General features: G+C 44.6%; 1 protein-coding gene across 1 annotated transcript; it reads left to right on the top strand.

Moving 5' to 3' along the window:
* The first annotated feature begins 24,433 nt into the window (after window positions 1–24,433).
* LOC141144630 (probable G-protein coupled receptor 141) lies at window positions 24,434–49,475 on the top strand. Its single transcript, XM_073630501.1, has 3 exons — window positions 24,434–24,653; window positions 29,404–29,546; window positions 46,008–49,475. The coding sequence occupies exon 3, from the start codon at window positions 46,026–46,028 to the stop codon at window positions 46,953–46,955; it is 930 nt and encodes a 309-aa protein (XP_073486602.1). The 5' UTR covers window positions 24,434–24,653; window positions 29,404–29,546; window positions 46,008–46,025; the 3' UTR covers window positions 46,956–49,475.
* Window positions 49,476–72,089: the final 22,614 nt, after the last annotated feature.

The following is a 72,089-nucleotide window of genomic DNA, read 5'->3' as shown; positions in this document are numbered from 1 at the left end:
GGCGCCTTTCTTTTCCTTTTTTATAAAAGTCGGATGTGAGCTTTTGGTCAGAAATTCCGACTGTGTGTATGCTCCATCGTACTTTTGCTGGCGGAATTCCCGCCAGCAAAAGATTGAGAGCAGGTTCTCTATTTTCCCGTCGGAAAAAGTTCCTATCAGATATTCCGTTAGTCTGTATGCAGTTTTGACGCGCAAAAAATGACGCATGCTCGGAAACAATACGACGCATGCTCGGAAGCATTGAACTTTATTTTCTCGGCTCGTCGTAGTGTTGTATGTCACCGTGTTCTTGACGGTCGAAAGCTCAGAGAACTTTTGTGTGACCGTGTGTATGCAAAGCAAGCTTGAGCGGAATTCCGTCAGAAAAACCATCTAGGTTTTTTCTGACGCAAATTCCGATCGTGTGTACAGGGCATTAGGGACCCTTTCTAAGCATTAACGAATCAATGCACATTCTAAAATACAGAATAAAGGAAACAGAGGAGAATGGAGCACTTAGGGGCTATATGGCTATAGCGAAGGCACCTCTGCTAGGGAATATGGATGTAAAGTCTCTTTTAGATGTAGACTGCTAATGTACATGCTTTGCATTATTTGAAGGGAGGTAAAAGGATGCAGGAGATTAGACCTGGGCTTTGAATTGATACTTGTCTACAGTGGTCTACCTAGAAAGCATATATTACTAATAGTATTGTTATGTTTTGTCCATCACAGTCCTTGATTTTTTTGTATATCAATTTAACTTGTTCACTAACAATATGGTATGTAAAATGTTGCTATGAAATATTCTTAAAACTGCAGGAAAAGGATGGAGTTCAACATTAAAAATAACAATGGCACAAGAAGAATTTCCCAAAAAATATCAATAGTGTAGAAAAAAGTGAGAAATTCTAAAAGTGGTCATGGTGGTGGATGCAGTAAAAACAGTGCCTCTCTGCGGAAATGATTACCAATGTGAATAGTTCTACTGAAATCTGGTGTGCCTGAAATGCAGTACCTTACTTGTGACAGCAGGTGGTGCAGCTCTCCCTTGTTTGAAGCACACAGACTGTCAAGAATTATAGAAGCAAAATTCTGGCAGACTGTGAAAGGTAAGTAGCTGCTGATATGTTCCATGCTAGTCAAGCATTTATTTATAGACAAGTAAGTGCATGAAATGAAATATGTAAGTGATACAGTAAATAATACTACACCTGTACAAATGAATACTCATAATTATTTAATACTAAATTTAGTTAGGGCCTATACTGATTATAAACACATCGTTTTTTGTATTTGAGAGTATTTACTTTTTATGGTGCCACTCAATATGCTCTGTTTTTTTAATTGCACACAAATGCAAATCTTTTTTCTAATAGAGTTTTAATTCATTGATTTTATATTATCATATGACTTAAGATAGATTTAAAATAAAAAAAAATGATTATGCCATACATGCTACAAGTCAAAGGTGACAAAACGTTTAACATCTTCTTGCTGATTGTAAAGTGTTTTTAATATGCATTAACTAGTTTTATTTTTTCCCTAGAATTTATCCGAAATTTCTAGTGACTGAATTATCGAGAGACAGCATGTAGTAAGTACCCTGGCTGTGTACCTAGGAAAACACATTGCATTCACATTGCTGTTTTTATGTATATATTACAAAAAAAAAAAATAATAATAAAAAACAAGCAAAAAAACAGCTCTCCATGGAGCAACAGCGCACTCCATCCCAGTCTAAGCACACCTGAGGCAGCATAAACTTTTTGTTTTCACAAATTTTTGCTTGTCCACTTTGAAGGCAGTATATTGGACCTGGTCAGTATCTACGCAATGGTGGTTATTTACTAAAGCTGGAGAGTGCAACATCTGGTGTAGCTCTGCATAGAAACAGCTTCCAGGATTTATTTCCAAAGCTTAATTAACCACTTCAATACCAGGCACTGTGTTTTTTATTTTTTGCACAACAAATAAAAAAAGACTGAAAATTTTGAAAAAAAAAAACAAGTTTTTCTTTGTTTCTGTTAAAAATGTTTGTAAATAAGTACATTTTCTTCTTCAATAACGGGCACTGATATGGCTGCACTGACGGGCACTGATAAGGTGGCACTGATGGACACCGATCAGATGGCACCAATGAGGTGGCACTGATGAGGTGGTACTGACGGGCACTGATGATAGGCACTGATAGGCGGCACTGATGGGCACTGATAGGTGGCACTGGTATGCTGCACTGATGGGCACTCATAGGTGGCACTGTTGCACACTCATAGGCGGCACTGATGGGCACTCGTAGGTGGAATTGATGGGTACTTATGGGTGGCACTGATAGGTACTTATGGGTGGCACAGATAGGTGGCACGGATAGGCACTGATAGGTGGGCACTGATGGGCACGGATGGGCACTGACAGGTGGCACCAATGGACACTGATGGGTGGCACTGATGACACTGATTGGTGGCACTGATGACACTGATGGGTGTCATTGCTGGGCATCACTGATATATAATGGTGCCAGTCAATGCCCATTTGTAGGCACTGATTGGTACAGATCGGGCATAATTTGCACATGTGGATGGCCATGGGGTACATACCTGGCCATCCACATGTTGCCCCCTTCCCTGGTGGTTCTGGCGGCTTCCCTGGTGGTCTAGTGTGGGCATCCGAGGGGGGGCTGCGCTGACCCCCCCTGTCAGGAGAGTCGCCGATCGGCTCTCCTCTACTCACGTCTGTCAGACACGAGTGAGGAAAAGCCGATCAACAGCTTTTCCTATTGACATCGTGATCAGCCTTGATTGGACACCGGAGGCTCTTTACCAAGATCGGTGGAGCGGTGTGTCAGACTGAGGATGTCGGAACCCAGAGTGTCAGGTGGGTTGGAATGTTCACCAGGTCATGGCAGTGCAGATGAGCAGGTAATTCCAAGCAGTCCCTTAGGGGGTCGTGCTACAGTAATAAAATTTGTACTTTAATATAATTACATCTTCTGGAGATCTCTTTGTCTGATATGCTGGCTGGCATAATGTCCAATGCAGTTACTAATATCTTAGGTTTAACTTATCTTTCATAAACTACAGGTGAGGCCCTACCCAGCAAGGTAAATAAGTAACATTTCCTCATGCTGTTTCTTCAACTGATGGTTGCTAAGCAGCTCCGCAAACAAATCCTCATTGGTTTATCATTTTTAAATGTCGAAATGTGTCCTGAGCAATAAATCCAAATGAACACAGTACTAAGTCAGATTTCTTTAGTGCTTACTGTCTATATGGAAATTAGCAGTGCAAAGAATATTTCCTTGTAGGTACAGATATAAAGGATAATTATGATTCTTAGTTAACCATTCATGTTTTAAGAATGCCAGTAACTTAATATAAGATGGGTGTTCTGTTCCTGCTGTTTGAAGCTATAATGATGATGAGGACATTTCACTGTGAACTAACAAACATTTTGTATTTGTGTTGAGTGATTACTCTGGGATGACTCTTCTTAGATAAGTTAATGTATGGAGAGAATTATAGATTTGTACTGAACTGCAGTTTTCTCTAAATAGCAAAATGCAACTCAGAACAGAAAAGTATAATTGGACTGCTAAGCAAATATGGACTAGCTAGCACAACTTTATCTAAACATAGAGCTTTTTAAAATAGTATAATAGTGTTTGTGCTCAGCTGCATATGAGCTAGGGGTAGGAGAAGCAACAGCACACTGATCTTCCCAGTAAAAAACTGTGCGGGTTTGGGTGGGTGGGGCGGGGGGTTTGGGGGGGTCAGAACAAGTCTGATCATTGAAGGAGAGAAGTCTGAGTCACCAGCATAACTAGAGAACTGACCTTGCTGTGCTCGCCTGTCTAGTGTGGTCAGTTTGTAATAGGAAAGCAGAGTGACTGGAAGGAACACCAGGGATTTCACACAAAGGAAGCAATACAAAGAGAACAGGATACTTTTTCATACAAACACATGGGACAGCAGGCACATATCAAGAATATGAAATGTTGGGTTTACATACTCTTTAAATATGTTAGATGAAATTAATGAATATTTATCAGAAATGTAAAAATTGCTCTGGTTCTTAAGGGGTGTATACTGGCAACAAGAGCTGAAGTGGCTAATTTTCATAACTTTTTTGCATTACTACCTCATGTAGTACAGGTTAAAGAACTCCTTTCCAAATTCCCTTTCTTCCAGGTGCATCTGATGTCACCCCATCCTTTGTACAATCTTTGAAATAATTTTTTTTAATAAAAGCTATATTGAGACTTCACAATTATAAGGTACAATCAACCATAAAATGTTCAGATGATAGGAAGTCAGACATAGTTCAACAGACATACAATAATCTCGTGAAGAGTCAAAAAACTAGAATATATATCACCAACTATATGTGATACAAGCGGCTTCCTATGGGGGAACTCACGGAAGAGGAGGAACCAGGAGCGTCGGTAGGGGACCCAAGAAGAGGAGGATCAGGGCTGCTCTATGCAAAGCCATTGCACAGAACAGGTGTGTATGACATGTTTATTATTAACCACTCACTTCAGCCCAGGAAGAATTTACCCCCTTCCTGAACAGGCAATTTTTTGTGATACGGCAGTGCGTCGCATTAACTGACAATTGTGCGGTCGTGCGACGTTGTACCCAAACAAAATTTATTTCCCCACAAATAGAGCTTTCTTTTGGTGGTATTTGATCACCTTTGCGGTTTTTATTTTTTGCGCTATAAACAAAAAAAAAGCAACAATTTTGAAAAAAACACAATATTTTGTACTTTTTGCTATAATAAATATCCCAAATTAAAAAAAACAAATGAAAAAATTTCTTCATCAGTTTAGGCCGATATGTATTCTTCTGCATTATTTTGGTAAAACAAAAAATCGCAATAAGCGTATATTGATTGGTTTGCACAAAAGTTATAGCATCTACAAAATAGAGGATAGATTTATGGCATTTTTATTATTTATTTTTTTTACAAGTAATGGCGGTGATCAGCGATTTTTATCATGACTGGGACATTGCGGCGGACAGATCGGACACTTTTGACACTTTTTTGGGACCATTGACACTTATACAGCGATCGGAGCTAAAAATAGCCACTGATTACTGTAGAAATGTCATTAGCAGGGAAGGGGTTAACACTAGGGGGCGATCAGGGGGTTAACTGTGTTCCCTAGGTGTGTTCTAACTGTAGGGGGGATGGGACTGACTAGCCACTTCGCATCCAGGCCATTTCTGACACTTCGCTCCTACATGTCAAAAATCATCATTTCTTTGCTATAAAATTAGATAGAACCCCCAAACATTATATATGTTTTTTTAGCAGAGACCCTAGAGAATACAATGGCAGTCATTACAACTTTTTATCTTGCACGGTATTTGCGCAGCAATTTTTCAAACGCGTTTTTTTTGAAAAAAAAAAAACAGTTTCATGCTTTAAAAAAAAACAAAACAGCAAAGTTAGCCAATTTTTTTTGCATTGTGTGAAAGATGAAGTTACGCCGAGTAAATAGATACCTAACATGTCACGCTTCAAAATTGCACACGCTCGTGGAATGGCGCCAAACTTTGGTACTTAAAAATCCCCATAGGCGACGCTTTAACATTTTTTACTGGTTACATGTTTTGAGTTACAGAGGAGGTCTAGGGCCAAAATTATTGCTCTTGCTCTAACGTTCGCGGCGATACCTCACATGTGTGGTTTGAACACCGTTTTCATATGTGGGCGGGACTTACGTATGCGCTCGCTTCTGCGTGCGAGCTCACGGGGACAGGGGCGCTTTAAAATTTTTTTTTTTTTTTATTGTTAATTTTACTTAAAAATTTTTATTTTTACACTTTAAAAAAATTTTTTTTTTTTTTGATCACTTTTATTCCTATTACAAGGAATGTAAACATCCCTTGTAATAGGAATATGACACGATCAGTCCTCTTTACAGTGAGATATGGGGTCAATAAGACCCCACATCTCACCTCTAGGCTGGGAAGCCTAAAATAAAAAAAAAAAATAAAACGATCGCCGCTTCACAGCCGAAGCGGCGCCGTTTTTTTTAATGCAGAGGCCGGGCGTGACGTCATAACATCGCGCCCGGCCTCCGAACGATCATAGAGACTCCGGCGACCATCTGGTCCGCCGGAAATCTCTATGGTGAACATCCGGCACCGGCGGATCCGCTATCCGACTCACCGATCGCTGAGGTGAGTCGGCAGTAGCACCGGAGGGCGGCGGGAGGGGGGGGACGTCCCCTCCCGCCGCCCGTAAGAACGATCAAGCGGCGGAACAGCCGCTATGATCATTCTTATGGTGTACGGAATCGCTGGCTGAAAATGCCGGTATCTGAATGATGTCTGTAGCCTCAGACATCATTCAGATATAAGCCCCGAAAGTCGAGGACGTCCTCCGGATGTCAAGCGGCTAGGGGAGGCGACTGTTTGGTGCTCCTACTTAGTAGCTCCTACTAAGTAGGAGCACACAATCTGTCTCCTCTCCCCTGAGAGAACCGGGATTTGTGTGTCTACACACACAAATCCCGGTTCTTGCTCTATCACGAGCGATCACAGGTGCCCAGCAGTTATCACGCCCGCCGGGCACACGCATCGGATAAGGGGACACGCTGTGGACACGTGCTTGCAAAAGCGTCTTAAAGAGCCAACGTACAGCTATGACAACTCGCACAGGGGAGCCATCCTGCCGCAGTTTAACTGAGGGGGCTGGTCGGGAAGGGGTTAAAAAAAAATCTTTAGAATCACTTTAATGAAGTGATGGAGCCCCCAACAACTCATTTGCCAATTTTTTAAATCACAATGTCTAACAATATCAGTCTTAACAGTGGAGCTTTCCTATATAAATATTTGGAATTTCAGCTTTAATATTTATAATGTGTACGGTTTCCAAATGTTCTTTCTTATAACCCTTCTGTTGAAACCCCTCAATCACTATATTTGTTTGCACCATTTAATCATCTAGACCAGTGGTCTCCAAACTGCGGCCCGAGGGCCGGATGCAACCCTTTGCTAGCCTTTATCTGGCCCTTGGGGCACTATTCCTCCCACTGATACCAACAGTAGGGAAAAATGATTGCCACTGACACTAATTATGGGGCATTAGTCCTCCCACGGACACCAACAATAGGCTGACAGCAGCCACTGCTGTTTGTATTTAGCTGCAGACAGAGTGGTTAGCTATGGTTATGAATGGCTGTCCAAGCCTGGACCCAGGCAGCTGTCAGCATACCATTAGTTTAAAAAGGCTGAGTGGCCACTGGAAATCACCTGCCGCAGTCATTCCAGTGGCAAGAATCTCCTGATTCTTGCCATTGGAATCCTATGGCTGCACGTAAACGGATGTATGAAAGAGGCCTAATACTTTTCATAATTTCATCAATATCTTTCGCCACCTTAGTGCCAAGTTTTCCTATATCAATTTCCACCATAGTTTTAAAGACTTCTGAAAAATCATTGGAGGCATTTTTTGGGTTGAAAACGAATCTATTCAGCTCCCGGCCATCAAATCAACTTTCTCATTTAGGTAGGGGTCTCAGCTAACTTAAAAGCCTTCCTTACACAGATCAGATAGAATCTTAGAAAGTGGAACACTGGAACACTTGGTTTGTGAAAAATGTCATCTTATTTAGACTAAAATATTTTTGATCCAAGACAGATTTAAAATCTTTACAAGGCCGCAAAACATGGTCCCCGCCACTCTTTCTTTCAGCAATGGCAGTACAACTTCATCACTTTCTCCACAAACTCATTGGGGGGTTCCCCCCTTCAATACAGCTCTTCAGTTTTGAGGAGACCTAATGGAGGGTACCAACCGTGAAAATGGTGTTTCCAAAGTTCACACCATCTTGGTCCATCTGCATTATCACACAGTTTATCCACATTTATTGAAATGGGAGCAGGATCTTGAAACTACTTTCTTACCAACTTAAAGAGAGCATATGCTCCTGGCCACAGTTTTTAATTGCTAGGGCCTACAATTTGAAGTTGAGTTTGCCCACTTCTATCTCATATCTTTCTCTTCCATATACAAGAGGATATCATAAGCTACCAATAAACTGTTACTAGTATTTAGCCTTGCCTACCTTAGACCATTGTGAAAGACCTATTTCTGTACCATATCCTTTTTCCTGGATTTTTTTAAACATGTACCCTAATATGTGTCCCCTGTTTTAGACTTCTTTTGGGGTAGTGCTGGGTGAGTCAAAAGTAGCATCACCAGGACCTCCCACTTCTTTCCAGAATGTTCTGGTGTTTTCTGGAAAGAGAGGTGGAGAGGGGAGGTGGAGCTGCCTGGGGTGTTCTAAGGAGCTCTGACCAATCCCCAATCTGGATTGGCAGGGGGCAGGCCTCCTTAAATACCCAGCCTAGTCTGGGGGCGGGGAGTGACCTTGGGCCTGGGCTCGCGTGAGGACGGGACCCTCCTACAATCCAGAGAGGTGTCCTGACCAGGAGGCACAGGAAGAGCAAGAGAGGACAATGGGAGAACACGGCCGGGCAAGTCTCCAGGAGTTCCACAGAGGCAGCCAAGAGGGTTAGTGAGTGCTCACACAGTCAGGAGTTCTGGGAGACACACCTGAGAGGAGATGCAGCAGTCTGGGATGGATGCAGAGCCAGTCTGGAGGATTGTGGTGGCATGGGCAGTGGAAAGGGGCAGCCGTAGCCAGGAGGGCTGGCCGTGTCTGAAGAGGTGGTGCTGGGAGCAGTAGCCACAGGGACAACTAGCACTCGAACTTTCTAGTTTTTGCTACACCATAGGGGCTCGAGGTCCCTGCCTGCAAAGAGCATCTGCTTTGGGCCTGGCTGAGTCAGTGTGAGGCCTACAGTGCTAGCTGGTCCGGGAAGTGCAAGCAAGCGATGTGCTGAAGGAGTGAGGAGTGATAGTCTGCAAGCAAGGACGTGCAGGAGGAGAAGCGGAGATTATATACCGTGGTGTATATAGTTGGTCCCAAAAAAAAAAAAACAAGTGCAAGAACTCCTTTCATGTCTCTGGATGCTCAAAAAGTGAGTGCCTGGCTGGGCAGGGTGACAGACGGACCAATACACTCAGCAGCCCCTACGGGGGTACAGCTACACACAATACATAAAAACAAGAATAATTCTGCGCTGGTGAACAATTATAACACACAAGAGCAGCCTACATCTAAATCTTTGATACCAAATTTGTGCATAAACCAATCCAATAATGCGGTGCTGAATCAATAAAAAAAAATATATGAAATCCACAAAACTGAATGTGCACAGAATTACAATTATCAATTCATAAAGTGAAAATAAATAAATAAAGTTCATAATTCATACATAATCTTCAACATTATGAGATCATATGATCATATATGTAGTGTACATGAAATACTTAAAAATCAAACTGAAAGTAAAAATCCCACTACATAAAGATTCATAATTCATGTGCAATGTCCAATTTATTCAAAAGTGTATAATCAAACACCCAAGTGTAGATGAAAAAAGTTCTTGTCCAAATACGGGACTCTTAAAAAACTCATTAAGTGTAAACAATCAAAGGAAAGTGCTTCCAGTGCAGGTCACCACCGTGATATCACTTTGCGCAAAAAAGATAACATTAGTTTCTTACTAGACAATGAAGTCCATATTAAAATGGTCAAAAGTGCATTGGAATAATCAGGATATCCTCCTGTCACTTGCCATCTCTTTGCTCCAAGCACACTCAGCAGTGGAATGTAAAGCAAAAAAAAACAGCTTGTCAAAGCGCAATATGTTTAAAATTTGTGTCTTTAAAAAGTAGAAGTGCACTTACATTTTCCCCGCGTTAAAATAGCATTGAAAAGCATCCACGGCAGTTTTCCAAGCAGGCAGTTCCTAATACAGATGTTACAACTAGCCGATAGTGTAATGGCATCACGTGTAGGCCATACCCGATGCACGTTTCGTCAGAGAATGGCTTCCTCAGGGGGATTGGCCTTTTTTTAAGAACCTTTCACTCAAGCTTTCCAATTAGGACCACCTGTCAATTTTCCATGCCAACCTGACTGAAAGCTCCATGAAAGTCTACTGGAGTCCAGATGTAAATAGACTTGGGTCCATTTACATATGCCCACCTCCATGTCCATTCAGGTCAAGAAAAAAAATGGAAAATAACAGCGGCCTTTTCTATTTTTCCAGACCTAAATGTGACAGATCAGGGGTAGCCTGATGTACGTGGACACAGGTCCATTTACATCTGGCTACCCATGGAGCCATCACAAGTCCACGCCTGTCTGCTGTGTGGTGTATGTGGATACAAACTGAGCAGCCACAGATGTCAAAACACTGACATCTGTCCTGTTCAGCTCCACTCATGGTTGGAGAGGTGCTTTGTGTTGTGGAAAATTTTATATTAATGTATTGTCATAAGTCTCCCAGTGTGTGTTCAATCGCAGCCCGCTCTAAAGAGCTGACTGGGGCAGACCAACGCTGGTTGAGATCTGTTAGGTAGTGGAAAACTTCCTGGTGTTTGGAGAGAGGTGTTTGCGGAGAGAAGACATGTCCGCCAGCAAAAGGGCCCCTGTGCAATGCACAGAACGATCGTCTGGTGGGGATGCGTTCACTCTGCAAAGACATTATCGGTTTAGCGGTGGTTTGCTCTTATCACCCCTGGTATGCCTGATCAACATGTTTGGGGTGCCATGACATACACCTGCAGATAATATCCCATGCACGAGGAACTTTAGTCATCGTCATTTAGTATATTGTATCATGTCCTGTAGTAATTGGTGGTTGTTTTGTGTTCTGTTGTTAAATCCTTATATGGTCACTCACATCCTGTGAGGTCATATCCTGTGAGGCTGAGGTCATATCCTGTGAAGGGAGCGATTGGCTGTTGGGGCCAGGGCTTCCTCTTTGTGATTGCTTTTGTGGTCTTTTGAATAAAGGAGGCAGACAGAGCTGTAAGGGCAGTCTTGCTGAGATGAGAATGTAAGAATCATGTGTGTGATTATTTGTGAGCATGAGGCACACACCAGAGGATGAGCTATGGCGGAAGGAAAGACATATGATCAAAAGGTGAGATGCATTTATATCATTAGACGAAATTGTTGTTATTATTATTAGAAACAGGAGATTTAGCTGTGTGCTCTGTGTGCAGCCAAATTTCACTGACAGCTTGGCAAGCCAGGTAGGAGTGAACAGAACCTCCTTCAGAATCGGATCATTAAGATGTGCTGGGGAGGGTCTGCTTCGCGAAAAGAACACATTTTTCATCTTTTGAAATAATGCTGGTTTGATCGTATGTTTGGTGTGTGCCTGTGTGTGTGTGCGTGTGTGTGTGTGTGACTGATGCTGTGTAACAAGTTTGTAATGCATGTGAGAAATAGAAATGTATTATTATTTGCAGCCTGCAATGTGTGTGTGTGTGTGGCTGAGTAGTTTTGTAAGTAGCTGAACCTGTTTGTAAAGATGCCATGAGTTTAGTGAAGGGGCAAAATTGTTGTGTTTGTGTTGAAAGGGGCTACGCCCTGGGGGAAGGGAACTATAATGTTCTGAACAGACATACAAGCATTCACTGTCTGTATCTCTCGTTCCTGTGAAAGCTGATGTGAACTGAGTTTGAGGGTATATTACAGCCGTGTAATTGTGGGTTATGTGGCTTGGTTGTTTCATTGGATAGCATGTGTTCCTAAGTTGTGCTTTTTTTGTAACTTTAACACTTTTAAATGTTTGTCTAAGCGTTCATTTAGTATCTCAAATGTGTCATTTTTTGGGGAGAAATTTTTGGTTTTGGCAGGAAAATGGTTTTTGTCTGCTACTTCCTTTTGTTCTCTTGTTGTTGTCTACCATGTGACTACGGTCGGCCATTTTCTTTTCCTTTGTGTGTGAACTTTGAAATATTTATCCATCTTGGTCAGTTTTGGCGGGAAAATGCGACATTTTGTTGGGGTCTGGCTTTTGTTGTGGTCACCATGTGCATCGGCGGCCATTTTGAAGACCTCTGGGCCCTCCTATAGGGGAAGCTGCTCCATTGTGTATTCCTTTGTGTGTGCAAAGCCATGTGCTTTAAGCTACAATCTGGCTTCTAGGCACCATTTTGTGAATTCTATTTTTGTACTGTTTACAAACTTTTCAAGGAAACTATTGCGTTTTCTGTATTGAATATTGGTTTTAAGTTGAAATGCCTGTCGCATATCCAAGTGCCCATGCATTGTTGGGACATCACAATAGGAGCTGTTTACACCCTGTGAGGGTCTCAGGTTTCTAGGTAATAGCATGGGGGAGTTATAACTCTCAGAGTCAAATAGAGTTTATTGTTTAAGAAATTCTGGTTTGTCTTGTCATTTGTTAATGTCGGCCATTTTTCTGTAGTCCTGGTTTCATTCACCATTTTGCCGTGGACCGATTTTCGATTGCTGCAACTGCCTTTTTGTTTCTGCTGATTTTAGTCTCGAGCGAAATATCTCTGGGTTTGTACTGAATTCCATTTCCAGTAGAATAATTTAGGTTTTTATACCAGTTGTTTTAAAGAAGTTTATGTTTCTAGTGAAGAAATCTCGATTTTGACGGGATCAACAACTAAATTTCATGTGTTAATGGCGACATTTTGTTTGTGGTTTGCAGTGGAAGGGAAAAGACTTTGGTCCTCCTTCAGCCGTCTTTTTGCAGGAGTTTCAGTTTTTGGCTTTTGTTTCACTGTTGTGTGGTATTTCGGTCAAAACTTGTGGTTTGACATCCCAGGGGATATGTGAGTCAAGGGGGATTCCCTCCCATTTTCAATATGGGGGTTTATTCCACCCACTCCTGGACAAAAGTTTTTAGTTGTTGATGCTAGCCATATAATTTTCTAATGTCTTGATAGACAAAATATGAAGCTATTTGAGGCTTCCCCTCCCCCTCCCTCTTCCTACTCAGATGTGCAACAGGAAGTTGGTGGGAGGGGCTTGGGGTCTTTTGACTTGTGTTTGGAAAGACAAAATTATTATTATTTTTAAATTACGGTTTATACTGTAATACTGTTTTGGGTAGAGAGCAAACAGGAGGCATCCAATTTATTGTTGTAATATCTAGGTACAGAGAGAAGCCCTAAGATTGTTTTGAATAGTGGAGGATTTCATGGTACTTTGTAGTTTGTCTGACAACACATTTATAGGGCTGCCGATAACCGGTTGTAGAGCATGTAAATGTGAGGATTAGTACGCTAGCACACCAAGAGGCCGTGTAAAATAATCGGAGAACGCCGGGTGCCAGTACTGTAAAAATAGTCACTAAGCAGTACTGATCTGAAAACTAGTGCATGGGTGCCCTGGACGCAGGGACCGTCAAAAGCGATTTGAATCGTCATGGGTAATGTGCCGTCCATGTGTTGGAGGAAAAAATGAGGCTCCACACCAGTCAGACAGCTGCACCTCACATGAGATCTGGGTCTGGGGCTCTGGACATGAGACCCCTTAAAGATTGGCAGATATGATCGGAGGGTACAGTAAGGTGTATTCCTTTGGAAGGTACTTTTGATGTCTGGAGGTACGAGACCCCAGAATAAAAATACCTTGGAAGTAGTTCAGCTGTGGCTTCAGAAATCTGTAATGTTGAGTGAGTTGATGGATGCGTAGTACACGTTTGTGTGATTAAAAATACACAGGCCTGTTTTTGAACTTTGTGTGGCTGGTCCATGCAAAGATTTCGAAATGCTCTTGTGCTTTTCAAATTGTATTCTTTTTCTATCGGTAAAAGAGTGAAGGCAGCATTCCATCTGGTCGTTTTTATTTTTTTCATTTTTCGTTTTTGGGAACTATGAAATATCTCCCCCACATTTGTATCTAAATGTTTTTCTTTGTTTCATTGGTTGTATGTGGTAACAAGATGTTTGAACCTCCCGTGACAGCCCTCTAGCGTGTCGCGGCTGTTGTATTTTAGTAAAAAAAAACGTGAAAGTAAGATTTACAGAGGGTTTAGTTATTATCGGTTTTGTGGAATGTCAGTGACAATTTACCAATGTACATGAATGTTATGTTTACCATTCTTTGAAGGATAGAGTAATAACCTTTGTTTATAAGTATCTTTTCAGGTCCAAAGAGTTTCTGGAAGTGTGTGTACAGGTGTATAAGAAGGTAAAAGTATCATAGGCTATTTCACTGTTTTATTCTGCACCATTCTAAACCCTGCATGTCTTCCTCCAGTTTGTAATGAGGAGGGAAGAAAAGGGGGGATGAGAGTGGTGAGAATGTCAATTTTTCAAACCAACAATACTAACTGCTCTAATTCTAACCAAGTTTGTGCCAAGACTGTCTTTCTTTGATGGAATTTGAATCAGCAAGCAGCAGTCTGGTGAAAGAGGCTCCCATCCCAGATGTTAAGGTTGTGGGAAAAGTTTGGGACTTTGATTGAGGCCATAGACATGGTGGAGATAGATACAATAGAGGTACACATTTATTGTCATAAAATCATGAAACAAATCAATAACAGAAACCACATAGGTAAAACACATTATAATAAATGTCATTTCATGTTTGTTCATACAAACTATTGAAAGTATGCATGCAATACAGGCAACTGGGGTACATCCGAGTATGGTAGCCAAGTGCCCCACAGTTGTCTGATTGATCAGTAATACATTCTAATGAGTTCATAATGGTACAGAATTGTGTTAACAATACTTGCAAATGAGACAGTGAAACCAAACATTGCATAATCAGAACAAAACAAGAAATTGTGAGGAATTTCATCGGGGTGTGGAGAGACATCCCAAGACCACCCAAAATGCCCAAAAACAGGTGGTAAAGGGGGGCTTTGTATCTGCATCCCAAAATAGTAATGCCCGACGCGTTTCGTGTGTTTCACACTCATCAGGGGCAGGTGCTGATAATATATCTACAAGATATAATAAAATATTATTAGTGGAATATAGTGGAACCTATCCAAGGGGGGATAGAGAGGTGTATCCCGAAATACTTACAAGGACTCACTGTAAATGAGGTATAGTACGTATGGCACTGGGGTCAACCAATCTATGCCGGGAGCTGAGGTGATCAAAAAACAGTTCACCTTACCATTCTCCAGCAGTGGCCTTGGTAAGCTATTTTGGACGATTGTTCACCACCCCACTAATTAGATATCACTTTTCAATATGTATGAACATCATGATATCCAGATACTATGTATCTTTGTTAGACTCATGACATCTCAATACTATTTATCCTTTCAGATGCTTTTTGGTGGCCACTTTGGTTCCATTTTTCTGACTTACCACGCACACCCCCTTGCTGTGTCCCGTGTTCTTTTGGGGAAGTTCTGGATGTATGCCCTGCCAGCACGCTGTTTTTGATCACCTCAGCTCCCGGCATAGATTGGTTGACCCCAGTGCCATACGTACTATACCTCATTTACAGTGAGTCCTTGTAAGTATTTCGGGATACACCTCTCTATCCCCCCTTGGATAGGTTCCACTATATTCCACTAATAATATTTTATTATATCTTGTAGATATATTATCAGCACCCGCCCCTGATGAGTGTGAAACACACGAAACGCGTCGGGCATTACTATTTTGGGATGCAGATACAAAGCCCCCCTTTACCATCTGTTTTTGGGCATTTTGGGTGGTCTTGGGATGTCTCTCCACACCCCGATGAAATTCCTCACAATTTCTTGTTTTGTTCTGATTATGCAATGTTTGGTTTCACTGTCTCATTTGCAAGTATTGTTAACACAATTCTGTACCATTATGAACTCATTAGAATGTATTACTGATCAATCAGACCACTGTGGGGCACTTGGCTACCATACTCGGATGTACCCCAGTTGCCTGTATTGCATGCATACTTTCAATAGTGTGTATGAACAAACATGAAATGACATTTATTATAATGTGTTTTACCTATGTGGTTTCTGTTATTGATTTGTTTCATGATTTTATGACAATAAATGTGTACCTCTATTGTATCTATCTCCACCATGTCTATGGCCTCAATCAAAGTCCCAAACTTTTCCCACAACCTCCAAATAGGGATGGAGGCCCATTCTATATGTGCCTCATATAAAGTCCCAAACCTTCCCATTGTTTCCTTACATTAGGGATGGAGGTCCATAGACTGGACTGACAGCCTCTCTCTTTTTCCCTGTCACCCAGGTGTGAGATCATTCAGCCCGGCATATTCAATCATTATGTCTGGACTTATGCTATAGAGACACTGGTCTCCTTTGCATATCAGTGAGAGAATTCAGCACAGTTTTCTGTGCTTTGAATCCCTCTCCATGTGAGGTGTATGCCCTGGGTCTGTTTCCGTCTTTTGCCGGGAGCTGCGATGCGCTCTGCGGGCCTATGTCCCCTCCCTCCCCCTATGCTTTGCCTTGGGGGGAGGGGGCTCCCCCACAGCGCATCGGCGCCACGCCTCCTGCTTCCCGTGTGCCGTCTAGTGTTGACGCCCACACGTCAAGCATGTGACGTTGCTATCTTAGCCGGCTTGGCGGGGGAAGTGAGCGTCTGTCAAGGGCGGTCTTTACCGCCGGCGTCGGAGCTCCTCCCCTCTCTAGCCGTGCCTGCGTGACGCTGGTGGCGGGCAGCGTGCACGTGTATGGAGCGGTATATCTGGCTTCCCCAGGCACAGCTCCCCATTGCCTTCCAAACATCTGACGCTGCAGTTCACCTTACCATTCTCCAGCAGTGGCCTTGGTAAGCTATTTTGGACGATTGTTCACCACCCCACTAATTAGATATCACTTTTCAATATGTATGAACATCATGATATCCAGATACTATGTATCTTTGTTAGACTCATGACATCTCAATACTATTTATCCTTTCAGATGCTTTTTGGTGGCCACTTTGGTTCCATTTTTCTGACTTACCACACACACCCCCTTGCTGTGTCCCGTGTTCTTTTGGGGAAGTTCTGGATGTATGCCCTGCCAGCACGCTGTTTTTGATCACCTCAGCTCCCGGCATAGATTGGTTGACCCCAGTGCCATACGTACTATACCTCATTTACAGTGAGTCCTTGTAAGTATTTCGGGATACACCTCTCTATCCCCCCTTGGATAGGTTCCACTATATTCCACTAATAATATTTTATTATATCTTGTAGATATATTATCAGCACCCGCCCCTGATGAGTGTGAAACACACGAAACACGTCGGGCATTACTATTTTGGGATGCAGATACAAAGCCCCCCTTTACCATCTGTTTTTGGGCATTTTGGGTGGTCTTGGGATGTCTCTCCACACCCCGATGAAATTCCTCACAATTTCTTGTTTTGTTCTGATTATGCAATGTTTGGTTTCACTGTCTCATTTGCAAGTATTGTTAACACAATTCTGTACCATTATGAACTCATTAGAATGTATTACTGATCAATCAGACCACTGTGGGGCACTTGGCTACCATAGTCGGATGTACCCCAGTTGCCTGTATTGCATGCATACTTTCAATAGTGTGTATGAACAAACATGAAATGACATTTATTATAATGTAAAAAATAAAAAAAAATATATATAAACTGCGCTAAACAAAGGTTATATGTGTTGAGGTGGATAAATATTGTGATCTATCACACAAAACAAAAATTATAAAATTGTCAAAATACACAAATCAAAAATGAATAAAGTCCAAATTTCCCACGTAGTAGGTATTCAGTATAAATGTAAAATGCTGATCCAAATGAGCTATGATTGCTCTTACCAGATCTCCAAAGAAATGTGCGGATGGCAAAAAACCCTTGCCAGGGCCTCTGGGGTATCAGACCAATCAGCACCGTCCGTGGTTAGATCAAAATCCCCTCAATGGATACAGGATAAAAGCAAACACAAGAAAAAAGAAGACTGGCCATAGTGTAGTATATTAAATACTGGACATGGACAAACGAACATACCAATCACCCGGGTGTGCACATATAAACAACCAAAAGACAGGGGGGGAGGGAAGTGAAAAACCCCACCACCGTGGCTGTAGATTGTGCTTACCGACTCACGGTGATACACAGGCTTTTAATAGGATGGGAGCTGACATATAGCTGGCAAGAAGCACCTTGATAAGTCCTCATTACACGAAGTCCACAACGTCAGTATACCACCCAGAATAGAATAATAAACTCTCCATGGTGAAGTACGTTTTAAAAGAAAATTTAATAAACAAAGTATTGCACTGATTGGTCTGATTGGTCTGATTGGTCTGATACCCCAGAGGCCCTGGCAAGGGTTTTTTGCCATCCGCACATTTCTTTGGAGATCTGGTAAGAGCAATCATAGCTCATTTGGATCAGCATTTTACATTTATACTGAATACCTACTACGTGGGAAATTTGGACTTTATTCATTTTTGATTTGTGTATTTTGACAATTTTATAATTTTTGTTTTGTGTGATAGATCACAATATTTATCCACCTCAACACATATAACCTTTGTTTAGCGCAGTTTATATATATTTTTTTTGTTTTTGGTGTTGTCGCACTGTTTACTGCTGCTTATCCTTTTGTGCTTCTAGCGCGGAACTTTTTGCTTACATTTATTATAATGTGTTTTACCTATGTGGTTTCTGTTATTGATTTGTTTCATGATTTTATGACAATAAATGTGTACCTCTATTGTATCTATCTCCACCATGTCTATGGCCTCAATCAAAGTCCCAAACTTTTCCCACAACCTCCAAATAGGGATGGAGGCCCATTCTATATGTGCCTCATATAAAGTCCCAAACCTTCCCATTGATCCCACATGTTAAGAACCTTTTTGTCACTGGTTCCAGGTATTACACCCCAGATGGTAAGCCACGCACAGGTTATGCAGTGACCACAGTCCCGATGTCTGGGTTATTGTCATATGAGGTTTGTTTGGAGGTCAACCAAAAACAGAGTTGTACTTTCCTCATTAGCTGTCACCGACATTCTCAGCTGATGGGGTGGGTGCAATCACTGTAACATGAACTTCAAAAGGTCCACCACAGGGTTCACGAGTTCATCCTGGACCCTAACACAATAACCAGTTTACATTCTTTCCAACCAGGTGACTGGGTCATTGTAAAGAAGCTTGAGGGATGAGACCACGCCAGCCACTGCAAGAAGCGGATCAACCACAAAGAGTAGAGAAGTATCTTCATTAATTTATATTTTTTTGTTTAATAAATTTTGGCAAGGGTAATGATGAAAAGCATCCCAACTAGCTAAGAAAGAGAACAGGACACATGGTCGGGTCTACTAGTGCCCCAGCGATGACGGCGGTACATGCTATGTGACGTTCATATTGGTGTGAGGAGTTTTGACAGACTAGTAAATTCCAAACAGACACCTGTCAAAAGAACTTAACAAAACATTTCAAGAGGATAAAATTAATTATAATTTTAACAATAGCTCCGGTTCTTGCCAGCTTTGGTATCGGGATAACTAGGTAGCCCACAAGTGTGCCTCAACTGTAGTTTGGTATTAATGCGGATCTACAGCTTATAAGGTAATTTCCCGTAAGGCAAGAGGTTCATGTGTGCTGGTGAAACTCGTCCCAGCATCTTATGTCGCGGCTCATCGTGAGGATCTGATGGCGCGAGAGAAGGTAAGAATGGCAGGGACAGCTGGAAGGGAATTGCTTGTACACGGTGGGGGCTTGAGCTTATGAAACGCTTGAACAATTTCTCATCCATGAGGATGGGATGTCTTCATGTAACTGTTGAAGCTACAAGGAAGTTCCCACAGTCCAAGGGTTTCTGGGAATTCATAAGTAAAGATTGTTATATCTGGATCGGGAATAGTAGTGACAAAGTTCAGGCCCATATGGATAAGGTTTAGATCCCTACAAGGCAAAGCCAGAGCTATAGCTAGTGAAGGTTTGAATCGTTTTTTTAAGGGTTTGGGAATCGTTGGGGATTTAATTTTTTTATCTTGCAGCGGATCATAGTGAAGGAAGTAGGGGTATATATACTCATGTTGTTTTTGTTTCTATTCCGTCTATATGCGATGATGAGGCGCTCCTGTTGCCTGATTGGACGCGTGACCAGAGCCTGAGCAGATGATCACATCTTCCCTGATGAGATGCCCCAAAGCCCAACCCACGTACAAGACACAGAGGATCCCAGACCGACCTGCGACTACTACAGCTCACCAAGTCATCTCCAACAGAGTCTACATGTCAAGCTGTGTTTTATTTTTTATGGACTAAGAAGAAGATCAGGATTCATCGAGGGACACATGGGATCATATGACAAGAGGAGGGAACTGTTGTGGAAAATTTTATATTAATGTATTGTCATAAGTCTCCCAGTGTGTGTTCAATCGCAACCCGCTCTAAAGAGCTGACTGGGGCAGACCGACGCTGGTTGAGACCTGTTAGGTAGTGGAAAACTTCCTGGTGTTTGGAGAGAGGTGTTTGCGGAGAGAAGACATGTCCGCCAGCAAAAGGGCCCCTGTGCAATGCACAGAACGATCGTCTGGTGGGGATGCGTTCACTCTGCAAAGACATTATCGGTTTAGCGGTGGTTTGCTCTTGTCACCCCTGGTATGCCTGATCAACATGTTTGGGGTGCCATGACATACACCTGCAGATAATATCCCATGCACGAGGAACTTTAGTCATCGTCATTTAGTATATTGTATCATGTCCTGTAGTAATTGGTGGTTGTTTTGTGTTCTGTTGTTAAATCCTTAAATGGTCACTCACATCCTGTGAGGTCATATCCTGTGAGGCTGAGGTCATATCCTGTGAAGGGAGCGATTGGCTGTTGGGGCCAGGGCTTCCTGTTTGTGATTGCTTTTGTGGTCTTTTGAATAAAGGAGGCAGACAGAGCTGTAAGTGCAGTCTTGCTGAGATGAGAATGTAAGAATCATGTGTGTGATTATTTGTGAGCATGAGGCACACACCAGAGGATGAGCTACGGCGGAAGGAAAGACATATGATCAAAAGGTGAGATGCATTTATATCATTAGACGAAATTGTTATTATTATTAGAAACAGGAGATTTAGCTGTGTGCTCTGTGTGCAGCCAAATTTCGCTGACAGCTGACATCTGTCCTGTTCAGCTCCACAGATGGTTGGAGAGGTGCTTTGATAGCTTCCTGGTGAGATAGCTAAGGTTTAGACTAGGATCCGAATATGCCTGAGCTCATCCCTACTATGTTTTTCTGAAAAAAGAACTATGCTGTTATTGAGGTGGTTAAGGTACAGTTAGCCATTGAAAGTCACCCATTTCTTGGAGGTTAAGCAACGGCTCATGGCAACCATGGTTCATGCAAACTTCCATCTATTCTAAATGATACCTATTTGAAATTTTGAAAAGATGATTTCCTTGGTTGGAATACAACAACATTTTAACCTTGACCATACCTTACTTTCGTTAATCACCTTCTTTAACAACCTCAGTAACTCTCTTGTTCTGGGAGAGCGTCCATGGACGTCCTCCCAGAACACGCCTCCCACGTGCAGCATGTGACCGCTGTGTCCTTTACCAGCAGCTCTTTACCATGTGATCAGCTTGTTGTCCAATCCAATCACTTGTTGGTTATCGGCATTACTTTCCTCACGTGCTGTGAGGAAAAGAAAGCCGATAACCGGCAAGTCTGACAGGGCACATTTACACTGATAAGGAGGACACTGATCATCAGTGCCCTGATGATCAGTGCAGCCTCATAAGTTCCAATCAGTGCCCATCAGTGCAGGTTATCTGTGCCCATTAGTGCCGCCCATCAGAGCCCCATCAGTGCCATCTATCAGTACCTCCTCATCAGTGCTGCCTCATCAGTGCAGCCTATCAGTGCCTATCAGTGTCGCCTCGTCAGTGCAGCCTATTAGTGTCCACCAGTACCGCCTTATCAGTGCCCATCCATGCCATCTATTAGTGCCGCCTCATCAGTGCCTCCTCATCAGTTCCCACCAGTGCCAACTCATCAGTGCCCATCTGTGCCACCTATCAGTGTGCATCAGTGCAAACTATCAGTGCCTCCTCATCAGTGCTGCCTTTTCAGTGGAGCCTATCAGTGCCTATCAGTGCCACCTATCAGTGCCATTCAGTGCTGCTTATCAGATCCCATCAGTGCCACCTATCAGTGCCACCTATCAGTGCCCACCGGTGGCACCTATCAGTGCAGCCTCATCAGTGCCTCCTCATAAGTTCCCACCAGTGCTGCCTCATCAGTGCCCATCTGTGCCACCTATCATTGCCCATCAGTGCCACCTATCAGTGCTGCCTCATCAGTGCAGCCTACCAGTGCCCATGAGTGCCACCTCATCAGTGCAACCGATCAGTGCCCATCAGTGCAGCCACATCAGCGCACATCAGTGAAGGAGAAAAATTACCTGTTTGCAAAATTTTATAACAAACTATGAAAAATTTGTTTTTTTTCAACCTTTTTGTCTTTTTTCGTTTGTTTCGCAAAAAATTTAAAACCCAGCGGTAATTAAATACCACCAAATTAAAGCTCTATTAGTGTGAAAAAAATGCTATGACTACGCAATTGTCATTCAAAGTGCAACAGCGCTGAAAGCTGAATATTGGCTGGGGAGGAAGGGGGTGAAAGTGCCCAGTAGGCAAGTGGTTAATAAGGAAGCACTATGTGGCACTAGTTGCCAATAGATTGGCTGTTGTAAGAAACACACCTTAATTGTCTTAAGGCTTTGCTTTGTTGTCCTTACATTGTGAATGTCTCTGGCATTGCTAAACTTTGTCTAATGTTAAGCACATGTTGGAAAGCTTAGATTAATATATAACCGACAGAGAGTCAAAATCTTCACTACTCTTTTTAAAACTAAAACAAGTTTTACCTATAGAGACACTTTAACCCCTTCCCGCTAGCGTATAGGCGAATGATGGCTACAGCGCGGGCTTACTTTGCCAGGTGATCGTCTATTGACATTCTCCCGTGAACACGCTGCCCATGCATTGCAGGGGGCGGCACGCTCTGTGAGTCTCACTCTGTGAGTCCTTCACTTAGTCCTTCCTAGCCTTCGGGGTAAAGGGCCAATCACAGCGTCCCAACAGTGCCCACCAGTGCTGCCTATCAGTGTCCACCAGTGTTGCCAATCAGTGCCCACCAGCACTGGCAATTAGTGCTCATCAGTGCTGCCAATTAGTGCCTCATCATCAGTGTAACCTATCAGTGCTGCCTATTAGTGCCTATTACTGCCGCCTACCAGTGCCTATCAGTGCCCATCAGTGCTGCCTATTAGTGCCACCTATCAGTGTCCTTCAGTGCTGCCTATCAGAGCCCATCAGTGCCACACATCAGTGCCCATCAGTGCCCACCAGTGCCACCTATCAGTGCCGCCTCATCAGTACCTCCTCATCAGTTTCCACCAGTGCCGCCTCATCAGTGCCCATCTGTGCCACCTATCAGTGCCCATCAGTGCCATCTATCAGTACCTCCTCATCAGTGCTGCCTCATCAGTGCAGCCTATCAGTGCCTATCAGTGTCACCTCATCAGTGCAGCCTATCAGTGCCCACCAGTACCGCCTCATCAGTGCCCATCCGTGCCATCTATCAGTGCCGCCTCATCAGTGCATCCTCATTAGTTCCCACCAGTGCCGCCTCATCAGTGTCCATCTGTGCCACCTATCAGTGCGCATCAATGCAAACTATCAGTGCCTCCTCATCAGTGCTGCCTTATCAGTGGAGCCTATTAGTGCCTATCAGTGCCACCTATCAGTGCCATTCAGTGCTGCTTATCAGATCCCATCAGTGCCACCTATCAGTGCCACCTATCAGTGCCCACCGGTGGCACCTATCAGTTCAGCCTCATCAGTGCCTCCTCATAAGTTCCCACCAGTGCTGCCTCATCAGTGCCCATATGTGCCACCTATCATTGCCCATCAGTGCCACCTATCAGTGCTGCCTCATCAGTGCAGCCTCATAAGTTCCAATCAGTGCCCATCAGTGCAGGTTATCTGTGCCCATTAGTGCCGCCCATCAGAGCCCCATCAGTGCCATCTATCAGTACCTCCTCATCAGTGCTGCCTCATCAGTGCAGCCTATCAGTGCCTATCAGTGTCGCCTCGTCAGTGCACCTATCAGTGCAGCCTCATCAGTGCCTCCTCATAAGTTCCCACCAGTGCTGCCTCATCAGTGCCCATCTGTGCCACCTATCATTGCCCATCAGTGCCACCTATCAGTGCTGCCTCATCAGTGCAGCCTACCAGTGCCCATGAGTGCCGCCTCATCAGTGCAACCGATCAGTGCCCTTCAATGCAGCCACATCAGCGCACATCAGTGAAGGAGAAAAATTACCTGTTTGCAAAATTTTATAATAAACTATGAAAAATGTGTTTTTTTTCAACCTTTCTGTCTTTTTTCGTTTGTTTCGCAAAAAATTTAAAACCCAGTGGTAATTAAATATCACCAAATGAAAGCTCTATTAGTGTGAAAAATATGCTATGACTACGCAATTGTCATTCAAAGTGCAACAGCGCTGAAAGCTGAATATTGGCTGGGGAGGAAGGGGGTGAAAGTGCCCAGTAGGCAAGTGGTTAATAAGGAAGCACTATGTGGCACTAGTTGCCAATAGATTGGCTGTTGTAAGAAACACACCCTAATTGTCTTAAGGCTTTGATTTGTTGTCCTTACATTGTGAATGTCTCTGGCATTGCTAAACTTTGTCTAATGTTAAGCACATGTTGGAAAGCTTAGATTAATATATAACTGGAAAGGTATAATTCTGGTAATGGGTACGGTACTTGAGGCTATCCGTGGTGCTCCAGGAAGTATAAAGCTGCTCTGTGGCTTGTTGTAAGCTCTCTCACAACGGACAGTACATGGTATCGATAAGGTAAGTTCTAGAACCATGAACCCTTTCTTACAGTAACTGTATAAATATAATGACTGTGTTTCAACTTATGAATATTAGATTGCTGCATATATAGGCATTTACAAGGAAACTCTAATCACTTCAGTCCAGCCTACTCTATGATTAGGGCAGTGTTGAATCATGGGCATAGTAACCAGGTTGTAACTTTCATTTTACTAGTACAAGTTAAAAAAAACACACGTTTCATTGTGAAGAATCCCTGACTTCCAGAGTACTTTTCTTCCATAGAAACCTCTCTGGTTTACAGTATTTGACCAGTTCTACCAGGAATTCTCAGTTTTTCTGCCAGATAGATTATCGGGGTGATTTACTAGAAATGGAGCACTCAGAATGTGGTGAAGCTGTGCATTCTAGCCAATCAGCTTCTAACTTTGGCTAGTTCAGTTAAGCTTTGACAATTAAATCCGGAAGCTGATTGGTTTCTATTCAGATTTTGCATGCTCAGTTTTAGTAAATTCCCCCGTGTGTTTATTATCTAATCATATTTTCTGAGCTGTTGCCTTGACTTTAGGCTGATTTTGCTATAGCATAATGTTTGCTGTGTTTTACAATAAATAATTTTTCTTTAATTAACTGCAAAGTTTTATTGCGTGGCTCAGTTAATTTTACTACATGCATATTATTATATTGTTTTTTAAGGGTACTTTATATGTGTAACTTAGTTCACAAAAACTGTTGAATAGGTTGTTGCTTCATTATTATTAGCTTCCATCTGGTGATAATTGTGAGGTTCTATATAGTGAGCAGAGCAGAATATTGAGACATTTTAGGTGGAGATCATCCCAATACATAAGAACTAAAGATTCAATGGTTAAAGTGGTTGTAAGGTTGTTTACCTCATACAAGAAATATGAACAAAGCATATCCCTCTATAGTGTGTACTTGTCTCAATCCAGAGAAATAGTGTGATTTCTGTCTGCTACTTCTTCCTAGTGTAATTTCTGTCTGCTACTTCCTCCTCTGCTATCAGCATGAGTCACTGACAAGTTTTCCTGACACCAAGAGAAAAAAGGTGACAGCGGAGGGATCTCCAGCGCATAGTATGTGATTGGCAGCCTCAGCTCTGTTCCTGTGTGCTGTGTGATAGGGGGCGTTTCCCAGGGCCGATCCCAGGCGGGTGCTCGGGGTGCAGTGCACCCGGGCGCCAGAGAGGTGGGGGCGCTGAAGCGCCAGAGTACTCCCTTCTCTCCACCTCCTCTTGTTCGTGTCCAGAGGCGGCTCTCTCTGCTGGTGTTCTGACAAGAAAGGCGCCGCTGTGTTTCCTGCTCAAGCCCCTCCCTCCTCCTGTCAGAGAAGGAGAGCAGCCAGAGATGAGATCAGAGGTGGAGTGGCTCGTCTCTGTGTGGAGAAAGACCAGCCGCGCAGTGACGTCGCTGGGGGGGGGGGCGGTCCGGGGGGGGGGGGCGGTCCAGCCGCACACTGTTCTCTCCTCTCCAGCTGCCGTCTGGGGGTTTTTATGTACCCTAATGGAGGGGGGATCTGTCCTGGGGGGTCTGTACTAGTGGAGGGGGGTCTATCCTGGGGGGTCTGTACGAATGGTGAGGGTCTTTACTAATGGGGGGGTCTGACCTGGGGGGGTGTGTACTAATGGCGGGGGGTCTGTCCTGGGGGTCTGTACTAATGGAGGGGGGTCTGTACTAATGGGGAGGTCTGTCCTGGGGGGTCTGTACTAATGGAGGGGGGTCTGTCCTGGGAGGTCTGTACTAATGGAGGGGGGGTCTGTCCTGGGGGTTTGTAGTAATGGGGGGCCTGTACTAATGGAGGGGGGGTCTGTCCTGGGGGGTCTCCACTAATAAAGGGGGGTCTGTCCTGGGGGGGTCTGTAGTAATGGAGGGGGGGTCTGTCCTGGGGGGGTCTGTACTAATGGAGGGGAAGGTCTGTCCTGGGGGTCTGTACTAATGGAGGGGGGTTTGTCCTGGGGGGGGTCTGTCCTGGGGGGTCTGTACTAATGGAGGGGGGGTCTGTACTAATGGAGGGGGGGTCTGTACTAATGGACGGGGGTTTGTCCTGGGGGGTCTGTACTAATGGAGGGGGAGGTCTGTTCTGGGGGTCTGTACTAATTGAGGGGGGTCTGTCCTGGGGAGGTCTGTACTAATGGAGGGGGGATCTGTCCTGGGGGTCTGTAATAATGGAGGGGGGTTTTCTGGGGGGGTCTATACTAATGGAGGGGGGTGGTTTGTCCTGGGGGGTCTATACTGTTGGAGGGAGGTCTGTCCTGGGGGTCTGTAATAATGGAGGGGGTGTTTTCCTGGGGGGTCTATACTGATGGAGGGGGTCTGTACTGAGGAAGGTCTGTACTGAGGGAGGGGTTTATATTTAGTGCGGGTTCTGCACTGATGGAGGGGGTCTATACATAGTGGAGGGGCAAAAGCGTGAGCTGACTCCTGATCAGAGGAACTATTGCTGTATCGCTGGGTCAGGTGAGAGGGCCAATCGGCCATCCTCTACTAACGTCCATAGCAACTGCAGTCTCTGACCATCTCCTGTACTATGTCTGCAGTCTCTGACCATCTCCTGTACTATGTCTGCAGTCTCTGACCATCTCCTGTACTGTGTCTGCAGTCTCTGATCATCTCCTGTATTATGTCTGTAGTCTCTGACCATCTCCTGTACTATGTCTGCAGTCTCTGACCATCTCCTGTACTATGTCTGCAGTCTCTGACCATCTCCTGTACCATGTCTGCAGTCTCTGACTGTCTCCTGTACTACGTCTGCAGTCTCTGACCGTCTCCTGTACTATGTCTGCAGTCTCTGACTGTCTCCTGTAGTATGTCTGCAATCTCTGACCATCTCCTGTAGTATGTCTGCAGTCTCTGACTGTCTCTTGTAGTATGTCTGCAGTCTCTGACCATCTTCTGTACTATGATTGCAGTCTCTGACAGTCTCTTGTATCATAACTACAGTCCCTGACCATCTCTTGTATCATGTCTACAGTCCAACCAACTCTTGTATCATGTCTGCAGTCTCTGACCATCTCCTGTATTATGTCTGCGGTCTCTGACCATCTCCTGTACTACGATTTCAGTCTCTGACCGTCTCTAGTATCATGTCTGCAGTCTCTGACCGTCTCCTGTAGTATGTCTGTAGTCTCTGATCATCTCCTGTACTATGTCTGCAGTCTCTGACCATCTCCTGTACTATGTCTGCAGTCTGACTGTCTCCTGTAGTATGTCTGCAGTCTCTGACTGTCTCCTGTAGTATGTCTGCAGTCTCTGACTGTCTTCTGTAGTATGTCTGCAGTTTCTGACCATCTCCTGTACTATGTCTGCAGTCTCTGACCATCTCCTGTACTATGTCTGCAGTCTCTGACTGTCTCCTGTAGTATGTCTGCAGTCTCTGACCATCTCCTGTATTATATCTGCAGTCTCTGACCATCTCCTGTACTATGATTGCAGTCTCTGACAGTCTCTTGTATCATAACTACAGTCTCTGACCATCTCCTGTACTATGTCTGCAGTCTCTGACTCCTGTACTATGATTGCAGTCTCTGACCATCTCTTGTATCATGTCTGTAGTCTCTGACCGTCTCCTGTAGTATGTCTGCAGTCTCTGACCATCTCCTGTACTATGTCTGCAGTTTGACTGTCTCCTGTAGTATGTCTGCAGTCTCTGATCATCTCCTGTACTATGTCTGCAGTCTCTGACCATCTCCTGTACTATGTCTACAGTCTCTGACGGTCTCCTGTAGTATGTCTGCAGTCTCTGACCATCTCCTGTATTATATCTGCAGTCTCTGACCATCTCCTGTACCATGATTGCACTCTCCGACCGTCTCTTGCATCATAACTACAGTCTCTGGCCATCTCTTGTATCATGTCTTCAGTATCTGACCATCTCTTGTATTATGTCTGCAGTCTCTGACCATCTCCTGTACTACGATTGCAGTCTCTGACCGTCTCTTGTATCATGTCTGCAGTCTCTGATCATCTCCTGTACTATGTCTGGGGGCTCTTTCTAACAGACTCTCTAACAGAAGCCCTCTCTGTGTGCATCACCCTCCAGGTCTCATTAGTGTACGCTCTTCCTGTATTTTCTTTATTGTTAAAAGATCATGAGAGGACCCCAGGGTAACGAAGACTTCTTAGGGGTGCATCTCTGTGTTTGAGTCGTTGCCATAGAAACATTTGTAAAGGGGAGGAGTTGGTAAGATGACCACGCCCATGTGGGGGGCACCAAAAATATTTCTGCACGCAGGCGTCTGTGACCCTAGGATCGGCCCTGCATGTCCCTTCCCTCCAATTATCTCTCAGAGCTCTCCTCAATGACCTCTGCAGGGTGTGACTTCACCCCCCCCCCCCACCTGCAGAAGTTTAAACAAGCTGTATGAATTCGGCACTTTGAATGGATGTAGAGAAGACTGTAGATAAACAGGTACAACTTATGTGGGAGGATTTGTGTAATTTCCGTGTATTACTGGGTATAAGTAAGGGTTTACGACCACTTTATACAACTATTTCTTGTGAAAGTATAATGATTGTATAGTCTATAAATTGGAACAATTTGGTAAGTTAATTACCATGTGATAAAATAAGGAGCACATCAGTATTTACAAAGTAGATTAAGATTATTTATATAAAAATGTAAACCTGAACTCCAGTTAAAATCAAAAGTTAGTTTTAACTCCAGGCCAGTTATGCAGTGTGTGGCAGTTCGTTTTGGTCTAGAAATAACATAACGGTAGTTTCACTTACCTTACACCTCGTTTTCTCAGGAGTGGGAGCTCTCCTTTTTTCTGCTGGTCCGGCATTATATATGATGAGGTCAGAGTACCTGCTAACAACAGAGTGATAAAGAGAAGAGGCTTGGGAGGACAAATTGTGCAGCTGGTAGAATCCTGCAGGAGTGAGGGATAAGGTACGCTTTAATAAATGTCATAATTGGGTTTATAGTCCACAATGTATGAAGCCGGCCATTCGGTGTACTCTTGATAAAGAAATCTTTTTATTGGCTACACGTAAAATGGCACATTTATATAGCCTTCCTCAAAGCATACAAAAACATTTTAAAACTTCTGATGTATATCCTCTTACAACCCACTCAACAGGGGCGGGATTCCATCAATTCAAAGCAATTAGAGCAGATAATTACAATAAACCCTGGACCATGAATAAGAACAAACTGAAGAAAAAGAAAAAAACTTTTTCAGACAATGGACACAAAAATTTCATCCCAAAAAATATTATCAAATGAAATTCCATCAATGTAGTTATAGGATTATTTTAAGAAGGAGTTTGTGTCCATTTTACTGTTCAATCCATGTGGTACATTTGTGCTGAGTGTGTATATCCACCACACTTCCCGTTGGATTAGAATGCGCTGTGTGTCCCCCTCTTAATTGTTTTTTTTTTTTTTTTTCTTTTTTTTTTTTTTTAAACCACATCAGTGTTCGTTTTCGGGGGTGAAAGTTTCACCTTAACGGTTCAATCCTTTCCCGACTCATTACTCACATCATAGTGGCTTTAATATCATATTTTTTTTTTTTTTTTTTTTTCCCCCTTACGGTATTACCGGTCTCTTTTATAGCTATCTTCTTATTGGTAGCATCAAACTGACCTATCTAATTTTTAATCATGAATCTGAACTTAACCCCCTGTTAAACCCCCCTAATCAAACCCCCTACCCTTCCCCTCCCTCCCCCTACCTCACCCTACCCCCTCACAGCAACTAATATTTCTTTCCCCATACTCCATCATTTTAATTGAGTCCCCCTCCCACAATGGACACCACTTCTGCTGTCTATTCCTCAACCCTTCTTGCTGGATTCCCCCGCACACTCTATTGAGTCCTCAAGACCTCTAGTACCCTTGTTGAGCTTTTAAATTTTTGCCACTTCTTCCATTTTTCCTCGAACTCTTCCAATTCCACTTCCTCAGCACATCTCAAATACTCTAAATTCTGGATTTCGTTTATTTTGTCATACCATTCTTGTATTGTTGGGCCTTGTTTCTCCTGCCAGTGGCTTACAAGCAGACTCTTAGCTGCATTCAACATATGAGGGACAAGTGTTCTCAAGTAAGATTCAGTTGACATTCTGGAGCCGTGGAACAGACATGCCCATGGGTCATCCGGCACAACTATTTGGGTTATCTCACCGGTGATTTTCCTAATATCATCCCAGAATTCCCTTATCCTTGTACAGTGCCACCAAACGTGTGCCGTTGTACCCAATTCCATACATCCCCTCCAGCATAGTTGTGAAATTTCGTTCTGGTATTTAGAAACTCTGTCTGGGGTAATATACCATCTTGACAAGCATTTGTAATTTAGCTCAGACATTTTGTAGTTTACCGAAGTACCATGAACTCGTTTCAGTAAGGTTGTGACCTCATCTTCTTTAAGTTTTGATTTTAGTTCTGATTCCCATTTTTTGATGTATGCTGGAATGTCTGTTCCCTTCAGGTCAACTAGTATCCTATAAGTTTTTGAGATCCCCTTCTTCCCATCTTGACCAACACAGAGCTTCTCAAACGGTTTGAGGTTATCCGTCATTCTAATTGGTTGGGGGAGCGTTTCAATAAAGTTTTTTAACTGACTGTATCGCCACCTGTTAAGGGTCAGAAGGTCACTCCTACTTTTCAGGTCCTGAAATGAGCATATTTTACCTTGCTGCATAACATCCTTTAGCTGAGCTCCTCCTTGCAATATCCATCTCCCACTTACATTCTCCATTCCCGGTGCAAAAAACTCAGTGTCCCTCAGGGGGATCAAAGGAGAGTTATACTCCCATTTTTCCCGCCTGTGCAAATTATCCCATACTTTCAGAGTATGCCTAGTGATACTGTGTGCCTCAAGACTTAGTTTCCTATAGTGTGAAGGTATCCAGATAACTTTACTTAACTCTACTTTACTAATTGTATTTTCCATTTTAACCCACCTCTTCTCATTGTTTCCTTTTGCCCAATCTATAATTCTAGATAATGTGATAGCTTCGTGATATAATCTAATGTCCGGTGCTCCCCACCCCCCTTTCTCTTTATCCCTTGCCAAGGTGTCATAACTTATACGTGACTTTTTCCCCCTCCAAACAAATTTAATAATAAGAGAATGCAGTTTTTTGAGATATACTTGTGGAAGCGGGACTGGTAACATCTGCATTTTAAATAAAATCTTTGGTAAGATTGCCATTTTAACAATATTGATTCTTCCCCCCCATGACAACTGTCCTCTTGTGATTTTATTCAACTCCTTCTTGATCTCATTTAGGAGGGGAATAAAATTGGCCTGAAACAGTGACTCTCTATTTCCTGTTATTTTTACCCCAAGATAGTTTATCTCCTTTTTCACCCATGAAAAGGGGAATTCTTTGTGGACTGTATGATCTTTTTTGTCAGTCTTGATTTCTAATATTTCAGATTTAATTGGATTAATCTTAAAGTTTGATATTTCTCCGTAATCTTTCAGAGTCTTTAGCAGGTTAGGCAGAGTTATTCTAGGTCTTGTAATATACAATAAAATGTTATCTGCAAAAGCAGCCAATTTGTGTTCTTCCTCACCATCCGAAACCCCCGAGATGTCCGGATTGAGTCTTATCCGTTCGAGCAAGGGCTCAAGCGTCAACACAAACAAAAGAGGGGACAATGGGCAGCCCTGTCTTGTTCCGTTTGACATTTTAAATGATTCTGACAGCGCTCCATTGACCTTAACCCTTGCTGAGGGACGTGTGTACATTGCCTTTATTCTTCTAATCATAATTGGTCCCAGTCCTATTTCCTCCAGCACACTGAACATGAAGCCCCAGTCTACCCTGTCAAAAGCTTTCTCAGCGTCTACTGACAGGAGTAGACCTGGGGCTCCACTGTCTCTCATTTTTTGGATTACCATAAGTGTTCTAATCCCATTGTCGCGTCCCTCCCTACCCGGGATGAATCCCGCCTGGTCTGGGTGTATCATATTATTTAAAATATGCTTCACTCTCCCAGCCAGTATTTTCGCAAACAATTTCGTGTCTGCGTTAAGGAGTGCTATTGGCCTATAACTGGAACAGAGAGTACTGTCTTTACCCTCCTTCAAAATAATGGCAATAATTGCCTCTGACGCTTCTTTCCCCATCTCCCACTTCGTGCCTATCCCATTCATATACGTACAAAGTTTAGGAGTTAGGAGATCTTGGAACCTTTTGTAGTATAGTACTGAGAAACCGTCAGGCCCGGGACTTTTCCCTACTGGCGTCTCCCTCAAAGTTTTTTTAATTTCCTCTTCCGTAATGGGACCCTCCAGTAGATTATATGTATCTTCTTCTATTTTCCTTAAACCGAGTTCCTGGAAGAAAACTTTGGTTCTTTCCCTTTTTTTTTCTGTCTCTCTTTTTGAGGTAATACTATTGATCGAATACAGTCCCTCATAATATTTTTGGAAAACTTTGGCAATTTCTCCTGTTTTATATTTTACCTCCCCTTCTAGAGTCCTGATTTTCTCAATATAGTTGTTGGACTTCCTTTTTTTTAGGATCTTTGCCAGGAACTTCCCCGGTTTATTACCTCCCATATATCTCTCTTTCTTTAATATGTTGTACGTTTCTCGCGTGTCTTGTTCTATTAGGGTTCTGATGGCCTCTCTTTTGTTATGGAGTCTAAGAAGCACCTCCTTCCCCCCCTCTTTTTTATGGGTCTGCTCAAGTTCCTCTATTTCCCTCATAATTGCAAGTTTATCTTCCCTTCTCTTTCTCTTCTTTTCCGCACCTGCCTTAATCAGAATCCCCCTAATATAGGCTTTGTGGGCCTCCCATATTATTGACTCTGAAACTTCAGCTGTTTCGTTAGTTTTAAAATAAAACTCAAGTTCCCTCGACACCAAATCCCCAATCTCTTTGTCGTTTATTAGTTCTTCGTTTAACTTCCAACTGAAGCTCTTGTTATGGGTCTGTTTCATGTTTACCTTCAAATCTACAGGCGCGTGGTCAGAGAAAGTCGCCACCCCTATCTCTGAACTAACGATCTCCTCCAACCGGGAATGCTCAATCAAAAAAAAGTCCAGTCTAGAATAAGTCCCGTGGACATGGGAATAAAACGTATAATCTCTACTGTCGGCATGTAGCGTCCTCCACACGTCCACCATTTGACACTGGTGCATTTTCTTTCTCACTCTACTGGCCCAGACCGAACTTACCCCCTGCACATGGGACGATTTATCTTTCTCTGGCTCTAAACATAGATTAAAGTCCCCAGCCATTATAGCTAGTCCTTCCTTAAACTCGGTAAATTCTGACAACCTCTTGATCATAAAGTTATGTGGGTTTTTGTTTGGGCCATAGATATTTGCCAGTGAGCATTCAACGCCATTGAGTTTCCCTTTTAGGAACAAAAACCGGCCTTCTGGATCCGTCCTTCTCTCATGAAGCTCAAACCTTACTCCATTGGCAAACCCAATGGCTACTCCTTTTGCGCGTGGTGTGGGAGAGTCGCCATAGAACCAAACTGGGAAGTCCTTGGAGAATATTTTTTGGTTCCTCTCCAGGAGAAAATGAGTCTCCTGAAGAAAAACCACGTCAGCCCCCCGGAATCTCAGTTCCTGCAGAATATTGATACACTTCACCCTTGCATTCAGACCTCGTACATTATATGAGATTATTTTAATATTACTCATCTATCCTACAGAAGTTCTTTCCTAGTCCCTGCAGCAGAGTGGTGTCCAGGGGACTCAAAATACAAAATTCGTCGCTGTGTTTCCCTACCTACCCTCCCCTCCTTCCAAATCCCCCAACCCTTCCCCTCCTCCTCCTTCCCACCCCTCCCAAAACCCACCCCACTCCCCCTTCCCTCCCCTGTACCCATGGGGATATTAAGCCCTCTCGTGGCCCAATAGAAAAACCGTGGCTCCTCCATCTCCACCCGTCCCTTCGGTTCTACCCCTGAGGTTGAGATCGGACTGGACCGCCCCTTTCGCCATGCTCCCCCTAATATTGGGGGATGCCCAGGCCTGGTTGGCCCCCCCCCTCCCCTCCCCCTCCGCTCCCCCACCCCCCCCCCACCCCCCACCTACCCCCAAATCTTAATTTAACCTTGTTTAACTAGGTCTTAAGACTGATCTATTTAGGTTTTCTCGTTTTAAATATTGGCTTCCAAGCCTGCTGTATCCCGTGAACTTCAGCGTCCCCAGTTTTAACCCACCACCCCGGTATTTCAACCAGAGGAACCTCTAAGCGATCACAAAATTTAGCTGTTTCCTCTGGGAATCTTAGAGTGGCCGATCTGCCATCTTTACGGCCAGTGAGGCAGGCTGGGAACCCCCATGAATAATGGACATTATGAGCGTTTAGCTGTTCAAGGAGTGGTTTTAGTATTCTTCTCCTAGCTAGTGTTTCTGCTGCCAGGTCCGGAAATATCTGCAACTTTGTCTCGCCGTACTTCACTGGAAAGTTCTTTTTCATATTTTCCTTGACTTTCTCTTTGTCGCTATACTTGTGAAATCTTGCGATGACATCTCTAGGGACCTCACCCTTTATTTCTGCCGGTTTTCTTATCCTGTGTATTCTCTCGAACTTTATTTTTTTCACATTCTCCGGGGTGTATACCATTTTCCCGAATATATCGTCCATCACTCCTTGAAGGTCTTCGGTTCCCCCTTGCGGTTCCGGCAAGCCCCTGATCCGTAAATTCTTCCTTCTGCTTCTATTTTCCTGGTCTTCCGCTCTGTAACGTAGATTTCTCTGTTCTCTTTGTAGCTCTTCCATCTGGGATTTGAGTTCCTTTATCTCTTCATTTTGTTTGTCCATCTTTGTTTCTGCTTCTTCCACTCTTTGCAGCATATGATTCATCTCCTCTCGGAGAGAGCCTATTTCCCCCTTTATAGTTACTTCCAGTTTGGCGAACATTTCCGCCATTTCACTTTTAGTGGGGAGTAGTTTTTTTTGCTGGGGTTCCATTGTTGCCTCTTCGGTTATTTCGCTGCTCCCTATGTGGATATCTGCCTCTACCATCTGTCTTCTTGTCCCTATCCTAGGGGTGCATTCAGGTGTTTTGGTTTTGGATTCTTTTTGTTTGCCTGGACTATTCTTGCAGGGTTCCTGCACCATGTACTTTCTGATAGTTCCTGGGCTTGCACTTGTCCTGGGTGGGTTAACTGTATTAGCAGACGATCCTTTCGTGGTTTTACCTTTCATTTCTTTCCTAAGACTGCTCTTTAGTCAGGCTTTTTTTGTTCCAGCCGCCTGCCCTGTTCCAAGGGCTCACTTCCAGGGCCCAGGATGCTCCTACTCCCTTTAACAGAAATGGCCCCGATTTGTAATATCTATCAGAGGAGGGCTCCTGTATCTCTAGCCTGACGTCTCCATCGACTAGGTTAGCTACCAAAACAATTTACTCGACTTAATTACTGCCGCCTGGCGACTAGACAGCTCTCTAGCTCCCTCTGTGTGGTTAGGGCCGCCTTATCCAGATAGGTCCGCACTCTGACAATTTATTTTTGTAACTGTCCCCCCCTTTTTTTTTTTTTTTTCTTCCCTGTAGCACTGATCCGGCCGGACTGGGTGGTGAGTCCCCCCCCCTCTTAATTGTTTTTTAACCTGTTCGATACCAAAAAAAGAGAAAGAATCAAGATTTCCTTTATGAATTTCTCTAAAATGTTTAGAAACATTGGATACATTTTTTGCATTTATATAATTGTTATCGTTAAAATGTTCTGATATCCTCACCTTTAGGTGAGGTTGGTCATACTGGGTTTATAGTGTTTAAAAGGAGTGAGTTCAGGCAGTGACAGGTAGAATCTCAGAAGCACAATGTCCCTGGTTGTTGACATCTATGGCCTTTAAGACTAACCACTAACGGGCAGATGTCCCCCTATGCTTTAATACGGCCATATGCATCTTCCCAATGTTTACATCCATGCAGAGATGGATACATGGCCCTGGACGAAGACAGGCTGTGCATCCACCATGCATCTGCCCTGGTATTGGTGTAAAAGCTCAGGTTTGCAGGAAGATTACAGGCTGCTGGAACAGAACACCTCTCATTCCTGGGCACAGAAATACATGGTGTATGGGTCTCTGCACATCTAAATGAGCCCCGAGTGTTAACTCCAGGCCAGTTCAGAATTACTAGATTATGCATTTTCAAAATTGTTAGCCCCCCAGCATCCATTTGTTCTGAAAAGTTCAATTTCAAACATAGTTGCTTTGCTTTGTGAATTAGACTATGGGTGACCACAGTAGTGTACAATAGAGAACAATGATATTTATTATAGCAAAAGGTAAAGGTAAAAATTTGCGCTATCTTTTTGTTTATAGCGCAAAAAATAAAAACTGCAGAGGTGATCAAGTACCACCAAAAGAAAGCTCTATTTGTGGGAAAAAAAGGATGTCAATTTTGTTTGGGTACAACGTCGCACAACCACGCAATTGTCAGTTAAAGCGTCGCAGTGCCGTATGGCAAAAAAGGGCTTGGTCATAAAGGGGTTAAATCCTTCCGGGCTGAAGTGGTTAAAGTGGTTAATCGACTTGAGTACAACCAGCCTGTCAGATTTTTCCCAAAACAATCAGTGCTGCCAGCTATGGTTAGCAACACTCATCATTGTATTCTGTAGGTAGGGAAGGCTCCCCACTGGCAGAACACAATAACACTGCGGGAGTGTTTCCCTCATCCACAGGTCAGCAGGTGAGAGGGTGTGTGGGGACAGGCTGGGGAGAGATGTTTGTCAGCAGGGGAGTGTGAGGTGGTCATGGAGGGATATCAATCAGCTGGTGGGGGGAGTAACTGGGAGTGATATATTTTGGCGTGGGGTCTGTCATCTGCAGGTTGGGAAATGGTCACCTGTGATAGAAGATGAAGGGAGGTGGCTAACATGGGAAGTGGCTGGGGAGTGACCTGGTTGGTGGGGAGTGTGAAATGGATGATGTGGTTCAAGTTTCTTTCACATTTGCAGAAATGCTTACTGCCCTCTGAAAAGTGATCTGCGGTGGATTGCTTTTCAACAAGTGTTATAGCAGCAGCTGACAGGGGTTCATGAGGTGCTACTGCCGGCTCCTTGTTTTTACAAGTCACACTGTACAAAGTTTACAAGGTACAAGTCACACTGATTCATATTCACGGGATTGTTGGGTTCCTCCCATAAGCAAACTCCCAGATCACCCCCCCAAATACTCCCACTTTGATCACAGCTCTCTAGATTCTCCCACCCTAATTATACTCCCATATACCCCCACCCTGATCACACCTCCCCAGATACCCCTACCCTGATTACAACCCAAGATACCCCCAGTCTGATCACACATACCCAGATACCCCTACATTGATTACACCCCCAGATACCCCCCACTCTGATCACACCCCCAGATAACCCACCCCACCCTGATCACACCTCCCCAGATACCACTACCCTGATTACACCCCTAGATACCCCTCTACACACTGCAGTGCACTCCATCTCTACTAGAGAGAAGGGAGGGCTGAGAGAGAGAGAGGGGGCTGAGAGAGGAGGGCTGAGAGAGAGAGAGGGGGCTGAGAGAGGAGGGCTGAGAGAGAGAGAGGGGGGTTCAGAGAGAGGGTGGCTGAGAGAGAGGGGGCTGAGAGAGAGGGGTGGGCTGAGAGAGAGGTTGGTAGACGGAGAGGGGGGCTGAGAGAGAGGGTTGTGGATAGAGAGTGGGGCTGAGAGAGAGAGGGCAGGCTGACAGAGAGGGAGCTAAAAGAGAGGGGGCGGGCTGACAGAGGGGGGCTGACAGAGAGGGGGGCTGATAGGGGGGGGCTGACAGAAAGAGCAAGCTCAGAGAGAGGGTGGCTGATCGAGAGGGGAGGTCTCAGAGAGAGGTGGGGCTGAGAGAGGGAGGGGCAGAGTGAGAGGGAGGGACTAAGAGAGAGGGAGGCTGGTGGACAGAGAGCCGAGCTGAGAGAGAGGGTGGTGGACAGAGAGGGGGGCTGAAAGAGAGAGGGCAGGCTGACAGAGAGGGAGCTGAGAGGGGGACTGGTGAACAGAGAGCAGAGTTGAGAAAGAGGGTGGTGGACAGAGAGGGGGGCTGACAGAGAGAGGGTGGGCTGACAGAGGGGGCTGAGAGAGAGGGGGGCTGACAGAAAGAGCAGGCTCAGAGAGAGAGGGTGGCGGAGAGAGAGAGGGGGGTCTCAAAGAGAGGTGTGGCTGAGAGAGAGGAAGGCTGGTGAACAGAGAGCAGAGCTGAGAGAGAGAGGACAGCTGAGAGAGGTGGGGCGGACAGACGGGGGGGGGGGGGGGGGATGAGAGAGAGACCCCTAGCCCTGTCCCTATCCACAGTCCCCCCTCTGCCCCCCATCTCATTCTGTATCTGCAGGTAGGTCTGTATAAGTGTATGATGCCCAATACCTTCTTGATCTGCTGCTTCTTCCAGCAGCTCCCTGGCAGCTTGCACTTCCCGCTCGTCCTTGTCCTCCAGGCCTCACTGCTAATGTTGGAGCAGAGAGGACGTTGGAGGAGATGGAGTCCAGGCTTTGGGACTCCGGAAATGATTTTGAGTGCCACTTCGGGGGCCAAGGAGGCTGTGAAGCTCTTCTCTCTCCTGGGCTCCCAGCTGCCCTGTGCTCACCTTCCACGCAAATGCAGCCTCCTTCTTTGGGGCCGCCCACTAACCATGTGAAGCCTGCACCCAGAGGACGCTGACACGCTCTCACCTGACATTGCAACAGGACTGGTGCAAGGATTTTTGACACCCTAGGTGAAAACTCATTTTGCCACTATGGCACATGGAAGGCAGGAAGGATCACTATGGTACATGGAAGGAAGGAGCACTATGGCACATGGAAGGCAGGAAGGAGCACTATGGTACATGGAAGGCAGGAAGACTATGGCACATGGAAGGCTGGAAGACTATGGCACATGGAAGGCTGGAAGATTATGGCACATGGAAGGGTGGAAGACTGGCACATGGAAGGCAGGAAGACTATGGCACATGGGAGGCAGGAAGACTGGCACATGGAAGGCTGGAAGAAGGGCACATGGAAGGCTAGAAGATTATGGCACATGGAAGGCTGGAAGATCATGGCACATAGAAGGCTGGATGACTAGCACATGGAAGGCTGGAAGACTATGGCACATAGAAGGCTGGAAGACTGGCACATGGGAGGCAGGAAGACTATGGCACACGGAAGGCTGGAAGACTATGGCGCATGGAAGGCTGGCACATGGAAGGCTGGAAGACTGGCACATGGAAGGCTGGCACTTGGGAGGCAGGAAGACTATGGCACATGGAAGGCTGGAAGACTGGCACATGGGAGGCTGGAAGACTACAGCACATGTAAAACTGGAAGACTGGCACATGGGAGGCTGGAAGACTATGGCACATGGAAGGGTGGAAGACTATGGCACATGGAAGGCTGGAAGACTATGGCATGTGGAAGGCTGGAAGGCTGGCACATGAGAGGCTGGAAGACTATGGAACATGGAAGACTGGCACATGGGAGGCAGAAAGACTATGGCACATGGAAGGCTGGAAGACTGGCACATGGGAGGCAGGAAGACTATGGCACATGGAAGCCTGGAAGACTGGCACATGGGAGGCTGGAAGACTGGCACATGGAAGGCTGGCACATGGGAGGCTGGAAGACTGGCACATGGAAGGCTGGAAGCCTGACACATGGAAGGCTGGAAGACTATGGCATATGGGAGGCTGGAAGACTGGAACATGGGAGGCTGGAAGACTGGCACATGGAAGGCTGGAAGACTTTGACACATGGGAGGCTGGAAGACTGGCACATGGAAGACTGGAAAACTGGCACATGGAAGACTGGCACATGGAAGGCTGGAAGACTGGTGCATGGGAAGCTGGAAAACTGGAACATGGAAGGCTGGAAGACTATGGCACATGGAAGGCTGGAAGACTTTAGCACATGGAAGACTGGCACATGGAAGGATGGAAGACTATGGCACATGGAAGACTGGAAGACTGGCACATGGAAGGCTGGAAGACTATGGCACATGCAAGACTGGAAGACTGGCACATGGAAGGCTGGAAAACTATGCCGCATTTAGGGAAGAGAGAGAGAGGTGAGAGATCACTCACCCAGGGCTGCAATGCTGCATTGTCTTCAGAGGTTCAGGCAGCGCCATCAGGACAGGAGCACTGGGCTGACTGCTTTGAAATCTCCCGCCCACATCCTCTTCCAGGCACAGACTGGCTGCATGCCGAGGTTGTGGGCGGGCACAGGGGGGTACATGGGGAGGAGGTGGGGCAGACCTAGCCTACCTCCTCCTTCCTCCTTGTATGGGATATACAGCGGGGCGGGGGATGTGCACACTGCAGCGGGGGATGTGTAGCAGACGAGAAGGGGATGTGCACACTGCAGCAGTCGTGCCAGCAGGCGGGTGAGTGGGCGGTGGAGGTGCATACTCGTAACAGACGGTGCCTTAACACTTTGGAACCCCCTCCCCTGCGGTGCCTTGGTGCAATGCACCCCGCACACCCGCCTAGGATCGGCCCTGGGTTAGACACAACAACAGGTTCCCCAGCCCCAGTCATGGTACCTGGTAAAGTAATATTGTTTTTTTTCTTTATTTTATTTTAAATAAACTTAGGCTTTAATGGTAATTGTAACGTTGAAAATGTATATAAAAATTGTAAGCAGACATGGCCCTAATGTTGTCCTCATGGCAAAAGTATCCTATACTTAAAGAGGAACTGCAGTCTGCTCACATAATTTGTAATAAAAACATCTTTGCCATTTTGAAGCTTCCCTCCAACCACTTTGCATATTATTTTATATATACTGTGATTCTGTACTTTCTGCAGCCAAATATGCTGCAGAAATCTTCCTCCACTAAGTCTGGCTGCAGCTTATTCTCCCCAATGTGCTATTAAAGGATTATTTATTCCTCTGTGGAGGAAAGGGTATGACTGCTTGTTGGTTACAGATATATTCTAACCATGTTGGAAAAATCTATGCATGTAAGTACTTTCAATGCTCATCACTGCATCATGTTAGTTCTCTTGTCTGTGAGTTCCAGCAGGCCACACTGCAAAACTCAGGTCCACTGTTCTAATGCCGCGTACACACGACCGATTTTGTCGGAAAGTCCGGTCGTGTGTACGCGGCATATGAGTCCATGCACACTGGGCTTAAAAAAAATGCTACTTCTACAGGAGATTTGTGTTTTGCTTGTAGAAGCAGTTCAATGGTATCCTATGTGTCTATGCACATTAGGACATTTAAAGGCATATTTTAAGCTCAGCGTTTAGAGGCAGAAAAAAAACTCTTCTGTTTTGCGTTTTTGAGAGCAGCTTTCTGGCAGAAAAAAAAATGCTGAATGCTTGTAAACTTTCCTAGAAGCTCCTAAACTCCAGTACAAAAATTCTCTATATGAGTGTTTTTTTTCTGCCAAAGGAATTGGTGTTTTTTGAAGCCCAGTGTGCATGGACCTTAAAAGAAAAAAAATTGTCACTGCTGCATATTTTTAGAAAATGCTACTGGTGTCTTTAAGATATACCACCCTGGCTGCCTTGGTGGGCATGTGTGTTACCTCCTGTGCCTGGTTGTGTAGCACTACTCCTGTAGGGGCCGCTGATTTTAACTGATTTTCCTCTAAACAGTAAGGAGGCCACCAGCCACCCAAGCAACAGTCCTTTCACTCCAGCTCCAGTAAACTGTCCAGGGCAGGGTTTGGCAACCCTTCGATCAAGATCTACTGGTAAACTGCGAGCAGGTGCCTGATAGATCATGATCTCATCTCTGCCTTGCTGACCCACAACTAGCAGAGCTGCGCAGGAAAGCGTTGTGCTGTCAGGAAACGATCAAAAGCCAAGGCATTGCCCGCTCCGTAGCATGCCCTTTGCTTAGGTGCGTCTGTGGGTAGGGGAATGCCTTTGCCGCCTATGACAGCTTCAGGCGGGATGGCTCGGACGGATTTGGGCTCTTGTCCGAAAGCACCTGAGCTCATCCCCGGAGTGTATTGTGCTGATTCCCTCTGGCCCTCCTCTTTAGTCCATCCAGGGCACATGTGGATGACATCATGTGGGATGGACGAGAGAGGAGGGCCAGCTGGGATTAGCCCTAGAACAGTTAGATCTGGCACAGCCCTGCATGACGTAACCATTTTTGTGCCATCCTAAGCCCCCAGTGGTGTGCCCCCAGTGATGTGCCCTCCTAACACTTCCAGTGGTGTGCCCTCCTGATGCCCCAGTGATGTTCCCTCCTGATGCCCCCAGTGGTGTGCCCCCCTGACACCCCCATTGGTGTGCCCCCTGACGCCCTGATCCTCCATGTGGTGTGTCCTTCTAACCCCCCCACCCTGTACCATGCTCTCTTGAGCCCCCTGTACCGTACCCTTCTGACCCGCGTGAACAATGCCCTGCTGACCCCCTGTCCTGCTCATCCCTGTCTACTGCCCTACTTTTCTCTGTTCACTGCACTTCATATTACTAACCTCTGTACACTGCCCTGCCTATTTCTGACCTTTGTATACTGCCCTACCTACTACTGACCTCTACTGACCCCTGTACACTGACCTACGTACTACTGACCACTGTACACTGCCCTACCTGATTCTGACCTCTGTACACTGACCTAAGTACTACTGACCCCTACTGACTTCTGTACACTGCCCTACCTACTATTGACCTCTGTACACTGCCCTACCTACAGTAATTCTGACCTCTGTACACTGCCCTACATACTACTAGCCTCTGAATACTGCCTTACCTACTACTGACCTATACTGACCTCTGTACACTGCCCTACCTACTATTGACATCTACTGACCTCTGTACACTGCCCTACCTACTACTTATACTGGCCAGAACTCAGAGCAGACAGCCAGGCCTGAAACTATTCAAGCAAGTCAGCCTGGAGTACCAAATGTTCTGCCTTCATGATGGACAATGCAACAGACGTGAGGGGGTGACCAATTACTCCCCAGACATGAAACTATTGTGGATGAAAGTGAATGCCTAGCTTCTGGCCGATGCTAACTTTTAAGGTAGTCTAAATTTATATGTGTACAGTGACATTATTTATATTATATTTTTCAATACTGTCCTTGTCCTTACTTTTCATTGTGAGCTTGCTAGTTAAGTTCTTAAAAAAAAAAAGAAAAGAAAAAAAAAGGGTGCCACACCCAGGGGACCTTTAAACTCTTCCATGTTGTCCAGGTAGATCTCCACCTCTCAAAAACTGCCTACCCTTGGTCTAGGGGTTGTCTTTTTGTGATTTATTAATGGTAAAACTTATAACAGGAGAGGGATTAGGGCATGCAACACTCCAATACAGTTAGAAATTGGCTGTAAGAGGACAATATTCTCCTTGAGCAACTGTGAATGTTGGACAACCTAAGGCCTCACAGCTGGGGACCATGAGGTAAGTCTCATTGGAATCTGGTTACCCTGCACCATGGTGCTAATGATACCCAGTGCAATCTCAGGAACACTGTACAGGAAGGCACTCTTTTCTAAGCTCACTGCCTAGGACACTGCAGTGGCTGGGGAATGGCCAGTACTTGAGACCCTATGAGAGCAATCTCAGTCCAAGCTATATCTGGCACTTATATCCCAAAACACACAATCACTAGGGATCGATTCAGGATCAGCTGCCACCTTCCAGCTTCCTCCATACACAATCCAGTAAGTGAGACAGTCCTTCTCTAGACCAGATCCCTGTGGAGAATTCCTACAGTCAGTTCCAGATCACTTCCAGGTCCCAGCCCTGCCACCACTGAGACCACACAGAAAAAAAAAACACATTCCACCCACTGCCATAGCACCCTGAGGCTTGGAACTCTCCTTGCTGGGGAAAGACCATCTCTCCAGTAGTCCAGACTATTTATCAGCTTCCCAGCTACCATCTAGACACACCTCCCCAGAAATAGGCTAGGCTCTGATCAATATTTAGGCTGGTTATTTGAATGACCCCTCCCTATACTCCAGAAACTCCTTCTAGAGACATTGGTAAGCGATCAAACTCCCAGCCTGCGAAACCCTGAACAGACCAGATCAATCAATTACTGCTCCTTGATTGAAGGAGCCAAAAACTAAATTTACCTAGCATGCTACGCTAGGAGGGTGTTACATATGCATTGACATGCATTGCTCTAAGGCAACCCATTCACTTTGAACAAGCCCCTTTCAAGCTTTAGGGCTGATTTTTTTTCATACATTGATGCATATTACATCAAGTCAACCTATTCACTTTGAAGGTTCTCTAAAGAATGTGAGAACAAGTGCACAATCAAAGAGTGAATCAAGCCTTAAAGTGAATCAAGCCTTTTTTTAAAATAACAAACATGTCATACTTACTTGCTCTGTGCAAGGCTTTTGCACAGAGCGCCCCCGGTCCTCCTTTTTTGGGGTCCCCCGGCGGTGCTCCTGGTTCCTCCTCTTCATCAAGTGCCTCCACGGAGAGACGCATTCCATGGGGGCATCCGTATCCATCCTGCTGCTGTGTCCATTGACATAGACAGCAGAACTTGGCCCAGCTCCTGTGTCACTGGATTTAATTGACAGCTGCTATCAATCTATCCATTGAGGACCCGAGACAGCGGCTGGAGCTGCTGGGCTCATACTCGTCACTGGAATGATCAGGCTCAGGTAAGAAAAAGGGGGGCTCTGGGGGGGCAGCTGCAGCACAGAAGGTTTTTCACCTTAATACATAGAATGCATTAAGGTGAAAAACCACGAGACTTTACAACTCCTTTAATGCATCTACACTACTTTTGGGCAATGCACACATGATTCACTGTTGTTTTTACTGTATATTTACATTGGGGTAACATTTAAATGAATAGCAATGCACAAACACAGTTTATTTTCAGTAAAAGTTTTCCTAAGCAGTGGCAGATGGTAAAAGTATAGGCTAATTTAAACACATTTTTAGAAAGGTAAAATAGATTTTTTTTTTTGCAAAATAATTTCCTCCCAAATCACTCTACTCAACCCAAAATGTATGGTTGAGTTATCTAAAATGGTTCATAGACAGCAGAGGGCAGTTGAAGGTATTGGCACAATCTGATCATCCTCTGGCATCTGCGCCTGCTAATGCTTACCTATTTAGGACAAAGGAGCAAGGTGAGGTGCACTACAGACACCTTCAGTGTCACTTTAACAGGAGGAAAAGAGTAATGATCGAACCAGGTTGTCTAATCTACTTCATTGCTATAACCCAAAAAATCTTTGGCCAGGAGAATCTGCAGAGAATTTATAGACATTAGATTGTTGCCATCAGGAAACCGCTAGCTAATGTGTATGGCCAATTTAGATATAAATGTCTATGCCACTACCTGTTTGATAATGATTGCTCACATCAATGAAGAAATACAAAAACTACTCTTTGGTATTCTAGTGGGAAAAGCCAAAGTGATGGAAAGTAGGGCAAGTTACACACAAGGGGAACTATATTTCCCTTTATTCCCTGATGTTTTAATGTTTATTTTACTTAGGGAAATTTACACCACGATATGGAGGAAGAGCATAATGAAACATCTTGCTTCATCCAGAAGACCACAGCAAACAACCTGCTAATTACAGTATATTTTGTCACCTTTTTCGGAGGAACAACTGGAATAGCCCTCATGATCTTTTTAATAACTGGTGCAAACAGACTGTCTGTAACAATTACATCAGTTATCAACCTGCTAGTGGTTCATGGTATCTTTATTGTGGGCGTGCCATTCCGCATTGTATACTATTTCCAAAACAAATGGCCTTATGGACTTTTTTTTTGTAGAGTTGTGAGTGCCATGAGCCACATTCATATATATATTTCTTTTATATTTTATGTTGTCCTATTGACCATGAGATATGTTGGTTTCTTTAAACAAAAGGATAGCATCGCATTCTACAGGACTCTCCATCCTTTTCTAGTAAGTGGCATTGTATGGTTTTTAGTATGTGTTATAATTCTGCCACTGGTGTTTACGCAATATGGCACCAGTGCCCCCTTAAATGAAAAAGACTGCTTCCAATTTCAAACTGAATTTAAAAATAGAGCTGTGCTTATCATGAACTATATCTTTATTACTGTCATCATTTTAGTGGTGAGTCTTCTCCTCGCTGTACAGATATTCATAATTGTAAACGTTCTGAAGAAGATTCAAAGGCCCATTTTAGCACACCAGGAAATCTGGGTTCAGCTTAAAAGTCTCTTCTTTATTTTGGTGATGATAACGTGTTTCTTCCCTTTCCATATCTTCAGAATTTATTACATGCAGCACCCAAAGGAATGCTTTTATTACAATGAAATTTGTTTGAGCATAACTGCCCTTAGTTGCTTAGATTTTTTTTTTTTTGCTGTAGCAAGATTTTACAAAAAGAGCATATGTTGCTTTACCTGCATTAGTAATGATTTTGAAGTGTCGATGATCAACGTGTCTTGCATATCACACTAGATCTCACACTAATTGGGACAAACCAATTTCTCTATTATACTACTGCATTAGACAAAGTATATAAACAGTATATCTAAAATATATAACCAATATTTATTTATCAAAGCACACCATTAAAAACTATTTAAAGTAGAAGTTCAACCAAAAACTTTCTAATGTTAAATCTACTCTCAACCAGATTCTAAAACGTATCTATCTAACCCTGTATAGAAGAAAAAATGGCTATACATACCTTTTTGGAAGCTGCCCCAGTCCGGTCTCCAGCTGCAGGTGCTGCGCGCAGGAGAGACTCGACAGCGGCTAAGAAATGCCTGTGAAGTGACGTCACCTATAGAGTTACTAAGGAGCTTCCGTTGTTGACTGCCTGTCCTGCACACTCCTACACACAGAAGCCGCCGCTGACAGCTCAGTGTAGGACTGGTTTAAAATGTGGCTTCTATTAGGCTTAGGGTTAGTTAGGTTTTTGCTGAACTTCTACTTTAACTATTTAAATTGTGCAGAAACTGTGTGTGGTCTCAGAATATCTACAATTTAATGTGGAGTTGGCACTAACAGTATGTTGCACAGTTTGTATTGAGTGCAAGGCCCTGCACAAAACCTGGGGAACATGTACCAATGCAAAGAAAAAAAAAATGTGCTTTGATAAATTATTAATGTATGTATTTTTAATATATGCACTTTATTTAACATTGCAGTATTCCTAACGAATACATGTTCAAGGTTAGAGGTGGTACCCTTACAGGTCAGTGCCAGGGATGCCTGCACAGGTGTGCACAAACATATACACTTGGCCATTACAATCATGTCTGTTCATCTCTTGGAAAACAAAACTGTGATTGGCTTGACAACTTGGGCAGACACTACCTGCAAGTCAACTTCTTTTAAATGAACAAATCAGCTGAAGTTTTCTTAGGTTCTTTTTATGATTCCCTAAGAGGTCAATGCCAGGGCTGGCAGCACAGGGAAAAAAACATGTACACTTGAATGTACAATCGTTAATTTTCTGCAATATCCAGTCTGCCATCCTGTCTGACAAAATAGTCTAGCTCAGTCATCTTTATTTTTGGACAGATTGTGTGCTGGGTAGTTATAAGTCACCTGCTCTGTGCCAGTATACCTAGAACCAATAATTAGAAAGTAGGGTGACACCTTGTCTCACTCTTCTCACCACTGATTCTTGCTGTACTGACATAGGGCAAACCGTCTCTTTCCACCCTAGATTAAGTGTACTTTATGTGACTATGGCATCTATAATACTCAGGTTATGATATTTAGACTAGCCATCTGAATTTTGTGAAGGGGTGGCTCAAGACAGTTGGCCTAGGGGTTCAGGAAGTCTAAATTTGGCCCTACTGTTATTCCGATGAGTCTACTGTATTATAAAAAGCAATCATTCTGTAGTTGAATTCACCATCACCATTTTGTATATGGACACCTTTAAGCTTATTTAAGGGATAGTGGAATAAGCAGTGTTGTGCAGTAACCCATAAGAACAAAATATAATTTAGCTTTTAACAAGTTGAAGTAAATGATTGGTTGTTTTTCTATTACCTGGATGTATATTAGGTCCAAAAAGGCATATTTATAAAAGAGGGGAATTTCTCCTATTAGCTGTGTTTCAGTTTATAGATAAACCCCTTTTTTATGAAAAATACTTGGTAAAGACCAGGAATGATGTAGACTAATAAAAGTAGTGAAAATTAGCACTTTATTCTAGGGGTAACTAATGTTTCCTGACGCCTCCATGGCAGCACACGCTGGGTTGTGACTCCGCCCCCACAACCTGACAGGATTGGTTAGCTATAAGTTTGAAGGGGAGACACCCCGCTGCATTCTCTTTTTTATCCTCACCTGACAGATTGGGATAAGCAGCTTGCTCCTGTTGTCAAGATAAAGAAAAAAGCCTCTTACCGCACTCGCCCCAGCAGGTTCAAGCCTCTCCTGTTTGGAAGTCCCTCCTGTACAGTCTCTAAAGGAGCTTCTATGGAGGGAACCCCCGGTCTGGTGGTCTCAGGGGGCGTCTGGACATCTGGCACAGTAAGCTTTAAAGAAGCTTCATATTTTTGCAGTGGTCTCCTTTTCTTTTTTGCCTGTACTTTGCCTGTTCTTTGTTTATAGTGTTTCTCCTGCTTAGGGGGCTTGCTGGCACTTGCTGTCCACCGCTGTGGAACCGTCATGGCCGCCGAGGCCGCCTCCTCACTCTACAATTGGCCTCAGGGCCAAGTTCTGCCTTGAGAAGGGAATGCCCTTCTCCAAGATGGCGCCGAGGCGTTCGGGACGCTCTGCGCATGCGCGGGAGCGTCATTTTGCCGCGACGGCGGCGGCAGATTTAAAAACACAGGCATTTCTGTGTTTGTTTGCTGAGCAGTGTCACAGATACCTGAATGTTCACCGTGCGTTCAACTGCTTTGCCAGAAAACAACTCAGCAAGACCAGGTAAGTCAAATCATCTGATTTAGCCTTTTAAAAAAAAAAAAAAAAAGAGTAAAGTTTTAAAAAAAAAAAAAAAAAATTTTTTTGCCATTCTCTTATTTTCCTTCAGTCTTACTGTCTTACTATCACTATGGAGACCACTGCCCACGCAGACCACCATTAGCAAACGAGGTAAGAGGCCATTCGTCATTGGTAAGTATTGAAGAAGGGGAGAGAAAAAGAGAGCCAACCACTAACGCTGCGTTTTTGGCAGCCCCACCAGGTCAAGAGCCGCAAGTTCCAGGCATGAGAGGAGATCTAGTCATGCGTCAAGCAAGAAGTCTCGCAGAAGCCGCTCAAGATCCTCTTCTCGCCACCGAAGACATAGCCGCTCACGTCACAGCCGCTCCCGTCACAGTCGGTCACACCGCAGATGGTCACCTTCATCACACCGCCAAAGCCGCCACACCCGTCCTGCAGCAAACGCTTGCTGGGTATGCGGCGCGCCAGCCTTGCCAGATAAGCTAGTCTGCAGACCCTGCTTCAATGAAGCAGCAAAGGACAAAGAGCTAGACGCAGCAGTGGCTACGGAGCTCATAAGAGAATCTGTGCGGGAATCCATAAGGGAGAGCACATCGGTAGCGGATGACCTCCAACCCCAGGCATCAGAACCCTCCTCAGGAGATGAGGATCAGGACATGTCAGCAGGTTTTGATTTCTCCCTGGTACAGCCTTTCGCAAAGTCTGTCAAAGAAGCGATAGGCTGGGAAGAAGATAAAGAGGAACCGCAGAAAGTCCGGAAATATTTCCCAAATTTAAGGAAAGAACCAGAGAATTTCCCTTTTATAGGTGAACTGGAGGATCTTATTAAAGATGAATGGGAAAGATCTGATAAGCGGTCCAGTCTCACCAACAGACTGACAAAAATGTATCCTCTGAAGGAGTCAAAAGCCAAATCATTGATGAACGCTCCAGTAGTTGACTCCTCCTTGATGCGTCTTGCACGGCATGTCACTCTGCCTATTGAAGACGCAGTTTCCTTTCGGGATGTTCTGGATCGGAAATTGGATCTGGAATTGAAGAAAGCATACTCCACTGCTGGGGGCCCGTGCAGACCAGCAATTACCACAGCAGCAGTGGCTAAAGCCATATCAGGTTGGGCAACCAAGGTGGAGAAAGATCTGCAAGACGGTACGGAAATAGACAAAATAATATCTTCTCTTCAGGAGATTAAGTTGGCAGGTGGCTTCGTGGCAGAGGCTTCAGTGGATATTATAAGATCCTCGGCGAGATCAATGCTAGCCTCAGTCACGGCAAGAAGGGCCTTGTGGCTGAAACCATGGATGGCCGATGCTGCATCCAAAACAAACTGGTGCAAAATTCCATATGATGGCTCAAACCTAGTCGGGTCTAAATTGGACACCGCTATCTCCAAGGTTACAGGAGGGAAGTCGGGATTAATTCCCTCAGACAGAAGACCCAAGGCCCAAAAGGGTTCCTTCTTCAGGCGCAACCTTCCTGAGAAATATAGGGAAGCTAGATCCTACCGTCCTGGTAGGGAGTTTAGAAGAGACTGGAAGAACACAAGACCTTCCTTCCTAAGGATGCAGAAGTCCAAGCCTACCCCGGCAGGGGAGCAGCAGAAGTCTTTTTGAAGGTTCGCCTGCCCACTCAGTACAGGTGGGCGCCAGGCTCAAGGACTTCGCACAGATTTGGTCAACCCATATAAAGGACCAGTGGACTCTTTCCACGATCAAATTTGGACACAAGTGGAAGTTTATGGGCAAAATTCCAAGAAATCACTTCCAATCAACAAGACTGCCATCTTCACTAGTCAAAAGGAAGTTACTATTAAAATATATAGTGGAATTGAAGGAGAAAGAGGCAATCCTGGAGGTTCCGTCAGATCAAAAGGGGAGGGGGTTCTATTCCCCACTATTTTTGGTAAAGAAGAAGACCGGAGACTTACGTCCTGTGTTGGATTTAAAAAATCTCAACAGGAACATAAAAATAGAGGCCTTCAAAATGGAGAGTCTGCAGTCCATACTTCTGGCAGTGAACCTGGGCGACTGGATGCTCTCAGTAGATTTATCAGACGCTTACCTACATATTCCAATTCATCCCGCCTTTCAAAAATTCCTCCGATTTGCCATCAACAAAAGCCACTTCCAATTTCAGTGCCTTCCTTTCGGCATCTCGTCGGCTCCCAGGACATTTACCAAGGTCCTCCTACCCTTGGTTGCATTCCTCAGGGAAAAGGGTCTACGAGTCCACCATTATTTGGACGACATCCTGCTCTTGGCAGAAGATCAAGAAACCTTGCTACGCCATCAGAAAATCTTACTCACGACTCTCCAAGACTTCGGTTGGCTAGTCAACTGGAAAAAGAGCAGCTTACAACCCACACAAAACATGGTATTCCTGGGAGCAGATCTGAACACCAAATTGAACACGGTACAACTCCCTCAGGAGAAGATTCAGCCTCTAGTACAGAAGATGTGGAGATTACTATCAGCGAGGGATCTTCCAGCCAGAATCTGCTTGAGTGTGCTAGGGTCCATGGCTGCAACCCTGCCCATGGTGCAATGGTCACAATGGCACATGAGAGTCCTCCAAAACTCCTTTCTGAGGCAGTGGGATGGAGTATCGATGCGCCAGACCATTACTATCTCCAGACCAATGAAGCAATCAGTATGGTGGTGGACACACTTGACCAACCTCAGGAAATACAAACTGATAGTTCCCCCAGATCCGATAATAGTCACCTCGGATGCCTGTCAGAGCGGCTGGGGAGCTCACTGTCAAGATCAAGCAGCACAGGGCCGATGGCAGTTCCGGGCCCAGGATATAGTATCGAATATACTGGAACTCAGGGCAGCTTTCCAGGCCCTCATGGCATTTGCACCAGTCCTCAGAGGGAAGAACGTGCTTATTCGGATGGACAACAAGGTGGCAGTGTCCTACATCCAGAGGCAAGGGGGTACCAAGAGTTACACACTGATGGAGGAAGTCCGCCCTATCTTGGAATGGGCACAGGTACACCTGGCAGATTTAAAAGCAATATATGTTCCTGCGGCACAGAACATGTTAGCCGATTACTTGAGTCGAGAAACTCTTTCGAACAACGAATGGTCTCTGAGTCTCCAGGCCTTTTCTCTTCTTACGGAAACATGGGGAGTACCAGAGATCGACTTAGCAGCTACTCCTGCGAATACGAAGTGTCGGAGGTTTCTGTCCAGAGCATCTTTCCCTTCAGCCGAAGGGATAGATTGTCTAATTCACCCCTGGAACTTCAAGTTGGGGTACATATTCCCGCCAACTCCGCTAATTGCGAGATTCCTGTCCAGGCTTCGGAGATCTTCAGCCACGGTAATCGCGGTAATCCCTCTTTGGCCGAGAAGACCATGGTTCACGACCCTATTGCAGCTCAGCCTTCAACCTCCAATCCTCCTTCCGGTAACTCCGGATTTGCTATTTCAAGGCCAATTTCTACATCCAGCTCCAGAGAAACTGCATCTGACAGCATGGAAGTTGAAAGGGTTAGGTTAAGGGAACAAGGCTGCTCACAGGAAGTAATATCGACTCTGATGCAAGCCAGGAAAAGCACCACCAACACCACCTATACAAGAATTTGGAACCAATTCTTTACAATGGCGCAGCAAAAGGGATGGGATCCTATTGCTCCAGAACCTTCTCAAATCCTAGAATTCCTCCAATCAGGGATCAACAAAGGTCTAAGTTCAAGTACCCTTAAGGTACAAGTATCTGCCTTGTCGGCCAAAACAGGCACCAGATGGGCATTACATCCGCTGGTTATCCAATTCCTGAGAGCCTGCCTAAAAATCAAACCTCCTAAGAAACCAGTTTTTCCATCATGGGATCTCTCAGTAGTTCTTGAGGCCTTCACCAATCCTCCTTTTACTCCATCTGAATCAATATCTCTGTGGGATCTGACTCTAAAACTATCCTTTCTCATTGCAATCACATCAGCAAGGAGGGTGTCTGAGATCCAAGCACTGATGGCATCAGAACCTTACTTGGTATTCTTTCCTGATAAGGTAGTACTAAGACCTTCAGACCACTTCATCCCGAAGGTAGCAACTTCCTTCCACTACAACCAAGATATTGTCTTACCATCCTTCACTAATGATCAGGGTGAACCTCATCCTCTGGATGTTAAAACTACCATCATTAGTTACCTGGCGGCTACAAATTCTTTTAGGAAGACGGATACCCTCATGGTCATCCCACATGGAAACAAACGAGGTCAAGCGGCTACTTCACATACTATCGCCTCCTGGTTAGTCAAGTCCATCAAGAAGGCATACTCCATGCGGCATATGGCAATTCCTGAAGGCATCAGGGCTCACTCGACCAGGGCAGTGGCTACCTCCTGGGCAGCGTATTGCAGAGTTTCACCGGAGACTATTTGCAAAGCAGCAACTTGGTCCTCCAGACATACTTTTATTTCTCACTATAGAGTAGATTCTGCTCACTTGGCTATGGCAGACTTCGGTAGATCCGTTGTTAGAGCCAATTCTTCCGCATTATAAGGAATAAATATTATTTTCTTGCACCCACCCGACTGGCGAGTTATTTCCCAGCGTGTGCTGCCATGGAGGCGTCAGGAAAACGGAAAATTGTATACTCACCTTTCCGTAATTTTCCTTTCCTGACGCCTTTCCATGGCAGCACACAGATTCCCACCCCGTTTTATGGTGATATATTTACAGAGAATGCAGCGGGGTGTCTCCCCTTCAAACTTATAGCTAACCAATCCTGTCAGGTTGTGGGGGCGGAGTCACAACCCAGCGTGTGCTGCCATGGAAAGGCGTCAGGAAAGGAAAATTACGGAAAGGTGAGTATACAATTTTCCGTTTTTCATACAGCTTTCACACAAGATTCACACAATTAAAAAAATTGTAAATCTTGGGTGAAAGTTGTGTAAGTCTTGTGTGTAAACATTTATAAATAGACCCCCAGTATAAAAAGGTGACAAGGAAAGTGGAAGTGGGAGTGCGGTAAAAAAATGTCTATTTTCAAATGCCTACCATTCATTATATGATTACAATGAATTAATAAAAACACAGCTGTCAAAGGAATCTTTAATTTTTGATAAGTTTTAATTTATGTTATACTTTTTTTGTAAATGTATAAATGTATTTTATCATTTTTGTTTATTTATTTGTAAATCCTTATTTTACTATTTGTATAAAATACTTTCGTTATGAAAAAACATTTAAAGGTGGTTCCATCCATGCTTCAGGGTGTGTAGTGTGTGCTGGGCTGTTTAATAAAATAATCCATCAACTTGGTTTAAAGAATACAGTAAGTTCACCTTTGGAACATGTGACATGTTCCAAGTGTTTTCCACCCATGTTCCAGCATCTGCAACCTCTCCCAGATTGGGCTCTAGACGACCAGGCTACATTCTGTCCCCATCTCAATAGATACTGTTGGTTTGGCTGGAACCTGCTCCTCCACGTCTTTGGAAACTGTGAGTGTGCCCGGCTGGGTAGCTGTTCCACCAGGTCTACAGACAGCCCCAGAGTTACGAACGGGTTAGGGACTGCCGGTTTGTTCTTAAGTCAGAAATGTTCATAAGTTGGAAGTGCATGCGCAGAACGGCAAAGACGTCGTATTCCGATGCTTTCCGATGTTCTGTCAAGTAACCGCGCATGTGCAGACGTTGTTTTCTGATGTTTTCTGATGTTTTCCAATGTTTTCCGAGGTGCCCGCCGTCAAAGAGTGGCCGCGCATGCGCAGAACGTTCGTAAGTAGGAGTCGTTTGCAAGTCGGAGGTTCGTAACTCGGGGACTGCCTGTATTGTGAACTGTGGCCGCATCACCTAAATACAAGTTTTACTTTGCACCTGGCTGTGTAAATTATTTCCTATGCACCATGTTGCACTTACAAGTATGTTGAGCGTTTGTCCAAATGTCAGGGCTACATCAGGAGTGGAAAAAAGCAGACTGCTGATGGAGGGAGGAATAATATCCCCTAGACTAAATGAGTTTAATATACACTATATTGACAAAAGTATTGGAACGCCTGCCTTTACACACACATGAACTTTAATGACATCCCAGTCTCAGTCAGTAAGGTTAAATATTGAATTGGCCCACCATTTGCAGCTATAACAGCTTCAACTCTTCTGGGAAGGCTGTCCACAAGGTTTAAGTGTGTGTTTATGGGAATGTTTGACCATTCTTCATTTGTGAGGTCAGGCACTAATGTTGGACGATGGCTCCCATGCCTTAAAGGGTCCTCAGTAAGGCCTACTTAAGCTTCTCATTTCAAAATCTTCTAATGCTAGTGTAACAGGTTTTGCTCTTCAACAACTATTGCAATATACAGTATTAAGGCATTTTTTTGCTGAGATCCCTTTTGCCTGCTGTGTCCGTCAACAATCTTTTGATTGAGCTGTTATTGCTCATGTGAACTTACCAAGTTGATCACTTCTGAACTTAACTTTGGTTCTAATGGAGACATCTGATGTTTTTTATTCACAACATTTAGTGCGCACTCTGTTTCTGTGTAGGCATTGTAGACTTTTCAATTACAATTTGTGACCATTGAATTAAAATACTGTCCACTGCTATATGTTTCTCTGAAGTTACTGCATCTACAGCTGACAATACAATGCTTGCACAGCCACAAAATTCTATTGAATCTACATTGCCACATGGCAAAATGCATTTTCCACTTCCTTCACTTTCCGTTGGGGACACTTTCAAGGCTTAAAAAAAAACGACCAATACAAATAATATAATAAATAAATAATTTTACAATATCTGATTTGCCAGGAAAATGTAAAAATGTTATTTCACACGCATGTGTTTCTTTGAATTTGCCCTGAAGCCCAAGTCCTCGACCATAGAGGCTTTTTTTTCTTTCTCCTTTCCCTCAGGGATGGACAGCCCAGGGAGAGGAAGGAGGACACAGAGGGCCATGACGGGCTGTTGCTGCAGTTGAAGAGGGACCTTACCCTATCAAGAAGGGCTATCGATTGGCTGGCTGGGCCACCGCCTGACAGGACTCTGGGGCCTGCATGGCGGGCAGGGGCCAAAGGGAATGTGTATCTGCCAAAAACCTTCAGGGGGAGCAGGGGAACATAGCTAGTATAGTGTGTGAGAGGGTTGTCATCACTGCTGCCACATTGCCTAGAGCCTGCGAGCCTGTGAGCTTAAGAGCTACCACTGCTACTGTAACCTGGATTGTGTAATATGCTAAAAAAAAAAATGCTACTGAGAGCATGTGGTGAAGGTTTGGGGCTGCTTTGACCTGTGCTAAGCTGGCTGCTGTGATGCTGAGAGACTGCTTTTAGGAGCATGGGGAGTAGGCTCAGAACTGCTTCTAGAGGCTCTGTGCATCCTCACCACATGCTGCTGTGCAGAGATTAGCCTGGTGTCCAGGGTGAGGACTTGGGACTTCTGGTGTGGGAACCACATGCTGTGTTGTAAAGGACTCAATGCTGCTGCAGGAGGAAAGGACAAATAATGCCTTCATATATTCCAGGATTTGTTGAAGAGCACAATCAGTTACACTAGTGGTAGAAGATGTTGAAAAGAGACGCTTTCTTAAATGCAGCAAACCAATTTGGTCACTCCTGCTATTGTTGATGTAGCACCCCCTGGGTCTCCTGGGAGCAGGAAGATACCTCCAGATACAGGGAGCGGACTTACATTCACCCCAGGGCTGAGTCCATGGCTATAATGGGAAGTTAGAACAAATGTGGGAGCCAGTCACTTTAGGTATTTTTCAATGCTTTAATTATAACTTGAGAAAGGTTGTAGGAAAGTGCTTGAGGGGAGGTATCAGATACCCTTTTTAGCAGATCACTTACAGACTCCTTGAATCAAAGGACAAACAACTTTCTTTCAGCAGTTCTTGAATACCTGGGTAGGTCTCTCACACAGACCTAGCAACCAGTAAAATGTCTGGATAAGCCTCTCTCACAGACTTAGCAGCCAGGAGTGTAATACCTTGATTAGATTGTAGAGCAGCTTGACAGTACCAGAACCTTTAAGCCGACCCAGCGATACTGTAAGGATAGTCAGATACAGGTGTGTCCTCCAAGTGAGTTACCAGGGCCTTCTGAGAGACCAGCCTTCATCCTGGCTCTCTCCAGCAAGGGTCCTACCCTGGATCTTCTCAACTTGGCTCGGCTTCTTCCATTCAGGCAAGACAGCCCAAGGACCACCACAGGAGCAGCAGGCCTCAGACAGGCCCCTGGGCCCACTTGCAGAGCTTGCAGCAGCATAGCCTCAGGCCAGAAGGGCCACGAGGTGGGACTGACTAAAGCAAATGGTATCCTATCTATTCAATAAATACCCCTTCCCAGAATGCACAGCAGCCAGGAACCTAATATTCATTAGCTCAACGTAGTTGTTATTCTCACACTGTCCTGTGGCACCAGTGACACCCACTGGCAACAGCGGGAAACGCACAACACAGCCAAGTCCAGAACAGAACCAACAAACCACGTACAATCAATCTGAGCTGCCTACAGCTCAGCCAAAAACCAAATCTACACCGTAGCCCCGCCTTTAGGAAGAGGGGGCTACACTGAATCCCTGCACTCCATAGGACAGGAGTTAACGTCCCACTGACCAGTGGAGTAGGATCAGACAGAGCCTGTTTGATGTTGTAGTTAGAACAAGCTATCTTATTGCCAAGTATGTTGGGTTGTAAACTGCTTGATGTTGCTTTTGTTTGTTTAACCCTTTCCTTTTAAATGACTTTCATCTGCTAATAAAGCCCCCTGAAACTATGCAGGTGTGTTGGTGTCAGGTAATGACAGAGTCATCATTGGAACAAGGCAGAAGGGACCAAAACAATCCAGCAGCTCCTCCAGGATATCACTACAAATGCTAGAATATACTGTATATTGCTGCTACAGTTTATTTAGAACATGTAACAGGTTGCTACTATGAAACAAAGTACAGTGTATTTTCGTTCAGTCTTTATCATTAAAGAATATGTAAACCCAACATTTCATATTCCTCATATGTGCCTGCTGTACCATGTACGAAAAAGAATCCTATTCTCTTTGTATTGCTTTATTTGTGTGAAATCCGTGGTGTTCCTGCAAGTCCCTCTGCTTTCCTATTAAAAACTGTCCACACTAAGCAGGAGAACACAGAGTGGTCAGTTCTCTAGGTATGCTGGGAACTCTGCCTGCTCTTGTCCAATGTTCAGATGGACACCCCCCCCCCCCGCAAAGCCATGCACTGGGAAGCTGTTGCTGTTTCTCCTCTCCCCGGTCTGAATATCTATATCTATACAAAAATGTTCTGTCTTTCATTTCTATTTTAAACTGAATGGGTTGTTATACACACAGGCAGAATGTCGGGCGACATTGGCCGATACAAAAAATAATGGCCGACATTCTGCCCATGTGTCCATTCGGCCGGATTCTGTCGGACGTGCATGCTGTAAAACCAGCAGCCGAATGACTCCCGATCAGCGCTCTCAGCCAATAGCAGAGAGTGCTGATCGGAGTGTTCTGGTGGGGGGCCGTCCCCTTGTCAGAACACAACAGTTCAGCGGGGGAGATTGCTGGACTAACCTCACATGGTTAGTACAGCGGCTCCCGACTGGAGCTGTCAGCTGTAGTGTGTACTCGGCTTAACAGAGAGGCATGCATAGAAGTTACCTCAAAAGGGGCCACTCATCAGGTGGAGGTACGTGACCTGTGACCCAGAAAATGAAACAAAGATGATGGTGGTGGTGGCAGACAAAGTGATAAGCTACAGCTTTGATCTTTGACTGCTGAAGGAGCAGTATAGTTGTGTTTTAAATACAAGCCACTGAGTAATGATTTGCAATACATTACCTGTAAAGCCACATCCCAGATAGCAAGGATAAATTCGTGGCAGTGTTGAATTGTAAGTCTGTTAACTTGCTGCACATTTTCACTGGCAAGTTGTAAACTTGCAGAGCACTTGAAGCACAAGTTCTAGTTGACACTTTTCCAGTTTCTAGCAAATTTCTGTGGCAAGTCTCTAGCAAGAGCAAAGTTGCAGTGGTGAGTCTACAGCAAGAGCTCTGCAAGTCTACAGCATGGAAATTCAGTCACAGTGACCCCTGTGGTGGGATGACTATTGCACAACATAACTGAACCAGAACTTGCAGCAGACTTGCAGAATGTTTGCAAAGAAAGTTGATCTGGAGTCATGCAATGCAGACTGGCTGCAATTGTGCAACAAATTTGTGAATCCTGGCAAGACTAGCAATAGCTTAGCAATTCATTTCAAACTTGCAGCACAATTGCTTGCTATCTGGGATATTTTATATTTCCACTGTTGCAGTTAGGTGCAGTATTTGCTTGCTATCAGTTATTGCACAGGGGATTTTGTAAAAATGGAAAAAAGAAAATAAGATACCAGTATCAACCAGAATCAATCAGAATCAAGCATTATTCACTGTTAGAAAATAGAGTGACTCTGAAAAGGCCTAACACATTTCTGTGGTAACAACAATCCTGAAATGTAACTTATTGAGGTGTCTTTTAATAATTGCATTGGCTTCCTTGTATGCCAGTCCTAGCTGTGCACTGTTCCTCAACTGTTGCCCAACCGGAATTGGATGCCGTGCCACCTGCCTCTAAGCCCCATCTCTATTGAACCTGCTCTTACAGAGGAACTACTCTTGTTTTTTAAAAGTCAAAAAATCAAAGCCAGAATCTACAAATACTGTTAACTTTTAAAAAAGCAGACACTCACCAGTCCAGGAGTTCAGTGCTGTCTTCACCCAGGCCGGGCTTCAGATGCCCGGCACATCATCATGTCTGTGGGCAGCCGGCTGTAGCTTCTTGCTGTTTCACAGCCTAGTCCACACCGCACAATGTGCAAAATCACACTGCACTTTCAGACTTGTCCTGCAGCCTCCTGGGATATGTGATGTGTCCCATAAGGTTGTAGGTGAGGAGGAGGAGGGCTGGACATCAGAAATTCCTACCTAGGCAAGAAATGCAGATGTGGGAACAGGTACCTGTTAGAAGAAGTTACCCGCTTCCAGAAAAAAAAAAAAAAAAAAATCAAACGGCCAATAATGTTACAGGAGGGGGGAGAATGGAGCTTTTAAGTGTAGTTCTGCTTTATATTCCAGAGTGACAGTGCACAGTAAAGCATACATCATTTGAAAGTTGAATAACATGGGTGAGGCTTAGTAAAGGAAGTTGTACTGCCTGGATCTGGGATCCGAGGGGCTCCATATGGTTACACTTTTTTTGAAAAACACGTCTTTGATCAGTGGTAGCTGGTGACGTTTTAGGATAGGGGGCAGACTCCGCCCTTCCTTTTTGACCACTTCTACGTCTCATAAGCCCCACCCCTAATAGAATCCACCCACTCTGTCCCCTGTATTCCACTTGCTTCCACCCATAGTATCAGGAGAATACAGCTCAGCATCACAGAACAGAGTATACAGCTTAGCATCACAGGACAGAGTATACAGCTTAGCATCACAAATAGGGTATACAGATCAGCATCACAGATAGTATATAGATCAGCATCACAGATAATATATAGATCAGCATCACAGATAATATATAGATCAGCATCACAGATAATATATATATCAGCACCACAGATAGTGTATATAGATCAGCATCACAGATAATATATAGATCAGCATCACAGATAGTATATAGATCAGCAACACAGATAATATATAGATCGGCACCACAGATAGTATATAAATCAGCATCACAGATAGTATATAGATCAGCAACACAGATAATATATAGATCGGCACCACAGATAGTATATAGATCAGCATCACAGGTAGTATATAGATCAGCATCACAGATAGTATATAGATCAGCACCACAGATAGTATATAGATCAGCACCACAGATAGTATATATATATATCAGCACCACAGATAGTATATAGATGGGCACCACAGATAGTATATAGATCAGCATCACAGATAGTATATAGCACACTGCCAGCACCCGCCTGCCTGTGGCTTGCGGCACACTGACAACCGCCCCCCACGGCAGGAGGGGGCATAGCAAACCTCCCACCCCCCATGGCAGGAGGTTCGGCACTTGCCAGGCTTCCTGAAAGGGGCCGGGTGCATGGATAGGGAGGTGGTGGCAAGGATAGGGGGGCGGGGTGCTCAATGCATGAGCCGCCACTGTCTGTGATGTGTTAAGAGGTACATACACTCACCAACCGCTTTATTAGGTACACCTTGGTAGTACTGGGTTGGACCCCCTTTTGCCTTAGGAACTACCTTAATCCTTCCTGGCACATATTCAACAAAGTTTTGGAAGCATTCCTCAGAGATTTTGGTCCATATTGACATGATAGTTGATGAGTTAGTTGATGCAAATCTCCCGTTCCACCACATCCCAAAGGTGCTCTATTGGATTGAGATTGGGTGACTGTGGAGGTCATTTGAGTACAATGAACTAATTGTCATGTTCAAGAAACCAGTGGTGAGATGATTTGAGCTTTGTGCATTATCCTGCTGGAAGTAGCCATCAGAAGATGGGTACATTGTAGTCATAAAGGGACGTACATGGTCAGCAACAATACTCAGGTAGGCCGTGGCATTTAAACAATGCTCAATTGGTACTAAGGGGCCCAAAGTGTGTCAAAAAAATATTCCCCACACCATTACACCACCACCAGCCTGTACCTTTGATACAAGGAAGGATGGATCCATGCTTTCATGTTGTTTATGCCAAATTCTGACCCTACCATCTGAATGTTGCAGTTGAAATCGACATTCATCAGACCAGGCAACATTTTTCCAATCTTCTATTGTCCAATTTTGGTGAGCCTGTGCCAATTGCAGCCTCAGTTTCCTGTTCTTAGCTGACAGGAGTGTCACCCAGTCTGGTCTTCTGCTGCTGTAGCCCATCTGCTTCAAGGTTCAGTGTATTGTGCATTCAGAGATGGTATTCTGCACACCTTGGTTGTAAGGAGTGGTTATTTGAGTTACTGTTGCCTTTCTATCCTGTCAAACCAGTCTGCCCATTTTCCTCTGACACCAACAAGGCATTTTCATCCACACAACTGCTGCTCACTGGATATTTTCTCTTTTTCATACCATTCTCTGTAAACACCAGAGATGTTTGTGAGTAAAAATCCCAGTAGATCAGCAGTTTTTGAAATACTCAGACCAGCCCATCTGACATCAACAACCATGCCACGTTCAAAGTCACCTAAATCCCCTTTCTTCCCCAATCTGATGCACATTTTCAACTTCAGCAAGTTGTCTTCACCATGTTTAGTTGCCTAAATGCATTGAGTTGCTGTCATGTGATTGGCTGATTAGCAATTTGTATTACCAAGCAATTGAACGGATGAACCTAATAAAGTGAGCAGTGAGTGTAACGTGCAGTTCTATTTATGACTAGTAGTAGGTGAGCATATTTGCACAACAAACCTAAAATTCGTGTTAGCAGTCAATACAGCTTACTGTTCTGCAAAATGGATTCTAATATTTTGTATGGGGGGGGGGTAGAGGGTTGTAATTAAAATGTGTGTTCATTTAGTGTTATAGTTGTGCTACAATAATTCATTTCTGGTTGAAATAGAATAGCAGAAGCACATTTTCTATCCACATAGCAGGAATAAAAATGGTTCATGTCACAGTGTTTATTTGCTGCCATCTTGTGGATATGTACAAGAAAGCATCTGTACATTTGAAAGTAAAACTAATGCTCAACTCACCTTCTAGTTCTGTCCCCCGAATATGCTTTGCTCCATCATACTGCTCTGCTGTTCTTCCAGTTACACTGAAACCTAGTATATCATTCAAACCAATGCACTGCCCATCATTCTGCTGCACAGAATGTAACTCACATGTCGATCTGTGTGTACTGGTCTGTGCAGGAGTAAGGAGCGCCCATTGCTGAGGAAGAAAGAGTGTAAAGTAATCTTGCAGATAAATATAAAAAGATTTATTGGATATTTTTGCATATCAGTAAGCAAACCTGTCAAATAACTTGTTGACATGTTTGCATGTTAAAGTTGATGATTGCACACATGTTTGAAACACTAACAAAAAACTTTATTCCTGCCATGAAGGTCCAAGTTCGGGCACTTCCTGTTATAGGGCAACAATGCTCTGTCCCTGTCTTCCAATTGTGCTCTACACATCACATTCTCACATGGACCATTTTAGACATTATGCAGGCATGATTGTTACAATCAGAAAAACCCACACTGAGAAATACAGGAGGTGACTGCAAACAGGCTGCAGAAGATCAATAGCACTGAGTATTAGCACTGAATAGCACTGAGAATCAGTGTGGCAATGGGCAATATTTATCAACAACATTGCTCAGCTGAAACAGAAAGGTAAAAAGAAACATTATTTCTTTTTGTATCTTTCTGTTTCTTCATCCACAGATTAAAGCAGTGGTCATCAACCCTGTCCTCAGAGCCCACTAACAGGCCAGGTTTGCAAGATAACTGAAATACATCACAGGTGATATCATTTGCTGCTCAGTGATTGCAGTATTCTAGTCTGCATCTCCCCAAGGTAATACATAAAACCTGGCCTGTTAGTGGGCCCTGAGGACAGGGTTGATGACCACTGGATTAAAGGAATGAACTTGGATCTGCAGAAGAAGTCAGTTTGAAGTCAGTTTAAAGCAACCTGTCAAGTAAAAAAAAAAATATATTTTAGTTTTTTTATTAAATGTTCCTCTGTTTTAACCCCTTATTAACCCTTAATTTACTCTAATCAGCTTTAAATAACTCTTTCCTGATGCCACCATGGCGGCATACTAGTTATAGGCTCCACCTTTCTCCCCTCCTTTAGGACCAATGAAATGGCATAAATTAAAGGCCAGTTAGGCCCCACCCCATTCTTCTTTTTGTCCTCATACCTCCACGCACCAGTGAAGAGTAAGCAGTACTATGTTCCCCCCTCTGCCTCCAGGCAGCTGCCGGCTGGGTTAAGCCTCTCCCAGTACGAAGTCCCAGTATCAGGCTGCTTGGGAGCTCCTTCTGTGGGTCTCGATGGAGCTGAGCAGTTTTTCCTCTTTAGGAATGAAATCTGCCTTTAAGGTTGGTGTCTGCAACGCTTGTTGGGTTTGGGGAGGCCAGCTTTGCATCCTTCTTACCTTTGCCTTTGCCTTTGTTTGTCTCCTGTCATTTTCTCATTTTCTGCACCTCCTGTTCTTTTCCTCCTGCAGTGGCACTGGTCTGAGTACATTACTTCCCCTAGACAGGTTCTCTGTCCTTTGCTGTCCTAGGCCGGCTGTAGGTATAGCTTATGTTTGTAGGTTGTGTATGTATAGGTTTGGGGCAGGTGGGTATGTGTGTATATATATATATATGTATATGGATATGTATATATGTGTATTGTAGGGGATCAAAGGGGTGGACAGCTGGCTCAGAGACAGCCCATTAAAACAAAAGTGGCTTTATTCAGCAAAATAAACATAAGATAAGACAGACTTGTCTTGTCTCAAGGTTGTGCACACAGGTACAGCTCACAGTTCAGCAGCACACAGGCTTATAGGTAATAGTTCATGGCTCCAATCAAAGCTACAGTCTTTATGTGGTTAAGCTCACCCAGCACACCATCCAGCAATGGACATTTTCACACAGCATGCTACTGTCTCTCTCTCTCTCTCTCCTACTCAAACAACTCTTCTCTGAGACTTTCAGCCCAGCTGACAATAAGCAGGTCTGAAGGGGAAATACCTGCACTCTTCGATTAACCCCTTCTTAACCCTGCCCCAGGCTGACCCTCTGCAGTATGTATATATGTTCATGTATATGTTTGTGTATATATGCGTGTGTTCTTATGTTGGTTGGTATGTATGTTGGGGGGTGTTACATGGAGCGGTATGTGCAAGTATTTGTAGCGCTGGTAGATTTTTCAATCTGCCGCTTATAGGTAAATTTAGTGGGTCATCTGTTCTGTACATACTTCAGATTCAATCTAATGTTAAATTAGCCTCTGTTCCAGCTTGGCTGTGTTCCGTGCAGTTCCACATTGTGCCTGTGGGTGTCGTTGTCATCATAGGTCAGTGTTGGAAAGCAACAAGCTGAAGTGTATGAGTGCTCTTCTGTCCCAGAGATAACTCGGCAGAGGTGGTCCTCCGAGTTGCATTCTGGTAGAGGGTATTTATGGGACAGACGCCATGGGAGTCTTTTTGCCTCGTGGCCCTCCTGGCCTGGAGGTATGTGTCAGTGAGTCCTATCTCGTAGCCCTCAGGGCTGGAGGGTTGCATTGCTGGAGCCCTGCGGGTGGACCCAGAAGCCTGTCTGGGGCCTGCTATAGCTGGGATGGTCCTGTGCTGTCTGTCCTGCTGGAAGAAGCCGGACAATCGGGAAGATCCAGGGGAGGACCCATCTTGAAAGAGACCATGCAAGGCTGGTCTTAAGAAGGGCCTAGTGACTCGATTGGAGGACATATCCTAAACTACCCTACCGCACAAGTACTGCCGGGTCGGCTTAAAGGTTCTGGTACTGTGTTTGCTATTCATTGAAAACTACTACTTCCTGTGGCAGAGGATAGTACGAGTTTGTTTCATTCAAGTCTGTGGCAGAGACTTTTTGTTCATGCTGCGTTCGGCTGCTAGGTTAGTGAGAGAGACCTATCCGGGCGGGCAGAGATTAAATCCTAAGCTGAGGATACATTCATTCCAAAGATTTAAATTCCTTGATGCTACGCCAAGAAAAGGTATTTGAACTTCCCTGCAACTCTCCTTCTACCTCTTTCCTGCTACTTCTTCCAGTTATCTCCCATTAAAGCATTGGAAAAATACTCAAGTGACTGGTGCCTACATTGTCTGATAGTAAGCTCAACAGGGACCCCTAGACACGGTACTGGTGAAATTACAGGTAACAAGGTGACGGTAACCAGGGGCGGATCCAGAACCTAGTCTCGGGAGGGGCACTGCCAGAAAATACGTTTTTTTGGGTAAATTTAACGGGGAAATGGCTGGTGTTAGCGCTTCAATCATCACAGCACCATGGTTGTTATGGTGTCAGGATGATTGAAGCGCATTATTACTATTATTACATTGTTATAAAAAATGAAATGGTTCAACTCACCATAGAATCAGTGGGAGCCCTGAGCATGTCACTTGCCACTGTCACCTGCCACACGTTGCGGATTGCCACTTTCCACGTCGCCTGTCACTAGATGCGGATTGTCACTTGCTATGTCCCATGTCACACGCTGCAGATTGTCACTTGCCACGTCCCATGCCACACGTTGCAGATTGTCACTTGCCTGCTATAATTGTCTCTTGTGTTCCAGAGTCAGGCTTATTCAACTGGTGACCCCCCTGTGTCCAAATCACGCTCTGATTGGCTGTCCACTGCCCCCCTTGTGCCCAGATCGTGCTCTGATTGGCTGGCCGCTGCCCCCTGTGTCCTGTGACAGTGAATGAACTCACCTCCCAGGACAGCACTGAACGCAAGCCACGCCTGCCCCTTCGACAAGCACCACCTACCTGAGCCGCCACGGGCTGAGCGCTGAGTGTCGGCCCCGCCCCTCCCAGCCTGCGCTGATATCAGTGCTGGGCAGGGAGGAATGGGCTGGCTGCTGCTGCTGGGAGAGCGGAGAGAGAGAGCAGAGCGCACAAAGGACTCATCTTGAGTGGACGTATCAGCGCTGCATCCCGCCCCAGGGGGCAACAGAGAGATGATGTAATCTCTCTGCTGCCGCGGCTGCCTGCATACTGCACAGTGAGGGCGGAACTGCAGGGATGCAGGGCGGGGGCTAGGCGGTGAGAGATGATGTTATCTCTCTGCTCCCCCGCCTGCCGGCTCCCTGATTGGCCAGCAACCTCTCACACACTGTCACTGAGCCGCACAGCTGCTCACCAACGGAGCCGCCCGTGCTCTCAGCCGCGGAGCCGCCCGCCGGCTCTCTCACCCGCAGCGACGCCTACCAGCCCACTCACTCACCCACATTCTCGAAGGGGGCAATTGCCCCGTTGCCCCCCCTGGATCCGTCCCTGATGGTAACAGCCCGCTTTAAATCAGCAGCTCCACCGTGAGTTAGTGCTACATATTTATATATGCATGCATATTGTTTAAAAAAAAAAAAAAAGGGGAAAGGAGAGAGTGTGTAGATGTATATATGTGTATGTATATTTTTAGATATGCATTAATAGAGGGAGAAGCGAAGTCGCTGTTGCCTTATCTATTTTATTTTTTTTTATCTATTTTTCCTCTTCTTGGTCTTTCTGTGGCTGTCCATTTCTCAGCTGGTCGTCCCATTTCTTCTCTCATACAAAAGACCCCCAACACTTAGGTGGGGACCACCATGTCGGTAAGTTTTCGGGAAAAGAGTGCCCTCTCATGCGGATTGCTTTGATTTGCTTCAGCTCCGCGTGCCCACGCTCTCAAAGGCCAGAGCCAGAGGCCGCTCCCACTCAGGAGAGAGGTTCCAAGGAAAACGTCTTAGCTCTTCTTTCCCAGACCCAGCACCCCAACAAGAGTCCTGCAGGACCTGTGACACAGTGCCTATGCCCAGGAGGCTGGTGAGTGAAGTTGCCTTGGTTGAAGTTTGCAGCTGACAGGTAATACCAAATGTCCTTATTACTTATAATGTGGCACAAAACTTCTGTTTTAAACTCACTGTAATTACTCTAGCTAGCCAGCCCCCTTGTTGCGGGTCTAGCCACTAGCAGAACAACCTGCCTCATGGATCACTCATCCTCCCAGTACTGCTGAGGGGGGAAGGCACAGCCTGCAAATGATTTTAGCTCCCCCGATCACCAGAGGAAGATCTGGAGCTACATGGTGTCAGTTTTTCTTTGGAGAACTGTGTATCCAGGCAGTCATGCAGACAATTACATGGGTTAAAAGACAAAGTCATATTTACCCTTTCAATGACCAATCACTTTTCCATTAGGAAACTGGTTTAATTCAAGGTGGATATAGCATCGCTGAAATCCATGCCTACAGTGGGACCGGCTGTTGTCCAATAGGGTGGCGGCTGGGAAGGGCCTGCCACTCAACAGAGGCCCTTACTTTGGTGACGGGTACTTTGGGTTTCTGCTCCCAGGATATGGTTGGAGAGGAAATCCTTAGGGCTGATATCTTGGGACCCGGCCAAGATGTATCGGCAAATTTCACTGCAGAAGCAGCAATAGTCTCAACCTGGTGCCTGGCCAAGGCAATACTATACTCAGTTACGGCTAGGGGTACCCTATGGTTGAGACCCGGGGCTGTGTTTGGCTTACTAGAAACAAAATTGGAATAGTCACTTTATAGTGCAAGATCTCTGTTTGATATGAAACCAGAGACAGCCATGTCGGAAGTGACAGGTGGAGGGTCCGTTCTTCTCCCATAACAGAAAGCAGGAAAGTAAAAAAAAAACTAAAAAACTAAAAATAAATAATAATAAATAAAGGGAGAAATGTGTTTTCTCCCGCCAGATTCCGCTCCTCTAGGGGCAACCTTTCATAAGGTCCATAAATGAAAATCTTTGGGTGTACCGCAGGTACCCACAAAACCCTTTTACCGGGTGCATGCCCAGACTTTTAAGGTAAGTCCCAGTGGGCACGCATCACGGGTTACTGGACAGTGGATTGTGCAGATTCTTGGAGGATAGGCACTCATGGTCACTTCGGTGGATTCCTCACTGTTCCTTCTCCCGACTTTTTTCTCCCCCACGGAGCTGCCAGATCCACCGCAACCACGGTGGTTACAATACTTACAGACACTTCAGACTCAGAGGGGAGCTGTCCTGGTCCCATCTCACAGGAGAGATTGTAGGTTTCCTACCCACCCCTGTTTGTAGGTCACGGGGGTTGGAGAGAAGCATTCGCTAACAACAGATGGCTGGAGGCTTTCGCTAGATTGTCAGGATTCTTAGCCTTAAATCCCAAAATTTTTTTCTTTTTTATTCCAAAGTAAGTAAATTTGGCGATTGGCTTTACACATCTCTGCTTTATCAGCCTACCTTTTAGCCTATGAATATCTTTAAGAATATTCACAGAGGTTTCAGTGCAGTGTCAGTTCCTCTTGGCGAACAGGGTCTCCAGATTCGCCACTACCTGGGCGTCATTCCTTTCTACATAAAAAAAAATAAATAAATAAAAAAGGCCAACTTTTGCTTTCCAACAGTTAAAGTGCCTGTGGGGGCTCTACTGGTTTTTCTGTTTTGCTTCCATCAGAAAAGGACGGTGATGGTTATAAGGAGAATTCTGAATGCCTCTACTTCCTGGATGACTTCTAGGTGTCTCAGCCTCCTGGCCGTAATGTTGTCATTCATACCGATGATTCCTTGGGTACATGGGCACCGTTGCTAGTTTCAACTACAACGGAGGAAACAGGATCTGGCGCAGCTATTGTCAGTGTCACGCAGTATGTATAGCGGTGATGGAAAGACCTTGAGGATGTCACGAACCATCTGACTGGATCAATGTGATGAATCATATCGGCAAGACTGCCTGGAAGGCGCACTGCGAGGGTCTGTCGGTCAAGGCAAGCGGAGTTTGCTAGCCAAGGAAGGTAGTCTCGTAAGCGCTGGAAGGTCAGGCAGCCTTTTTTATCACTTTGGCCTTGCTACACAGAATCAAGGGTGACCAGTCATCTTGCAGTTGAGCAACAGGACAGCCATTACGTATTTTCAGCTCCAGGCAGGATCTTATGCTATTGAGAGATGTAGAACCCAGAATGTCTGGGTAGGAAGATCACCAGCAAATTCCGGAAGCAATTTACCTCCTAGGGGACTGAAATACACGGACATACTGTCCATCATGCAAGCTTGCCAGAGCATGAGGGGGAGGCTTGTCCACAGGTTGCCTACCAAAGACAGGCTTCTTTGCTTCTCACAGCAAATGCCAATTTAAGAAGAGGTCTGACTCGGTTTCTGCTATATTTTTTTCCCCCAACTTCTCTCGTAATGAAATTCCTCTGGAAGCTGTCAAGAATGAGCATGGTAGTCATGACCACCCCTCCATTCTGACCAGAGGAGTCTTGGTGCTTCCTGGCTATCTACTTCAGAATATGATTCCCCTTCACACATGCACAGACCAGAGATGCAAGCATAATGGTGGGAAGGGGAAGCCGCAGAACCTAGATTGCTCCAGAGTTGCTCCAAGAGTGAGCTCTACTTTGGGGGGGTGGGAAAGGCACTCTACTAACAGCCTCTATGCCAAGATCTGGAACAAACTTGTGTTTTTTTTCTATTTTGCATGGCAAGATATTATTCTTACTGCACCTCTGGTGGCAGCTGTTCTGATCTTCTTGTAGGTCAGATTGGACATAAACCTTACCCTATACTCTTTTGAGGTTGCAGGTGTCAGCAAGAACAAGGTTTAATTTGGCCAAAGGCCCTTTAGTTTGCAAAATGTTGAAGACAGTCAGGAGGTTTTGTCAACCGCGAGAGAGAATCTTTCACAATTAAAATCTTTTGATACTGTTGGGGTTTATTTCAACTGTTTACTCCAACAGGGCAGTTTTCGGTTTAAGACATCGCTTACTAACCAGCATTCAGCACAAATCGTCAAACAGAAGTCGGTTCGAGTTTAAAGCCCTTAGAGCTTCAGAAAAGCATATTTCTTTTGTTACAGGAGTAGAGCTGCATCCTGTAGTTCAGCTTATATCAGAGGTAGCGACAGCCCTCCATCTATCAATCATCCGTCCATTGCCTAACTTTCCAGACGTTCAAGCAAGAAAACCATACAAATTGGTCATTCCCAGAGCTTGAAAGAAGTTTCTGTCCACAATCGCTCTTTTCAGTTCATATGATAAGTCTTTCACTGTTCCAGATGGAATTCATCAGGCAAGAGAGGTTGCCTCCTGGACTTTAGCAAGATTGGTTGTGCAGATGGGAAATAGGTTGTGAGCCTCCTTCAGTGGCATCCTCTTCCAGAGGGGTTGAGGCCTCATAGGCGGCCCAGTTGAAAGCATCTATGGATTCATTCTACAGGAAAGTGGTATGCTTTTCCCAGCATACCTTTTCAACCTTTACAGAATAGATCTGGGTGCCTTGTCATCAGTGGGCTTCGGAGGAATGACTGTTCAGTCTTCTGTCCCATTTGAAAATATATATATATAATATATATAAAATAATTATTTTGGTTTGTTAAGTAGAACCCACCCTGTCAACTAGGATATGCATCACTAGTATGCTGCCATGGTGGCGTCAGGAAAACGGAAAATTGTATCATACTTACTGTAATTTTTCTTTCCTGATACCAATCCATGGCAGCATACGGACCCACCCTTGTGTGTTTCGGTATCTAGCTAATTACGAAGAATGGGGCGGGGCCTAACTGGCCTTTAATTTATGCTATTTCATTGGTCCTGAGGGAGGGGAGAAAGGCGGAGCCGATCACTAGTATGCTGCCATGGATTGGCGTCAGGAAAGGAAAATTACGGTAAGTATGATACAATTTTCCGTTTTCTTCTCCTTCTCCATTTAATTATTATTTTCCTGCTGATTTTTTTTCACTTTCATTTTATAAACTATTAATAATTCAAACTTTTTGTTGTTTGCTTTGTTTGTTAATATTTTTACACCTTTAACATACATTTACACGTTTCACATTGAAAAAATTGCAAAATGAAAAAAAATGTTTTACTTCATTTGTAAATAACTTTTCAATGCTTTGTAACATTACTGACACCTGAATTGTAAACAAAACAAAAAAAAAAAAACAGTTGCCAGGAGTTATCGGTAATTGGTATTGGCGAGTACTAAAAAAAAGTATCGGTACTCAAACTCTTAAAAATAAAAATGGTATTGGTGCATCCAATCAAGATTTATTTT

Source organism: Aquarana catesbeiana, linkage group LG05 (assembly GCF_042186555.1).
Source record: "Aquarana catesbeiana isolate 2022-GZ linkage group LG05, ASM4218655v1, whole genome shotgun sequence".
NCBI lineage: Eukaryota > Metazoa > Chordata > Amphibia > Anura > Ranidae > Aquarana > Aquarana catesbeiana.
The sequence above is the reverse complement of the archived record's forward strand: the minus strand, read 5'-3'. Positions and strand labels throughout refer to the sequence as shown.

What these genes read in the sequence shown, in the direction of transcription:
- LOC141144630 (XM_073630501.1), top strand. Translation starts at nt 46,026, where the DNA reads ATGGAGGAAGAGCATAATGAAACATCTTGCTTCATCCAGAAGACCACA.